This window comes from Haliotis cracherodii, unplaced genomic scaffold (assembly GCF_022045235.1).
Source record: "Haliotis cracherodii isolate W230 unplaced genomic scaffold, xgHalCrac1.p SCAF_22, whole genome shotgun sequence".
Classification (NCBI taxonomy): Eukaryota; Metazoa; Mollusca; class Gastropoda; order Lepetellida; family Haliotidae; genus Haliotis; species Haliotis cracherodii.
The window spans coordinates 5,009,777-5,061,574 of NW_027266278.1; the positions used below are offsets into that span (position 1 = coordinate 5,009,777).

The 51,798-nt window shown below is 42.0% G+C and overlaps 3 protein-coding genes across 3 annotated transcripts; 2 read left to right on the plus strand and 1 right to left on the minus strand.

Annotated features, from left to right (window-relative positions):
* The first annotated feature begins 3,860 nt into the window (after positions 1–3,860).
* Positions 3,861–13,473, plus strand: LOC139471357 (uncharacterized). Its single transcript, XM_071253677.1, has 4 exons — positions 3,861–4,206; positions 6,168–6,290; positions 6,855–6,896; positions 9,816–13,473. The coding sequence occupies exons 1-4, from the start codon at positions 3,861–3,863 to the stop codon at positions 13,073–13,075; spliced, it is 3,771 nt and encodes a 1,256-aa protein (XP_071109778.1). The 3' UTR covers positions 13,076–13,473.
* A 4,611-nt stretch (positions 13,474–18,084) lies between these two features.
* Positions 18,085–25,687, plus strand: LOC139471283 (signal recognition particle receptor subunit beta-like). Its single transcript, XM_071253583.1, has 7 exons — positions 18,085–18,201; positions 18,835–18,929; positions 19,374–19,451; positions 19,941–20,020; positions 21,905–21,964; positions 23,456–23,587; positions 25,421–25,687. Exons 1-7 carry the CDS (start codon positions 18,087–18,089, stop codon positions 25,632–25,634), a joined length of 774 nt encoding a protein of 257 aa, XP_071109684.1. The 5' UTR covers positions 18,085–18,086; the 3' UTR covers positions 25,635–25,687.
* Positions 25,688–30,353: 4,666 nt separating this feature from the next.
* LOC139471232 (uncharacterized) lies at positions 30,354–43,799 on the minus strand. Its single transcript, XM_071253521.1, has 4 exons — positions 43,711–43,799; positions 43,285–43,425; positions 36,622–36,666; positions 30,354–35,668 (listed from the first exon to the last, which is right to left on the minus strand). Exons 2-4 carry the CDS (start codon positions 43,415–43,417, stop codon positions 31,917–31,919), a joined length of 3,930 nt encoding a protein of 1,309 aa, XP_071109622.1. The 5' UTR covers positions 43,418–43,425; positions 43,711–43,799; the 3' UTR covers positions 30,354–31,916.
* Between the last annotated feature and the right edge of the window lie 7,999 nt (positions 43,800–51,798).

The following is a 51,798-nucleotide window of genomic DNA, read 5'->3' on the forward strand; positions in this document are numbered from 1 at the left end:
CATGATGTCAGTCACTGGATTGTCAGAAAGAAATGCGAACATTAGTAACTTGTAGTGTAACCACAGAGTTCTAGGTAATTTTGTCATTAAACAATATATCACGTGACTAATCACGGGTCCGGGTAGTCCTGTGGGTACCCGGGTCCTGCTCAGTACCTACCCGACACGGGTACCCAAGTTACCCGTCCCAGCCCTAACACACAGTCACACATACATGTACATTCATGTACCATGTACTTATCATATAATAGGTGAGTAATATGTAACAGTATTTGTTATATAAAGAGGGTTGTTATTAGTATATATTTAGGGGGTATACATTTTTATTTACTGACCAATAACACGTTCCTGTGCAATTATGTCATATTTGACGCATAAATATTGTGACCATAAAAAATCGTATTCCGCGGCACTTTTCAAGGGAGAGAACTCCAACCAATTTCCTGGTTTTTTCCCGTTGTCCTGTCAGTTCGTGGTCAGACGTGGGTTTACTCTGTCACAGGAAACTGGCATACGTCGCTATTTGAAAGGTAGGAACTATATATTTCCCCGGGTACGATTTATAACTTCTTTAACCAAAAACGCTTTAAAGTTCTACACAATCTTTACAAGTGTATAAATTTACTTCCGTGTTGCCGACATCGATTGCGTGTTGTCGGTGTTGTCAGGAGGGCCTCTCGTTGAGGCGGGAGCAGGTCAAATCAAAGGGTAAAGTCAAAACGACCGTGTAAAATGGAAATAACGGCAAAAAAGTCAAAATGTCCACAGAAATAGAAAGACTGCAAACTCAATTATTGTGTCATAATAAAAACAGTGAAAGTTTTCTCATTTGGATCAATGTTTATTCATGTTTGTACAACAGATTGGTACACTGGTCAATACGATGTTTGTTTGTTTGTTTGTTGTTTAACGCCGCACTCAGCAATATTCCAGCTATATGACAGCAGTCAGTCAATAATCGAGTCTGGACCAGACAATCCAGTGATTGACAACATGAACATCTGTTATTTGGTAGAATGTTACGCAAATATATCTCTGTAAATTGAGCATCGATCCACACAGTTGGGATTGATGACATGCATCAACCAAATCAGCGAGCCTGACCACCCCATCCCGTTAGTCGCCTTTTACGACAAGCATAGTCACCTTTTAGGCAAGTATGTGTTGCTGAAGACCTATTCTACCCCGTAATCTTCACGGGTCACTAGTCTATGCAAAGTAATTTAAAACTGATGAGATTTGTTAAGACAACAAGGGAACTCTGCTGGAAGAGATGACATTTTAATAACAGCCTGTAACATGTGCACTGTCTTGTCTGGGCCCCATCATGGCTCTCGGTGAGGCAGGGTCATGTCTGGCCCCATCATGGCTCTCGGTAAGGCAGGGTCATGTCTGGACCCCATCATGGCTCTCGGTGACGCAGGGTCATGTCTGGCCCCATCATGGCTCTCGGTAAGGCAGGGTCATGTCTGGCCCCATCATGGCTCTAGGTGAGGCAGGGTCATGTCTGGCCCCATCATGGCTCTAGGTGAGGCAGGTCTTGTCTGGACACAATCACAGCTCTCGGTGAGGCAGGGTCATGTCTGGCCCCATCATGGCTCTCGGTAAGGCAGGGTCATGTCTGGACCCATCATGGCTCTAGGTGAGGCAGGGTCATGTCTGGCCCCATCATGGCTCTCGGTGAGGCAGGGTCATGCATGGACACAATCACAGCTCTCGGTGAGGCAGGGTCATGTCTGGACCCCATCATGGCTCTCGGTAAGGCAGGGTCATGTCTGGCCCCATCATGGCTCTCGGTGAGGCAGGTCTTGTCTGGACCCTATCATGGCTCTCGGTGAGGCAGGTCTTGTCTGGACCCCAACACAGCTCAAGGTGAGGCAGGTCTTGTCTGGACCCCATCATGGCTTTCGGTGAGGCAGGGTCATGTCTGGACCCTATCACGGCTCTCGGTGAGGCAGGTCTTGTCTGGACCCAATCACAGCTCTCGGTGAGGCAGGCCTTGTCTGGACCCCATCACAGCTCTCGGTGAGGCAGGTCTTGTCTGGACCCCATCATGGCTCTCAGTGAGGCAGGTCATGTCTGGACCCCATCATGGCTCTCAGTAAGGCAGGGTCATGTCTGGACCCCATCATGGCTCTCGGTGAGGCAGGGTCATGTCTGGACCCCATCATGGCTCTCGGTGAGGTAGGGTCATGTCTGGCCCCATCATGGCTCTCGGTGAGGCAGGGTCATGTCTGGCCCCATCATGGCTCTCGGTGAGGCAGGGTCATGTCTGGCCCCATCATGGCTCTCGGTGAGGCAGGTATTGTCTGGACCCAATCACAGCTCTCGGTGAGGCAGGGTCATGTCTGGACCACATCATGGCTCTCGGTGAGGCAGGGTCATGTCTGGACCCCATCATGGCTCTCGGTGAGGTAGGGTCATGTCTGGACCCAATCATGGCTCTCGGTGAGGCAGGTCTTGTCTGGACCGCATCACCGCTCAAGGTGAGGCAGGTCTTGTCTGTACCCCATCATGGCTCTCGGTGAGGCAGGTCTTGTCTGGACCCTATCACGGCTCTCGGTGAGGCAGGTCTTGTCTGGACCCAATCACAGCTCTCGGTGAGGCAGGCCTTGTCTGGACCCCATCACAGCTCTCGGTGAGGCAGGTCTTGTCTGGACCCATCATGGCTCTCGGTGAGGCAGGTCTTGTCTGGACCCCATCATGGCTCTCGGTGAGGCAGGTCTTGTCTTGACCCAATTACAGCTCTCGCTGAGGCAGGGTCTTGTCTGGACATAATCACAGCTCTCGGTGAGGCAGGGTCTTGTCTGGACACAATCATGGCTCTCGGTGAGGCAGGGTCTTGTTTGGATATAATCACAGCTCTCGGTGAGGCAGGGTCTTGTCTGGACACAATCATGGCTCTCGGTGAGGCAGGGTCTTGTCTGGACACAATCCATGTGTGTGCATGGGTGGAGCTCTGTGTGTGTAAGTGTTTGTGAGGGTGTGTGTGTGAGTGTTTGTGTATGTATGTGTATGTATGTAAGTGTATGTGTATCATGTGTATATGTGATATATCATACTATCTTAAAGGTGGGGTGTTTGTGGATGGGTGTATGGTCGGGTGGCCTCTCTGCTTTAAGATATATTATACCATCTTAAAGGTGGGGTGTGTGTGTGTGGGTGTATGGTCGGGTGGCCTCTCACTGCTTTAAGATATATTATACCATCTTAAAGGTGGTGTGTTGGGGTGTGTGGGGGGGTTTATGGTCGGGTGGCCTCTCACTGCTTTAAGATATATTATACCATCTTAAAGGTGTGGGGTGTGTGTGTTGGGGTGTATGGTCGGGTGGCCTCTCACTGCTTTAAGATATATTATACCATCTTAAAGGTGGGGTGTGTGTGTTGGGGTGTATGGTCGGGTGGCCTCTCACTGCTTTAAGATATATTATACCATCTTAAAGGTGGGGTGTGTGTGTGTGGGTGTATGGTTGGGTGGCCTCTCGCTGCTTTAAGATATGTTATACCATCTTAAAGGTGGGGTGTGTGTGTGGGGGTGTATGGTCGGGTGGCCTCTCACTGCTTTAAGATATATTATACCATCTTAAAGGTGGGGTGTGTGTGTCGGGGTGTATGGTCGGGTGGCCTCTCACTGCTTTAAGAAATATTATACCATCTTAAAGGTGGAGCCAAACATTCTTTCACAAATTATTTTTCCCACAAGAATCTGGATTCATTTAACTTTTAATACTATTCCAGAAATATTAAGGTGGGAACACCAAGATGGACTTCACCCAACCATTACGGGACTCACTCGTGCTGATAGACAACGAACAAACACAAACTGATACGTAGACGACATGGAGGACAGTCGTTGTGACATGCCCAAAAATGTTCGTGACAGAAATCACCCACAGGTTTCACATAACATGGATCTGGGAGTGCAACTGCAGGATGAACTGATGCCACAATTACTGACCAAAAAGGTCTGTGACGGAAATTACCCAGAATTCATATCCGAGGATTCAAATGACATACAGATATCTCTGCAGCAGAATAAAGAACCGATGGGGCTTCACGCTGTCAAGCGAGCAATGGTTCGCCAGTCGGTCGCGCCTGGCTTCAACACCGGGTGTTCAGACAGCAATGGATCCCGAGTCTCCGTCAATGCCAATCTGAGTCCACACGCGGACATGGATGTGTCGGTCAACACGTTTATGTCGCTGGGTAAGTGGTTGTACATGTATATAACAAATCCAGGACTGTCTCTTGTTCATAAGTAAATCTTCTGCAAATATGCTGTTTCATTCAAAATAAAGAACTAAAATGATACAGTCAAGAATTTAAACAAATAATAGTTTGTAAAAAATAATTAGTTGGTGAAAGCTCGCATTCTTGAATCTACCGCTCTAGTTCTTTGCAAGTGACCCGAAACAAATAAATAATCTCAGAGTGTCTTTTGATATCAAATATATCAACATGATCTCATCTAAGCCATATCTCCTGTGGGAGCCAGTTTTGGATGATAAATTGTTTTTAACAAAAATCCAAACTATTCCTGAGGCCTTTCCTAGTCCATTTATCGTTGGTTGGTTTGTTGTTTAATGCCGCACTCAGCAATATTCCAGCTATATGACAGCGGTCTGTAAATAATCGAGTCTGGACCAGACAATCCAGTGATTGATATCATGAACATCGATCCACGCAATTGGGATTAATGACATGTATCACACAAGTCAGCGAGCCTGACCACCCGATCCCGTTAGTCGCCTTTTACGACAAGCATAGTCGCCTTTAACGGCAAGCTTGGGTTGCTGAAGACCTATTCTACCCCGGAATCTTCACGGGTCAGTCCATTTATGGATGTGAGAAGACATGAGAGAAATGTGGAGGAAGCTCTGGTAAAACTGATCATGTCTGGCCAAATCCAGTTCCATGGTCTGCTGGCTATGAAAACCGTTCTATTCACCCTTAACAACTGTGGTACAGTGTTACTTTGTAATTGTTTAGGGAGACCGCCTCCATGGTCTAGTGGTAGAGCGTCCGCCTGGAGAGCGGAAGGTCCGGGGTTCGATCCCCGGCCGCGTCATACCAAAAGACGTTATAAGATGGTACTTGTTGTTACCCTGTCTGGCGCTCGGCATTAAGGGGCTAAAACAAGGACTGGTCGGCTCGGAGTCAGTACGAGCATATATAAGTATATATATAAGTGCAATAATCTTGGATGCGTCGTTAAACCCAATTCACCTCACCTTGTTTGCTTAGGAGATAAACGTCTGAGGTTTCAATTGTTAAACTTAGCTCAGTAAAATTACAGATAACCTAGCTCTAGTTTGAATACACAGTATGTTTATCTCCATACTATCATGACTTAAAAAATGCGAACTCTTTGGTGTTAGCAAATATACTGAGTGAAGTGGCAGGGGTTGAGTCCAGTATTTTGAGTGGGTTGTCGGAATCACAGACAAAATATGGCGTTGTATATGTTCATGCTTTGTTTGTTTGGTTGGTTTGTTGTTTAACGCCGCACTCAGCGATATTCCAGCCATATGACGGCAGTCTGTAAATAATCGAGTCTGGACCAGACAATCCAGTGATTGACGTCATGGGCATCATGCAGTTTGTTTACACCATAATACTTCACACAAACTTATTTTAGGCACTGAAAGCATGTAGTATGACAACCTCGTAAGTTAACATGAAGTGGGCACCCCTAAAGAAAACTAAGCAAGCTTTGCAAAGGTTTCGTTCTACGCTTCATTTTACTATTATGGCATCAGAGAGCTTATTGTGAATCAAATAATAAGTAAAAGTACATTCTCTTTGTAGATTTATATCATGTTTTTTGCATGAAATATTGTAGTTTGAATATTGTAGTAACCCAACTTTGCATTTTGTAGCCTATAATTGTACATACAATTGTTGAAATATGCCTACCGACAATTACTGTAAAAAAAAATATTGTCCTAAAAATATTAGCTTCTGTGGTGATACAGTCGACAAATTGGCTGTTTCAATAAGAGGGGGTTTATTGTGATTTGATACCTCTGAATGACCAACGAAATCGAATTTTTTCCAAATTCATGGTAGAATTGTTGTTAAATGCTGCACTATATTAATGACGGCAGTCTGTAAACAATCATGTTACTGAGTCTGATCCCCCGCCTGACGGGGTTGTTTCCTTGTAGATGGTACACACACAGTGAATAACATACGAGGGTGTGAAGACGTCATATTGATTAACAGTATCAAGGCGAAGGAGGTTGCCATCAGGAGCAAGACATCAGTCATCAACACTATCGAACATCAAGGTAAAGCACTCGTTGTCCTTATCGAATTCATCCACAATTTTAAAGCTTCTTTTGGTTGTCTTATATATTATGCACCGACTTTGTACATTCTAAAAAATGTGGTTTCATACATGCTGCAATGTTGAAGCTATTTTCATGATTTACACGAGCAAGCGAGTGAGTGTGTGAGTGAGTGAGTGAGTGAGTTTGGTGGCAGGGTTGGGTGGGGGCAACCTCGCTTCATATATTATTCCACCAAAATAACCAGGTGGACGCCAAATTTGGTTCATAAAATGTTCCACCAAAATAACCATGTGGACACAAAATTTGGTTCATATAATGTTCCACCAAAATAACCACGTGGACACAAAATTTGATTCATAAAATGTTCAACCAAATAACGTGTTGGAGTAGAGCAGGTAATTACAAGTCATATCATGGCTACACATTAAACTAAATTTGTTTTCTTTAAACGTTTACAAAGGGAACAAGTTACCGCATCATCGATTTCCATAACAAGAAACGAAGTGTGGTCTTGCAAACGGGGCGAGTTTTTTGTTTAAGGAACATCTGCTTTTTCCACAGGAACTGCCCAGTCCAGCGCATCTCGATTTGAAAACCTTGTCAGTAAGTATATCCCTGGGCGACATTATTGAAAGGGTTAATGGATGGACCATCACTTGGCAAAAGTATCTTTATGCCGTTATAGTCTGCTGTTTTATCCAGTGTTACATATGCTATGGTGGGATTACAGTGTAGAATGGGATCCTTGCAATTTATGTTATCGTACGAGGTGACTGAATCGATTGGGTTGCATTGTGCTTGTGTGGTCAGAGGTCACGTTCTAAAAAGTCATCTTAGCGCTAAGATCCTCGTAAGTATTTGCTAAAGTATGGGAGTTATGATGATTGTAGCGCTAAGACCGCAGTGTGCTTGTGTGGTCTAAGGTCCCGTTCTAAAAAGTCATCTTAGCGCTACGATCCTCGTAAGTCTTTGCTAAAGTATGGGAGTTATGATGATTGTAGCGCTAAGACCGCATTGTGCTTGTGTGGTCAGTGGTCCCGTTCTAAAAAGTCATCTTAGTGCTACGATCCTCGTAAGTCTTTGCTAAAGTATGGGAGTTATGATGATTGTAGCACTAAGACCGAAGTGTGCTTGTGTGGTCAGTGGTCCCGTTCTAAAAAGCCATCTTAGCGCTACGATCCTCGTAAGTCTTTGCTAAAGTATGGGAGTTATGATGATTGTAGCGCTAAGACCGCATTGTGCTTGTGTGGTCAGTGGTCCCGTTCTAAAAAAACATCTTAGCGCTACGATCGTCGTAAGTCTTTGCTAAAGTATGGGAGTTATGATGATTGTAGCGCTAAGACCGCATTGTGCTTGTGTGGTCAGGGGTCCCGTTCTAAAAAGCCATCTTAGCGCTACGATCCTCGTAAGTCTTTGTTAAAGTATGGGAGTTATGATTGTAGCGCTAAGACCGCATTGTGCTTGTGTGGTCATTGGTCCCGTTGTAAAAAGCCATCTTAGCGCTACGATCCTCGTAAGTCTTTGCTGAAGTATGGGAGTTATGATGATTGTAGCGCTAAGACCGCATTGTGCTTGTGTAGTCAGTGGTCCCGTTCTAAAAAGCCATCTTAGCGCTACGATCCTCGTAAGTCTTTGTTAAAGTATGGGAGTTATGATTGTAGCGCTAAGACCGCATTGTGCTTGTGTGGTCATTGGTCCCGTTGTAAAAAGCCATCTTAGCGCTACGATCCTCGTAAGTCTTTGCTGAAGTATGGGAGTTATGATGATTGTAGCGCTAAGACCGCATTGTGCTTGTGTAGTCAGTGGTCCCGTTCTAAAAAAACATCTTAGCGCTACGATCGTCGTAAGTCTTTGCTAAAGTATGGGAGTTATGATGATTGTAGCGCTAAGACCGCATTGTGCTTGTGTGGTCAGTGGTCCCGTTCTAAAAAGCCATCTTAGCGCTACGATCCTCGTAAGTCTTTGCTAAAGTATGGGAGTTACAATCGCCTCAGTGCTAACATTGCTTTGTGGAATGGGTCCCTGACTCGGTTACATGGTTGACTGTGTGTCATTGTAGCCGACAGAGTGTGTCCTACTCATAATGCCGGTCACTGGTTGTTTCTATCGGGCCGCTGTCATAAAGCCGGAATAGCGCAGAGTTAAATAATCAACATGAAACAGATTTCGACCACTGTACATATACCAGAAATGAAAGCCATAAGAGACTGACCCTTTAATGGAGGAAAATAATTTTCCTGAGGTTATCTGCGTAAAATATGCATCAGAAATGCAGAAATACGCAGTCAAATAATATCCAAGCGTTTCAAATACGCAAAGGACATTACAGATACGTTACAAAAATAAAATTTGTGCCTATCATCAAAATATTGTGAAGTAACCCTGCGTATTCGATGCGCAAATCAGCAACTTATTTTGAAATTATAAAAGGGCATTCCGTCAACCTTGCCAAACTCCACGAGAACAGTTACATCATGATCATTTGCCATCACACTTTCTTGTGGAAGTATCATGGTATTTTTGAGTCCTATAAAGCTCTTGAACCCACACAACACCAGTTTGCAGGGACTAGATGAATAGTGTTTTTAAATATTTAACTTAAATACCCACATGTGTAAAAACTAGTGGGTAACAGAAATTTGAATACCCAAATAGAATTACTGATACCCAGTGATTTTAAAATGCATGGGTAAAATACCCACAACACCAAAAGCTTATCTGGAGCTCTGGGTTTTACAAAAACAGTATCGGTTCACCGCATGTCCTGAAGAAAAAGAAAAAGAATCAAACCATTTCTGCTGAACTATACCAACATTGGTGAAAACCCTGGTGGCGGGGGGAGTTAAATGGTTGAATGATCAAAGTAGTCATGGGTACCAACTGAAAACTGACGATAATAGAAACTAATAGAAAATAATTTTACAGCATTGTGGTTATTGAGTTGGTGAGTTGTGTTTAACTCCACTTTGAACAGTATATGTCAGCTTGATGTGAGAGCGACTATGTTTGTCGTAAGAGGCGACTAACAGGATCGGGTGGTCAGGCTCGCTGACTTGGTTGATGCATGTCATCGATCCCAATTGCACAGATCAATGCTCATGATGTCAGTCACTGGATTGTCTGGTCCAAACTCGATGATTTACAGACCGCTGTCATATAGCTGAAATATTGCTGAGTGCATCGTTAACAAGAAACAAACAAAGAAAAACACTGATGTGAGAGCAAGGCTGAAATTATGCAGGTCTAAAATGTTTTCCACTTTTTAAAACCCATGAGCACAGGTGTGGTCCAGACAAACCAACTAACAGTGCAAATTTTATCTTTAAAACCTGAGGACAGATATTTCTTTTACTTCATTTTAGGAACTGGTTGTCTTTTTATAAATTTTCCCTAATCCTATTTTGACCCGATTCTGATAATGTTCTTTAACAAGGAGATTATTTTCATGAGATACATTGTTTTGCGATGATGTCGATTGTTTGAGTGGCTTTTATGAACAAGATTTGATTTACTGAATTTTAGGTTCAACCTGGGAACTTATTGATGAGGCTGAAGCAAAACCATACGTTTCAACCCGTACTGCCCGAACTGCGTTCCGTCTACTCCATCAATACGGTTCAATATTCATCAAGGGGAAGTCAGGCTCGGGTAAAACCAGACTGGCCTTGCGTCTGCTGTCGCACATTTCAAAGAAAACAGGCCGAAAACCAGTCAATATTTCCCAATGGCAGCAGTGGGACTTCATACCAAAGACGTATAACAAAACAAAGTTTGTGGTGTTGATTGACGACATATATGGTTCAAACAACTTGAATGGTGATCGCATCCAAGAATGTGAAAGATATTTTGATATTATGTGGCCTCAGGTTGAGTCGGGCGATATCTTCTGTATCCTCACATCCAGATCCGAGATCGCCATCTTATGTAAATACAGGATGAAGAAATATGACATTGTCAAGAAGGCTCTGTGTGTTGACATGGATGGGAACAAGTACCCCTTAACCAGCAATGAAAAAAGCAACATGCTGCTAAAAATATGTGATCTCCACATCAGCGAAGCTGATTTTGTTCGGGTACCTGAGATGGAGATCTCACTTGGATTTGTTCAGTGTTGTGTGTTTTTTGCAAGCAGTAAGGAAGCTCAGACAAAAGGGATTACATTTTTCCTTCAACCGAACGAATTTATACTTAGTGAGGTGCACAAACTTCAGGTGAATGACGGTATTGGTTACCTGGTCTTATTGATAGTACTCATGTGTAAGGGAGAGTTGGATGTAAGCCATATCCATCCCATTAAATGCAAGATTAGGACGCTCATTGCGAATTTGAAGGAGTGTTGTCATATGACAGCTGAAGTGACTCTTTCCTATTTACGGGACAAGGCAGACTCACTGTGTGACACGTACCTCAGACGCACTGCACTTGGGTACGCGTTCCAGCATCAGTTCATACACGACGCTGTCTTCATCAGCTTTGCCAAGAGGTATCCAGACTTGTGTATTGACGTATGTTCTCCGGACATGTTGATTCAGTTGGTTCGGACTAAGGCTGATGGCGATACTGGGAATACTCTGTGTCTACCAGAACACTGTTTCCCAGCACTGGCTGGTCGGATCACCAAGCTGTTGGGATCTGGTGATGGACATGTTCTCAACCATCCCGCATTCCACCACGAGGACTTTGTGCAGCTTCTTTTAGGAACATGGACAGATGAGGAGCTCAGGAAACTGTTACTCCACGATTTCAAACCAGCAACTGTTTCGGTTCCTCATCCTACGTTGCTAGGTAACAGAATTCATATGTTTACATACAATAAACTGTCAACTGCTTTCATACTGAATAAGCATAAACATGTCATGAAACTGTTGCTGTCAAGAATGGGAGAGGGGTTTAACTTCACGTCCACTGATTTGGCCTGTGCTGTTAATGTTCAGGATGACGATATCATCAGTGAGTTGCGTCAGATAGGGGTGTCTCCGGATGTGGATTGTTTCAGGACACTGTGTCATTCAAAATGTGATAAAAACACAATGTGTGATATTTACCAGCACCTGGAGAGCCAGATCGAAAGTGTGATTGATCTCGAGGACTTGTTCAGTCTTGCTGTCATGAACGGAAATACCCACCTGGTACAGTTGCTGGTGGCAAAGCTGAAACAAAATGGACAACATGCAGAAATGTTCCAGAACCAGTTGGTGATTTTACTGGAGGAACTTGGTCGAACAACTCTGAACGGAAGACATTCAATGAATGAGGGTAATGGTGAAAGGTTCTACTTTGATATCATTGTTGCCTTGTTTGCAGCAGGGTGTGATATTGACATTAATTACCTTGTGTGGCTGTCAGCTAGTCATCCAGATGCAACAGCTCTGAGATATTTTCTCCAGAAACCGAATGTCTACCCATTGAAGAGGTTCAGAGCTCCCGACCTTCTATACAGATATTCCACATCTGTGCAACAAGCAGCCGCATTCGGTGGTACAGAATGCATGCATGAACTGATTGAATATTCCATACAGAAAGGGGTATCAATGTATGAAGTCTTGAACGGATCGGTAACCGAGGATGACAGTCCACTTGAATTAGCATTGGCGTATGGTAACTATGACTGCATGACATACCTTATCACACGAGGAGCTGAAACAAGTAGACAGAATTCATTTGGAGAAACGCTACTCCATGTAGCTGCTAGGAATATGAATTTGGATGGCATCAACATCCTCTTGAACCACGGACCATCTGTAATTGATACAGACCTCAATGGATCTACACCATTTGCATATTTATACCCTGATGGCCAGTGTTCAAAGGACGATAGGTCAGCTGTTGGAACCGTCAGAGCTCTTGTGGAAGCGGGAAGTGACGTCAATGAGTCTGACATTGAAGGAAACACGTGTGTCCTTAAAGCAGCAAGGATTGGTGACATCCAGACTGTCAGATACCTGTGTGATAAAGGTGCTGACCTGAATCGGAAATACAAAGATGGGAAAACGGTGCTGCTTCACGTAACAGAAAACTGTGATTTAGACACAACAAGATACCTCATCAGGAAAGGCGCTGAAGTAGATGCAGTGGACGACTGTGGCAGGAATGTGATGCATTATGCTGCATGGTCGCGGAGGGACACAGTAGAGAAGATGCAGTACTTCAGCGCTTCTCACAACATGACCGCTAACGGGACGGACAGGTATGGTAGAACGGCCCTGTTCTATGCTGTAGAGGGTGATGAGGAAGCTGTTGAGTGGCTTGCGGAGGCAGGTCTGGATGTACATGCTACAGACATAGAAGAGGCAACATTACTCCATGCAGCTTGTCGGCAAACGAGGAGAGCCATCAACGAATCTATTGTGATGTTCCTACTGGAGAAAGGGGTTGATCCGCATCTGAAGGACAAAGACGGAAGCTCCCCATTACACTATATTGCAAGTCAGAGACATTGTGAGAAGGTTGCGCAGCGTCTTCTGGAAGCAGGGGTAGATCACAGTGCAGCAGACGGTGATGGAAGGACACCATCACATTGTGCAGCTAGGACAAGGGACGCTGGCCTGACGTTACAGTTGCTGTTAGAGAAAGGGGCAGATCCACGTGTACAGGATGGAGATGGCTGTTCTCCACTTCACCTTGCGGTGTTGTGGCAGGTTGAAGAGAACGTGAAGTTACTTCTGGACGGTGGAGCCGATCCATGTGCTTCTGACTGTGATGGGCGTACAGCATTACATTATGCGGTACAGTCTCGCCATGAGGGTATTGTCAAGTTACTTGTAGACAAGGGCAACTCATGAAGTGTGGGAACGAACACTTTTCTAAGGAACAGACCCAGTGAGAGAGGGTGGGGAAGGTAATGGAGAGTGGGTGTGGTAGTGAGTTGGGGGTGGGCACTGCTGATGGAACTGAAGTTTTGTTTCACCAACACCCTGGACATATTTGCCACAATAGTTTTTGTTTCGGTAGTGCGGTCCTCACCCTCATCCCACACAGCACATAATGTCTCTCCTTAAAAAGTGTTATTTGATTGGATGGCCTCTTTGAAAGAGTTGAAGGTGTTCTTGAAATGAAAGGGGGTTCCTTGTCAGTACCGTCGTGTTATTTTCAGGTGTGCGTATATACTAGTATATATTCCGTGTCTACTGACATCCTGGTTCTTTCGTTATCCAGGATTTGGGAGTAGTGGAACTTTAGGGACTAGGGGCTATGGGGGTAGGGGTGTGACTGTGATAATCTCCACCCTCATTTCATTTGACATGTTTTATGCCCCCCCCCCCCCCCCTCTCTCTCTCTCCCTCCCTCCCCATACATATTTCTATCCCTCTCTCCTCCCTCTCTCTCTATATATATGTGTGTGTGTGTGTGTGTGTGTGTGTGTGTGTGTGTGTGTGTGTGTGTGTGTGTGGAACTAACGTAAACAAGACGTCAACAGTTTGCGTACGGACTTGACTCCTACGATAAAGAGGTAACTCTTGCATGACAATAGTTCCGTCAAAGTATTATGTTCACTGCAGTGAAATATCAAGTGTTGTGTTCATTGCAATGAAAATATCACTTTTCTCAACTTTTCTAAACTCAGTCTTTCAGACTGAAGTATATAATAAGATGAAATTTGACCTTGATCACACCGGTTTTCACACTTCTTGCGAAATATGAAACGTTGTTAGACCTTGCTTCAATAAATCACCACACTGCAGAAAACTAAAGAAAATAAAAAGCTAAACAAGAAATTGTGTATGTTGAAACTTTGAATGAAAAAACTGAGAAATTCGCACGAACAAGTAAATATTAATTGGTCAAGGCAAAACGTTGATGTTGTTGACCTGGGCCTCGTTCCACAAAGCGATCGTAGCACTAAGACGATCGTAACTCTCATAGTTTAACGTAGACTTACAACTGTCGTAGCTCTACGATCGCCTTGTAGAATGGGGCCCTGTAGAAAGTGACTGACGATGTACGCGCGTTGCCATGTTGAACAAGATCCCTGGGTCCTGTTTTCGGATGAGTGAGTGTTTTACGCCGCTTTTGGCAATATTCCAGCAATATCACGGCGGGGGACACCAGAAATGGGCTTCACACATTGTACCCATGTCGGGAATCGAACCCGGGTCTTCGGCGTGACGAGCGAACACTTTAACCTCTAGGTCATCCAACCGCCCAGATTTTGGAAGAAAGACACAACTGGATACTATACCCCGTTCATGTAACGTTGTAGCATTTGGGGATACAGAAAATCATAAACACGTCGACATGCAGATGAAAGTTATATATCAAACAGCATATACACCAATTTACATAGAATTATTTGCGTAACATTCTACCAAATAACAGATGCTCATATTGTCAATCACTGGATTGTCTGTTCCAGCCTCGATTACTTACAGACAGCCGTCATATAGCTGGAATATTGCTGCTAGGCGTTAAAAACAAACACTTCATATATTAAGTTTGGTGGTTCTAACAAACAAACAAACCAAATAATCCTGTAGACGATACCACTTGAAACGGGCCAGCCAATTTGGTCAAAACGGACCACTGATAGTCAAAATGGACCAGTCAAATATCAGACTAAAAATGTAAAGTAAGTGAGTGAGTGTGGTTCTGCGACGCTCTTAGCAGTATTCCCGCAATATCACGGCGGGGGACACCAGAAATGGGCTTCACACAATGTACCCACGTGGGGAATCGAACCTGTGTCATCAGTGTGACGAGCGAAAGCTGTAACCACTAGGATACTCGACCGCCCCGAAAATAGAGGTTATTTGGCTATTCCTGTCAAATAACATGTTCATCTCATGGAATGACCTAGAGAAAACATAGAGGCTATTCCTGCCAAATAACATGCTCATCTCATGGAATGATCTGACACACGTGATGATTTCAAGAGTGACGCAGCCAAGAGTGAAAATGTCAACTGTTTCACTCACGAGATGCGATAAATATAATTGTTCTATTAGTTGCCGTATTCGACGTAATATGCGCCCAGGGGGCTCTCAAAATTAGAAATAGAATATTATTTTGGTGGAAAAAACAGCCTGAACTGTTTATATACGACAGATATATTTTTCCAGAATTAATTGCCCATAATTAAGGGTGCACAAACACACGGCGTATTATACACGAATAAATAAGTCATGTGTATACATTGATTAATCGGAAGGGGTGCTAATTGGGATTGTTCACTTGCCAATATATTAGCAAATATCGCCGTGGGCGCTTATTAGAGCGGGGCGCTTATAACGTCAAATACGGTATGTGTTTTCTTACTGATCTTCACGATCATAGTCTGAAAACCCATATGTCACTGAAACATTCTAGGAGTTGGTGAGTAAAAAGGAAAACGTACAACCTTATCCATAACAACTTTTGGTTTGTTACATGTAGCAACGCTTCGATGTAGATTCTTACACCGTTTCGAAGCTGGAGTGACTACAACCAAGTGATGAGAGGTATATTTGCATGAGATGCTGTGATAAGCCGTAAATATATGACAAATAACACAGATAATTCAGTCAGATACGTAAGTACCTATACAGTAAAGATAAGGATTAAGCGTTGTGGCAAGCTGATTAGGTGCAAATTATAAATTAAGGTCCTTTGATTAGATCCTCAAAGACAGACGAGATGTAACACCCTCGATCTCTGTCGATCAAAGATGTGTGACGGCGGAATTCTATGGCCTCAGAGTTTCCTGGTGTTTGGTAGAGAGGATTTGGGCTTTGTCAAACTGAATATAATGGTTTGGGATCTGTGGCTGGTGGTCTGAGAGGGCTGATATGACGTCTACTTTGGCTGTTGTTCAGCTAGTTTTCTTTGTCATTGAAGCAGACTGAAAGTAGTTCCGGCATAAATAATTATTTCACACGAATGAGAGATCTTTTTTTCCAGTCAAATACAGTATTTCATCACTAAACACGTAATAAGTGAGTGTGTGAGTTATTACTTAACGTCACATCGGCAGTATTTCAGCCATATCGAGAACTGACACATAATACACAGATTTAATGAAATAAATACCTGTCAGCGAGGGACAGTAAAAATAACTAGAGTATCACAGTTTCGATTTTAAAACTAGTTGAGAACATTTAAAAGAATATATTTTCAATCAACAATACAATATAAAAATGGGCTATAGATCACCAGCAACCAAAGTAAGGCCACCTTACTAGGGACTGAAGGGACTTACAATACTTCTGCTACCTGCACGGCTCCCCAGCAGGTTCTACACCACCCCTTCAGCTGCTGGTGATGGTACGCAATTAAGGCAACAGTTAAAATAAACAAATATACTACGTTTAAAACTGAGGTAAGAATAAATGTACTTTGAATGATGAGGTCTTACATATTCTCTCAGGGAGATTATAATTTTACACATAAGGAAATGATTTAACAAAGTATGTATGAGAAGGAAACAAAGTAGAACTATGTTAGTCGGGTAAGGCTTGGTGATTACTTGATTACGAGTCTGAATAATTTTTTCCAATGAAAACATCTCCGTGACACAAGGGCGGATCCGGCATTTTTAAAAGGGAGGGGTCCAAAATATAAAAATCCTCTCTCAGTTAATTTTACTGATTACAATTATTAACATACAACTACAGTTGGTTTTCAAAAGGTCCGTGTGTGTCATTAATTGAGACAAGACGGTGATCGTAGACAATGGGCCAATGACGTTAACAATATAAACATAAACACATCATGTCGAAACTGAATAATGTTAATATGAATATTCATAATTACACACAAAACTCCTTAGTTTAAATAAATGTAATCAGTTGTTTATCTCGGCTCGCTGTGAATTCATTCTTATGATACATGTTTATTGTCACGGGGTGATTTCCATTTTGAAACGCAGACGTTCGCCCAGAAATAGGTTCGCACTGAACTAAATTCCACTACTATACAGAGCTCCAGATAAGCTGCGTATCTGCGTGAAATACGCATCAGAAATACGCGGCAAAATAAAATCCAAGCGTATCAAATACGCAACGAACATTACAGATACGCTACAAAAATAAAACTTGTGTGTATCATCAAAATATTGTGAAGTAACGCTGCGTACTCGATACGTAAATCAGCAACTTATTTTGAAATTATAAACGGGCATTCCGTCAACCTTGCCAAACTCCACGATAACAGTTACATCATGATCATTTGCCATCACACTTTTTGTGGAAGTATCATGGTATTTTTGAGTCCTATAAAGCTCTTGAACCCACACGACGCCAGTTTGCAGAGACTAGAGGAATAGTGTTTTTAAATATTGAAGTTAAATACCAACATGTGTAAAAACTAGTGGGTAACAGTAATTTGAATACCCAGATAGAATTACTGATACCCAATGATTTTAAAATGCACGAGTAAAATACCAACAACACCAAAAGCTTATCTGGAGCTCTGGACTATACCATATAATAGTGAAACTTTTAATGAATATAAAACGAGTATAAAATATTTTTTTGTTTTTAATCGTATATTTCACAGATTCGTTTTGACAGGACACGAGAATCAGTTTGACCAGACAAACGAGCCGTTTTGACCAAATTATTTAGTCCTTTTTATCCCACTGATATAATCTAATTCCATTCCAGACTATAATAGTGTCATGAATGATGTCACATTTTATTACCCTAATTTCTGATCTTAGCTAACACTAGTTAGCCGTTGGGTAAGTAACAGTTTTAGAACAGTCAAGTCTGCCGGAGGCGAGTTTGTTGAGTTGTGACTTGGTTGAAAAGGAACGGCCCGGTCAGACTGATCCGGCTTATTAACAGAGCGGAAGTAGTGTTAGGAGTCAGTTGACACATCATGGCGAACGACAGCATGAACGAGTTTGTCTCCTATGTGAAAAATGGTGTTCAAGCCGGAGATCCAACAGTCATCGGTATTTTAGTCGCCGTCGTTGTAGGATTGTTAACTCTTGGTATGTTCTTTCTTTCTTATTTTGTCGTGACTGTTACCTACGCTAAAACACAGGGCCATATGGATTACCATATGGCAATATTTTGGTGTCGGATGATTTATTCAATATGTTTTCCGATAAGTTCGACCTGTTTTCATCAGTCATGTTGGACACATTTTCTTCTGTTTGTTCGGCATTTCTAATGCTTTGAAAATTATATACAACAGCATTAGAAATTACGACGTATTTCGTTAACTGTGTTTGAAATGAAAGGGGTCCTTGTCAGTACCGTCGTGTGTGTGAGTATTTGCCATTTCACATCATGGTAGTCTCGTTATCCAGGATTAGGGACTAGTGGGTATAGGGGTAGGGGTGTGACTGTGATGATCTCCACCCTCATTTTATTTGACATGTTAATATGCCCCCCCCCCCCCCCCCTCTCTCTCTCCCTCCCTCGCCCATACATCTCTCTCTCTCTCTCTCTCTCTCTCTCTCTCTCTCTCTCTCTCTCTCTCTCTCTCTCTCCTGAAGCCATCCACCTATCACTAGAATGACGAGTCACCTTCTATATGTGGAAATTGCATGGAACTACATGTTTTTTATCATGTATATTTCACATTGTTGCAGTGATGGTTGTTTCACCTTGTTTTTCAGTAATATTTGCCTTCCTTAGTGGGGAACAAAACAAAAGACGAGGCGTCCTGCTCCTTGGTATTTGTGATGCTGGCAAGACCCTGCTTTTCTCAAGGGTAAGATGACAACAATCGTGACAATGACCATGGTGTGGAGCTCCAGATAAACTGTTGATTTGCATAAGATATGCAAAATAAATCACTGAATTGTCTGGCCCAGGCTCGATTATTTGTCTGCCATCTTATAGCTGGAATATTGCTGAGTGCAGCATAAAACGATTTGGTTGGTTGGTTTGTTGTTTAACGCCGCTCTCAGCAATATTCTTACGACTAGCATAGTCGCCTTTTACGGCAAGCAGGGGTTGCTGAAGACCTATTCTAGCCTGGATCTTCACGGACAAACCAAACAAAATACATTCCCAGTGCTTGTATGTTTCACTTAAGTAGTAAACGTTTAAGACCTGCATCACTTTAGCATCTTTTGGCTTTCATGTCTCTCTGTACTAAACGGATCAGATTCTATATATATGAATATAACCCATGTTATTTTCACTTTCCCAGCTTGTGTACAAGGCATACAAGGAGACCTATACATCCACCAAGTCAAACTCGGGGAGCTACACGGTGGCAGACACAAATGTAAGTGCACAGTCTGCAAGTAAATATTTTCTGAGCCAGGTAAAAACTGATTTAATATTTTCAGTGATCTGCACAAAACATAAACATAAGCTATGTATGTTATTGTTTTATTAAGCCAATTTTACAAGGAAGAGAATTTATGAATGTGAAGACCGCCTCCGTGGTCTAGTGGTAGAGCGTTCGCCTGGAGAGCGGAAGGTCTGGGGTTCGATCCCCAGCCGCGTCATACCAAAAGACGTTAAAAGATGCATTTAGGGGCTAAAACAAGGACTGGTTGGCTCAGAGTCAGTATACTGTATCTGAGTGAGACATCTTTGCCTGTGTGACAAATACAGCCGTAGAAACTAACATTTTTAGTCCACTAGTCCTGTAATGACAACACATAACAAAATGGCAATTTTTTACTGGTCTTTGTGACACATTAGCAAGGACTTTAGGACCAGTGCCAGTTTCTATCGCTGAATATTGTTACAAAAACTTTGTTTTTAGAAAAGTCTGCGAGTCATCGACCTGCCTGGCCATGAGAGATTAAGGTTCCAGACAATGGAAGAACACAAGGGGCTTGCGAGGTATCTCTACATTTGATAGTTTCTATAGGTCAGAGCTCCAGATAAGCTTTTGGTGTTGTGGGTATTTTACCCATGCATTTTAAAATCATTGGGTATCAGTAATTCTATCTGGGTATTCAAATTTCTGTTACCCACTAGTTTTTACACATGTGGGTATTTAAGTTAAATATTTAAAAACACTATTCCTCTAGTCATAGCAAACTGGCGTCATGTGGGTTCGAGAGCTTTATAGGACTCAAAAATACCACGATACTTCCACACGAAATTGTGATGGCAAATGATCATGATGTGACTGTCATCGTGGAGTTTGGCAAGGTTGACGGAATGCCAGTTTATAATTTCAAAATAAGTTGCTGATTTGCTAATCGAATACACAGGGTTACTTCACAATATTTTGATGATACGCACAAGTTTCATTTTTGTAGCGTAACTGTAATGTTCGTTGCGTATTTGATATGCTTGGATTATATTTTACTGTGTATTTCTGCATTTCTGATGCGTATTTCACGCAGATACGCAGCTTATCTGGAGCTCTGATGGGTTATTCTTCATATGCTTAGACAATAAGATGACACGAGGCAAAGTGTTTGTTTGATGGAAGGGATAACAATCTATTAATTAATATATAATGGCCATAATCTGATAATATCTGAAAAAAATAAGAAATCTGATTATGTTTTTGTTTTCTTTCTGTCGATATGCAGTGTACAGAATTTTTTCTAATGTCAAGATTGATAAGTTTCACCTTACGCTACACGGTGCTATAGGTTTAGCATCAGGTAAGAAAAAATAACATTGCATGTAATCAGAAATGCGCATTTTGTTTGAAACAGCAATCAATGATTGATTATTGATCTTGTGATGAATAAGTGTATAGAACTCCTGACATATTAGCATTCGGCCTCTTGTTAGTGTGCATCGTTCAATATATTATAGTGCAGAGGGGTAGCCTAGTGGTTAAAGTGTTCACTCATCATGCGGAAGGTGGAGGTTCAAGTCTCCACCTGGGTACAAGGTGTGAAGCCCATTTATTACTTTTAATTGCGAAAGCGGCGTTAAACCACACTCACTCACTCACTCACTCATGTAAATACATGTACATCAATAGATGGCAGTCTGTGCCAAACACCTTCAGTAGATTTATTCTGTTGTCATGATTGTATGGGCACGCCAGAAACCTATGATTGTGGGTTCGAATCCCGGTTCGCCCCGATTATGTTTCTAGGTTTGTCAGCACCATACCCCTGCTTGTGGGTTTCACCGAAGTGGTATACGTCTGAGAGCTTTCCTACCACATTAAGCTGACACGCCGTGATCAAACTGGAATACTGTTAAAAGCGGCGTTAAACCAAACTCACTCACTCACCCATAATTGTATGGAATTTTAATGTCTGAGCTTACTGGACCAAACATAATTTTCATGCTAGTTGCTATAGGCACAGACCGCGTTCAAAAAGCAAAACTGTTAAATGATATTTAACAATACATCAGAATAGAACAATAAACCAGGACATGTTGCATCAGTCACATGGGTCTGCTAAATCTGTACATTCATAATTCATCAGGACAGACCCATGAAGATCCAGGTTAGGATACGTCTTCAGCAACCCACGCTTGCTGTAAAAGGCGACTGTGCTTGCTGTAAGAGTCAACTAACGGGATCGGGTGGTCAGGCTCGCTGACTTGGTTGATGCATGTCATCATATCCCAATTGCGTGGATCGATGCTCATGATGTCAATCACTGGATTGTCTGGTCCAGACTCGATTATTTACAGACTTACGTCAATACTACCAAAATATTGCTGAGTGCGGCATTAAATAACAAACAAACATTCATATGAGTACATTGTACATCACAATAAATGTCTGTTTTACTTTTCCAGGGCCATCATTTTCGTCATCGACAGCTTGAATTTTCAGAAGGAGATTAAGGAGGTGGCTGAGTATGTGATTATTCGTTTTTTGAGCTGCATTTTATTTAAGCTGGTTCCTAGGCTGACATTTAGTCCCAGAAATATGTTATCTTATTTAAAATATATCATAATTTTATATCAACGAAATAAAGAATAAAATCCAAATGAAGTCCAGAACAATGCTTGATTTCAGAGCTGAGGCAATCTAGACTTGCCAAATGATGCTAGACTTGAGTAGGATTCATTTTTTAATTTATTCTCTAGGGCTATGTGCTTTGTACTGATCTGTCCTCTCTGATATTCACACCCCATGGAGATTCCCGGTTAAAATACGCCCATGTACGAAATTATTTGAAATACTATCATTAAAATCTAGAAAATCTATCTTAAGAACTTCCACCCCCACTAGTTATTTGTTTTTCCCTACCTACTTAACATTTTAAGGAAATCCTAAAAGATATTTCAAATTGTATTTTTAGATAGTTTTTTTTACCTACCTACCTGAATGTTTTAGCTGATTAGGTGATTAAAATGAAGAAGTATCTACAATGGTGGATGCAGCATTTTTAAAAGGGAGGTCCAAAATATCAAAATCCTCTCTCAGTCCAATTTATTGCCTACAACATACTATATTTGACTTCTTTGATAGGCATTTGGCAGTTGGAACACTAAGTAAGGATAAGAATTTATGGATGAACAACTTCTTTATTACAATTAGGACCGACGTTTCGGTGTAGGTTCTAACACCGTTATCAAGCAAGTCACTTGTCACGGTCACGCAAGTCACTTGTCACGGTCAAGCAAGTCACGGTGTTGGAACCTACACCGAAACGTGACTTGCTTGATAACGGTGTTAGAACCTACACCGAAACGTGACTTGCTTGATAACGGTGTTAGAACCTACATCGAAACGTGACTTGCTTGATAACGGTGTTAGAACCTACACTGAAACGTGACTTGCTTGATAACGGTGTTAGAACCTACACCGAAACGTGACTTGCTTGATAACGGTGTTAGAACCTACACCGAAACGTGACTTGCTTGATAACGGTGTTAGAACCTACACCGAAACGTCTTGCTTGATAACGGTGTTAGAACCTACACCGAAACGTGACTTGCTTGATAACGGTGTTAGAACCTACACCGAAACGTGACTTGCTTGATAACGGTGTTAGAACCTACACCGAAACGTGACTTGCTTGATAACGGTGTTAGAACCTACACTGAAACGTGACTTGCTTGATAACGGTGTTAGAACCTACACCGAAACGTTGCTCTTATTGTGTAATGAAGAAGTTCTTCATCCATAAATTCATATCCTTACATGCTACATTTGGTCTTTCAAAGGGGTTGGGTGGGGGTCCAGATTCCCCCCCCCCCCCCCCCAGGACCCCCCGCCCCGACACCCCACACACACGACACACACCCCCTACCCCCCACACCCCACCCCATCTGGATCCGCCTGTGTGTCTACTAGTAGTTGTGTTGCTTTCCTCATGTTTATTGTTACTTTGTTGACAGGTTGCTCTACACTGCACTCAGCGACAGCACCATCTCCAGTCTGGCACCACCCATTCTCATAGTGTGTAACAAACAGGATATGACCCTAGCCAAGGGGCCAAAGGTCATCCAGGGTCAACTTGAAAAAGAGATGTAAGTTAAAGTTAATTCTTATTTCTCAGGCAAAGTAGAATGGAGGCCTTTTGGGAAGTCGGGCTGCGTTTTGTGATCACAAATTAACAAGGGCTCAATGAATGCACGTAATCTCCAAGGTAAGTTTTGTTTCCAAAGTTTTTATCTACACCTGCTCAAAGGATGATATTCGGCCCCAAGTCTGCAGCAAATATCAGTAAAAAATTCCCAAATTGGAATTAGAATTTTCCAAATTCATAATAATGTGTTATGGCTTTGTGGAGGTACATCACTGAAGTGGGCCAATGAAGTGGAAGAGGCATTAATGCTCAGTTTTACAGTATCGCACTGAATGCAATGGTAAAATGCCTCTAAATTGAGGAAACTTTTTTTAAAAAATCATCAAGCCTCAGAGTTTTTCCACTTTTATCATTTTGTGGTGATATATTTCATATCAAGAGACACTCAGGTGAGATTCTCTATATGTCAACATTCTTAATTTGCCGGTGTTTATACAGAAGTGATCAGTGTGTGATATTACGAAGCCACACTGCCCGGCACCTTCCTTACACTGTTATACTATGTCACACGAAATCTGACACGTAAAACTGCGTGCGTGCATACATGCGCCAGTCAGCGAGTGTGCATTCGGATATGTAGGGTATGGCCTGGTGATTTGTTTAAGAGTTTTGTTAACTTAATCAATTCAGGTTTAATTTCAGGGGTCCCATTCAGCTGGAGGTTCACATTTGATTTTGAAGATGAACATTAAGGGTGCACGGCTAGGGTGTTACCAGTATATTGAGGTTCACTCTTTCATTACAATGACATATTTTAATGCTTGGTTTATCAGGTGATTTCAAAACACTATTTTCTTCATGTTTAATGTTATACACTTGGCAAATACACATAGAGCGTGCATCTGGGCATATTTATTGAATGAGTATTCAGTATTTTGTAAAAATATATTTTTCGGGTATTATGCGCATTCAGGCATCAAAGAATGGGTGACAACAAACTTGGTTCAGTACAAATTTTAAATTTGAGATAAAGCATCACTAGATATGTTGATTTACAGTTTCAATTGTAATTCTTGTTCTGCAAGGCATTGTTTTGCAAGCAGTGATTAAGGTTACCATGTGTATTTACTCGTAAACTAAGACGGAAACAACAATCAGCTGTGCACACGCCTTCTCCCACTCCTCCGGTGAATCGGTTTAACATTATCCAATAATATAACTTCAAGAATTTTGATCCAATGATCAGAATATTTGTATCTGAAACAATAATTTTATTCTATCATGCTTTGCGTTGGGGAAAAAACATCTCAACTCATTATGGCATGTGTAATGCTCCAAAAAAGTGAGCAATATAACCTATGATTGTGGGTTCGAATCCCGGTTCGCCCCAAATATGTTTCTAGGTTTGTCAGCACCATACCCGTGCTCGTGGGTTTCACCGTAGTGGTAAACGTCTGAGACCTGCATCACTTATGGCTTTCCTCCCACATTAAGCTGACACGCCATGATATAACTGGAATACTGTTGAAAGCCCTTTTAAACCCAACTCACTCACTCGAAGACCTGTATCACTTTTATGTTCGCCTCCCACATGATACACTGTGTTGTAACTGAACACATGCTGACCAAGGGTAGATCCATCATTTTTAAAAGAGGTTCAAAAAATCAAAATCCTCTCTCGGATAATTTTACTGCCAACAACATACTACAATTGGTTTTCAAAAAGGGGATCGGGACCCCCTGGACCTCCCTCTGGATCCGCCTATGCTGAAATACTTTTCAAAGTGGTCTTAAACCCAATTCACTCACTCACTCACTCACTCATTATTTCCAGGAATACTCTGAGAGTGACCAGATCCGCTGCTCTTCAAGGCACAGACAACACATCCAATAACAACACATATCTAGGCAAAAGAAACAAGGACTTTGAGTTTTCAGATGTTAAGCCTTTCAAGATCACATTCGCAGAATGCAGTTGCAAGGGCAAGGGAGATAACTCTAAAGCTGATCTGTCCGAGGTGGAATCATGGCTGTGCAAGGTCGCCTAAACCAGTGTGTGTCATTTTTGTAGCAAAGTGTATAAAATTTCATCACAACATTATCACTCTTCAGATTTATATTGAAGTATTCATTGCTGAGTACTTACACAAAATTTCGCAACTGTTTTCATGGAATATAAAAATGTTCTCTTCTGATAAGCTAAATAAAATCTTTGATTTAAGGCAACAATTGAAGCCTAGGTGGTGAATATTTGCCATGGGCTAGTGACTCTGTTAAGGATACCACACGTGTAACTAGACATTCGTTACAAATAATGTCCGACACAGCGAATTAACAAAATTCTTCGTAAACAGATTTAAAATACAGCCTGAAAGTTAAAATGAATCAATAAATAAATAAAAATAAATACAACACAAAAATTCTGCACAAGTATTTCATGCAGTTCATTCGTAATACATGAACATCTTTTACTTCGTGCTGTATTTGAACTACCGTATTCGACGTAATAAGCGCCCAGGGCGCTCTCAAAATTAGAAATAGGGGGCTCTTATTAGAATATTATTTTGGTGAAAAAAAACAGAGTTAAAAGATAAATTTCGTGGTTTATGCTGACAGCCTGATATGTTTATATACGACAGATATATTTTTCCAGAATGTATTTGCCCATAATTAAGGGTGCATATAACACATGAGTGCGTATTGTACGCGAATAAATAAGTCTTGTGTACATTGATCAATCGGAAGGGGTGCTAATTGGGTTTGTTCACTAGCCAATATATTAGCAAATATCGCCATGGGCGCTTATTAGAGCGGGGCGCTTATTACGTCGAATACGGTAGCCTGTATATTGATACTGCACATGCATTTTGTGTGATTTGATTGTTGTAGCAAAGGATCCGTGAAGATCCGGGGTAGAATACGTCTTCAGCAACCCATGCTTGCCGTAAAAGGTGACTATGCTTGTCGTAAGAGGTGACTAACAGGATCGGGTGGTCAGGCTCACAGACTTGGTTGATGCATATCATAGTATCCCAATTGCGTGGATCGATGCTCATGACTAATTGCTGGATTGTCCGGTCCAGATTCGATTATTTATAGACCACCATCATATAGCTGAAATTTTGCTGAGTGTGGCGTTAAACATCAAACAAACAAACAAACAACATTCGTAATGCATGTACTGAGAATTAATGCATGAGCTTAAATGTGCATTGCAGAAAGTAGGTCAGTAAACTGTCATTTCATTGAGGTAATCTAGATTTATGACAAAGCTGTATTTTACCATCACCTACCAGCCAGCATTCAACATCTTAGTTTTCATTAAAAAAAAGTGATGGTCATTTTTGATATTTGAAAAGAAGAAACTTTGACGTCATTTAATAATTGGGGGATGGGGAGGGGCAATTTTCTGAGAGACAGATTGTTTGTTTTCAGCTGCTTCCAGAGCTCCAGATAACTTTTTGAGCAATTGAGTTTTTACTCTTGGGTTACTATTCAAATTGGGTAACCAATATTTTTTCACTCATCTATTCATCTCTATTGGGTTTTCCCCAAAATTAGTGAACATTTTAAGATTAAAAAAATGAAATAATGTTTTAGACGTCTATAACTGTTCTAAATAGGCTTGACTGGGAAAGTAAATTAGCTCGTAATTGTGTTTCGTAAATCAGCTCCTTTGTACGCATGCTGAAAAAGCTTCATTGGGTATTTATGCGTGCTGTTTTTATATATTTGAGTATTTCATTTAATGCATGCGTTTCTGTACGCAAGTGTATTGAAAGTTATTGTGCTGCTTATCTGTAGCTCTGCACTACTTAAAAATACGGATTTTGTTCTTTGAGAGGGGACAAACAATTATATTCTTCTTTAACAACACATTTTTTATCAGGGCATCAATCATGTCCAGCAATATTTTAATATTCTTTTTTCTTTTGAACAAGAGGCTATTTTTTGTTATGTTTAATTGATAAACATTTTAGAATGAAGAGAAGATATTTATTTGTTTTCTTTGGCTTTTGTTTTTTGCATATGTATTGTTTACAAAGAGAATTTTCTGGTGAGTCAGTTAAGGTCAGTTCTGTCGAGGTGTTGAAAAGTGGAGAATCTAATGTGAGGTACCAGTGTAGATGAGGACATCTTTGTTGACTTCAGCGAGAGAATGGTGAATGTTTTGGAATAAAAGGAATTTAACATTGTATCTTTTCAGTTTTTTCTTTCTCAGTCATCACTGACATCGCTGCAGCCATTTGCTGTGCTGTCTGTCCAATGTGACTACACTCTGTGGTGATATGGGGGCACTGATGGTCCAGTCGTCTAAGGCGCCGCGATTCACTGTGCAGAGTTGCATCCCTAGGGCAGGCCAGAAACCTATGATTGTGGGTTCGAATCCCGGTTCTCCTTGATTATGTTTCTAGGTTTGTCAGCACCATACCCGTGCTCGTGCTCGTGGGTTTCACTGAAGTGGTAAACGTCTTAGACCTGCATCACTTAGGGCTGTCCTCCCACATTAAGCTGACACGCTGTGATATAACTGAAATAATGTTAAAAGCCGCGTTAAACCAAACTCACTCACTCTGTGGTGAGATCTGGGAGGGAAGCGCACTGGTAGATCCAGGTTCGGGTGCAGGAGTTGGCACCTCACGTTTTCCATACACTTCACATGATTACTGCCCCCTCGGCCACGTCTCCTTGGGACTTGATCATTATTTATTATTCCTATTTCAAAATCCTGGATCTGCCACTCAAAGGTCCCTAGTATCCTAAGCTTTTAGAGTGAGTGAGTGAGTTGGGTTTAACATCGCTTTTAACAGTATTCCAGATATATTACGGCGTGTCAGCTTAATGTGGAAAGACAGCCCTAAGTGATGCAGGTCTCAGACGTTTACCACTTCGGTGAAACCCACGAGCACGGGCATGGTGCTGACAAACCTAGAAACAAAATCGGGGCGAACCGGGATTCGAACCCACAATCATAGGTTTCTGGCGTGTCCAAGGGACGCAACTATGCACAGCGAATCGCGGCGCCTTAGACGACTGGGCCACTCATGCCCCCCTAAGCTTTTAGAAAGATGTGAGTGAAAAGGCCGTGTGACTTGGATGATTTCAATCGTTCTCCGATTGCCTTGATTTTCTTTCCAGGTTTGTCAGCACCATACCCATGCTCATGGGTTTCACCAAGGTGGTGAACGTTTTCTTCCCACATTAAGCTGACATTCCCTGATCTTCTGTATATATTGAAATAAAAGCGAGAGTGAATAAAATGGCAAAAATGCGAGGGGTCTTTGCTCGCGTTTATTAAACTTCGCATTTATGTCTAACAAATGACTTGACAAGACGGCCTCACTGCACACTTTGGATAACTGAAATACCAACTATCTATTCCACATCACAGTTTATTGAGCAGCACTTGTAACAAGTATATAAAATATACTAGAAATTACATCATTGACACCCGCGAGTTATTTATTACGCACACGTGTCAAACTTGGCATCAGTGAGTACTCCACCATGACAGACTCCGCCCACGCAACAGTGTTTTTGTGCTTGGCGACTGCATCAAAGGCTGACACGACCCAGGGCTCATGAATTGGCTTATCACACTTATATTATCCTCCGCCTTTGTCTTGTTGTTTTAGTTTGTTGACAACTTCTCGCATACAAAATAAACATAAAAAATCGACAGAGTAATCACTAAACTCCAAACAGGACACACCAACCTAAATAACCACCTATTATTATTTTTTAAAAACACACTACAGGTAACTGCCCACACTGCAAACAACTAGAAACCCCAGAACACGCACTCATCCACTGCTCTCTACCTAACACATCGAACCGCATTACAAACCACCCTCAATCTAAACAAGCCTCTCACTCTAGAAGCAATACTAAACCCACAAAATAAACTAGAAAACTTCAAGACCTCAGGCGTATTCTTAATCAAAACGGAACTAATAAAACGCATCTAAAAACACAATAATCTACCAAATCAAAATCACATAAACAAACAAACATCCACCATACCCAGCCCCCTTAGTTCTCCTCCCCAACCCCATCGGCATCTATTCCAAATCTCAAATTCTATATACGCAACCCCTAAAGCCCCCTCTTAGGTTGCACAGACCACTTTCGCCCCTTTCGGAAACACATTAAATGGCCTGGCCGGGCCCGTGTGCGAAATACGCATCAGTCGGAAAGCGCACGTTAAATCTCCAAAGTAAGTAAGTAAGTAAGTAAGTAAGTTGTTGTCTTCCTTAAAGTTTGTTGACAACTTCTCGCATACAATATGAACATAAACTATGTGTTGTTTTTAGGAAAACACTATTTGTGACCAACCATGAGATTAGGGACCTTATGGGTCAAAAATCATATTTTGACTTTAAAAAATACAATTCGCAAGCTTCAATTCATATTTATTACAGAGGTACTTGACATCAAACATTTGGACTCATTTTCCGACTAATGACTGTTTGAGTTAGAATTGCAGTTTTTAGACATGTCTGATTGACGGAGGGTAGACATGTATGATGAAAGCTTTTGAAAATTGTATTACGTTACGAATTAACGAGAGAGAAGTAAGATATTTTTGTACAGACCGCAGACATGATGATCTTCACTGAAGTAAGTTGACATCAAACGTCTATGGCGTCATAGTACAATTGTATCCCAGCACCTATAAGCGCCCCCCCCCAAAAAAAAAAAAAAAAAAATAAAATAAAATAAAAATAAAAATAAAAATAAAAATTATAAAAAATACATACACACGATGTCAATCAGTCGATTATCTGCTGCAGACTTGATTATTCATTATTCACACACTGCCGTCATATAGCTGAAATATTTGCTGAGTGCGGCGTTTAAACAACAAACGAACATGCCGCCCTAATATGGCTGGAATACTGAGTGCGGCCTTAAACAAAGAATAATGACTGGCCATATGGTTTTAGGTGGACAATTCTGCATAGACCAGTTGTACCATAGACCAGTTACATCCTATAGACTTCCAACATATACTTATATTTGTTCAGATTAACCAGGCGTTACAACAACAACAACAACAATAATAATAATAATAGACCATTTATATTGCGCATAAGGGCTATTATTACCCGGGTCCCCGGACCAGTGTGCACTCATGAACCCCGGGTTTGATTCCCGACATGGGTACAATCTGGTGTCCCCTGCCGTGATATTGCCGAAATATTGCTAAAAGCGGCGTAAAACCATTCTCAATCACTGTTAGGCACTAGAAGGTTAACCACATTGTCATCTCATCCTACCGGGTACCCATATACTGCTTGGTGAACAAAGGCACATGTAATGTGCTGCATGTGCTTCAGGACTGAAGCCTAGAAACTCTCAGGAGCCAAGCTGCCCATACACGGTCACCAATCCAAGGATTCTCGTGGACATATGTTGTTCGACTTCACTTGACCTGTGACCTGTGCGCTGTGCACAGGACCACGTGCCACCACGTAACAATACAATACCACTATATGTGTTATATATGTCATATCCTAATACAGAGCTTGGTGGGGATTCCCAGAACAGGCTCTGGGTGTTGCATGCTTGTCGAGCTGACTTTTGAAGTTTGGATGGTTCCACTGACACTTTGTGTCATGATACCCGGACGGTTTGACACAATTGCATTGAATACAAAACTAAAACACCACTCTATTTAAGAAAAAAAGAACTTTTAAGAAATGCTAGTTTTGAACAAAAAATTCTTTCCCAGTTTGCCTGCTGAGGGTGCTTGAAAATCTTGGAATCGACCCTTGAAGATCCGGGTTAGAATAAGTCTTCTGCAACCTTTGCTTGAGAGGCGACGAATCAGGTGGTCAGGCTCGCGGACTTGGTTGAAGCATGTCATCGTACCCCAATTGTCCAACCGCCGTCACATAGCTAGAATATTGCAGAGTGGGACGTTAAATAACAAAGAGTTTGGAATCCTAAATAAATCAAGATGCATAGAATGTGATACTGATCCCCTGTTACAGCCTCTTTTCGCAGTCAAGGCCGCATACGTTCTTGCCAGTTGTATAGACAGATGAAAAAATAATGAAATCAAAGAAAATAGTTGAATTGTCATTGCAAATTTGTGGATGGATTCAGATTTTCAATAGGATTTGTATTTTACAAATGTTCCATTAATCAAAGGCACCTTGACTTATAATATACCCAAGCATAGATACACATACATGTCACAAGAATTGGTTTGTAGGGAGTTTGACCAGCCATTTGATAATATATGAGGAACCTAAGACTTTACAAAAGTGATAATTCGTTCCAGAAGAGCCTGGGAAAAGTCTGTTTTGATGCAGTTCCTGGCCTTACAACAAACACTGGAGACCTGATACTCGGGCATAATCCTTTGGAGTCAGACCATCACTGTCTGGTACAGATGGATCAGCGCCTTTCTCAAGGAGTATCTTAATGCTCAGTTCACAATATCTTTGTTTGGCAGCACTGTGTAACGGGCTACGGCCATATTTATCTCTTGCACAAGGATCAGCCCCTTCTTCCAAGAGAACCATCACCTTTTCTTCACCACATTGTTCCATTACTGCATAATGTAAGGCACAACGCCTTTCTTCATCTACTGCAGCTACATCAGCTCCACTGTGTAAGAGGAACCTCACATTGTCTTTACAGCCTCTTCTAGCCGCATAGTGCAAAGGGGTGCAGCCTTCCCTGTCAGTTGCATTCAAGTCGGCACCTTTCTCTAAAAGTCGTGTGAAAGTCGTCTCCGACCTTACATGTCTTGCTGCAAGGTGCAGTGGGGTGCAGTCATCGCTGTTGTGAACACAAGGATCCGCACCTCTGTCAAGGAGTAGCTTAACGTTGTTCTCCCCACCAAAGGCTACCACTGCGTTGTGTAATGGGGTACTACCGTGTTTATCTTGCACACCTGGGTCGACATCTCTCTGCAGGAGTATCTCCACATTCTTTCCTCCACCCCGGACTCTTGCTGCATAATGTAATGGAGTACGCCCATCTTCATCTTTCATGCTTGGGTCGGCACCATTCTCGAGAAGCATCTTCACGAGTTCTTTGCGCTCACATTCTTTCGCTGCATAGTGTAACGGAGTGCGCTTATACGTATCCTTTGCACACACATCTGCACCATTTTGTATGAGGAAATCAACGAGCGAAGTATCTCGAACGTTAGTCGATTGTATTGAAAGATGTAAAGGGGTTGCCCCCTCTTTGTCAGCATGGTTTAGATCAAGACCCATGTCAACATACCATTCAACTATCTCCTCATCACCAGACTCTGCTGCATAGAACAAAGCTGTTCTACCGAGGCTGTCTACAGCAGATACAGGAACCCGATGGACGTCTTTAAAATACGTGATTTTTTCCACAGTTTGAATAAGTGATCCTGTGGCATAATGGATGACATTCCTGCCCCAGTCATCAACTGCATGTACATCGGCTTCCCTTTGTACAAGATACTGCAGCATTTCCATATCGCACTCATCTATTGCATAATGTAAGACTGATTTTCCTTCCATGTCCTTCTGGTTCAGATCCACGCCTCTTTCACACAAGTATCCAATGGTTTCAATGTCTCCACGCATAGCAGCCTTTTGAAGACATGACCTTCCGAGTGTGTCCAATTCATTAATTTCACTTCCCGCTTCAACCAGTAACTTAACTATGTCAACATATGTGTTCCGTTCACCAATGAGAGAAGGAATCTCCATCGTAGAAGTGTACAATGAAGCAAAGGCAGTGTAACCATTGTTATCCTTCTGAGAGACGGGTATTCCCAGTTTCAAAAGATACTTGATGCCTTCAGGATGCTTCCAAGCGACAACTGCGTGCAGCAGCGTCTTCCCAGCACTATCTGTTCTCCTGTCATCAATTCCTGCCTCTATGACAAGTTTCATGATGTCAAACCTCTCATACCAAACTATTAAACCAAGGACACTGTCTTCATCAAAATACGAATCAGTTAGCGCTGTTTCATTCAGGAACTCGGACGGGGTAATACCTCTGCTTTTGAAGTAGTTAACTAGTTCTTGTACACAGTCTGCTCCACCATATGATGCAGCTTGTTGCAGAGGTGTAGTCGCCTTCCAGATGTCTTTGTCCCCAGATATAGAGTACCTTTTCAACGGATCAACATTTGGTTTTGGAAGGAAATATCTGAGCAGGGTAGCATCTTCATGGGCAGCTGACAACCATACTAGAAAGCTGATGTCATTGTGACACCCTGTTGTATGCAAGACACGGGTGATATCCCAATATCGTGATAAGTCACTGTCAAGCTGCCATCCCTTATTTCGGTGTATGAAACGGGACATGTTCTTTCCTAGTTTATCCAATATCATTTCTAGATACATCCTGAACAGGCTTAAGTCTTCACCACTTCCATTCAGCTTGGACACCATAAGTTTAACTAAAGTGTTATTTCCACGCATTATGGCAAGGCCAAATAAGCCACCAACATCGTTGATGGTTTCAACATTATGTTCAACACATTTAAAGATTGTATGTGTTAAGTTGTCTTCTATGGATTGTGAATGACACAGGGACCTGAGGCAATTGTCATCTGGAACTGCTCCCAGCTCAAGTAAAGTCTTGACGCAACTGTTATCATCCATGTAGATAGCACATGCCAGAAGGTTTGATGCATGTTTTGAAGAACTGTTTACTCTTGAAAGGGCATACTTCAATACATATTCAAGCTTTCTCAGAAGGACTGCTGCCAACACTGTGTTATAGGTAAATAGATGCACATTTTCTTCTTCTTTCAGTGGATGTGGAACAAAGACGGATGTTGGTGCATGTTCTTGCAGTAACAGTGTCCTCATCGTTTCTTCAGGCCATGACTGTACTAGCTGCTGTACAAATTCCTCATCTTGTAGTGATGGGTGACTCAATATACAAGAATCAGGACAATCTTTTATCATAAGCAGGTCTGTAATGTGATCAGCAAGCACATCAAAGTGTTCCTTTGGTAGACTAACATGTAGAGTATCTTCGTCTGAAGAAGATGAATTCTCTTCTGATTGTGTTCGAACTAGCTCCACTAACATGTGTGCTGGACATGCATCGATGCAGATGTCTAGGTACTTCCTAGAAATACTGATAAAGACAGAGTCAAAGACAGATTGATGTTGAAAGCCATATCCACTCCCGTTGTGGGTTAGATAAACGCCACACAAAGACTTAGCTTTTTCATGAAAGTCATACAGGGTAAGATCTCGTGGTACATTGAGACAACATTCTCTCAGAGAATTGATGAGAGGTTTTAGATAATCATCCTTTGCATGTGCTTGTGTGTCTTCCAAGTACCCTGTGCTCATCAAGACCGTTAATAGAACCAGGTAACCTGTACCATCACATTCCTGCATTCTGTCTATCTCCTCAATAATAAACTCATGAGGATTGTGAAAAAAGTCGACCCCTTTTTGTCTTGCTGATTTGCTGTTGGCATAGAAATTACAACACTGGGGAAATCCGAGGGAAGCATCCGTCTTGACTATTTCACTTAGTTTGTAGTCTCCAACATTTAGCTTGCATATTCGTATAAGCATTTTCTTTTTCTCATTTGTGGTAAGGGAATACCTGCGGTCTTCTAGATTGATAAACCTTGCGTTCTTCATGAGATCATACTCCGCCAATCTTCTCTTGCACAACGCAGCTATCTCTGATCTTGAAGTCATGACAAACAGAATATGTCTAGATTTAGCTTGAGGCCACATCATATTAAAATATCGCTCACAATTCTCTAGTTGTTTAGGGTCTTTGTTGCTTGCGCCGTATATGTCGTCAATCAACATGACAAGTTTACGGTTACTGGTGTTTTGGTTTTTTAATCCTTCTTCCTTCTTTGGGGTTTTCTTTGGGATACAATCCCATTGCTGCCATGCTGATAAGACCACTGGTACCCTATCATATGCCTTTGCAATATGCGAAAGTATCCGTAGTCCTAATGTTGTTTTACCAGAGCCAGACTTTCCTTCTATGAAAATTAAGCCACTCTGCTTTAGCAGGTGGTTGGAAGATCGCTCAGCGCGTGTGGAAACATGCGGTTTAGACTCTAGGAGCTTGATGCGTTTCCGAGTTGAAACTGAAATGTTGAAAGAGCATAGTTGAAAAAGAAATATGATAAATTATCGTTATTTGTCATAAAGTCTGATAGGTCAGTCTCCATCTTCTAAAGAGTTAAGACCCTGGCTGGAACGGTCCTGGTCACGTTGCAATTGACGTGACTCGCACTATGAGTAACGTGACCAAAAGTCCACTGGTAGGCACACGAGGGAAAAATTGTCACCCAAAAACATTTCGTAAGAAAAACGTCATAGTGCATATACAGTCGTAACGTGTGCTGTTAGCGGAGACGCGTGGTTTTGCCAGATGTCTCACTATGGTCGTGTTGGTTCACGAACCACTACCTCCGCTACAGAGTCCATATAAAGTTGATTTGCACTTATTCACCTGGACCCGTTCCTCGGAGCTATCTTTGCACTAAGACGATAGTACGTCACATACTTTAACACTGACTTACGACAGTCGCAGCGCTAAGACGATTATACCTCATATACTTTAACACTGACTTACGACAGTCGTAGCGATAAGACAATCGTACCTTATATACTTTAACACTGACTCACGACAGTCGCATCACTAAGATGGTCGTACCTCATATACTTTAACACTGACTTACGACAGTCGCAGCGCTAAGACGATTATATCTCATATACTTTAACACTGACTTACGATCGTTTCGTGGAACGGGCCCCTGGAAAATATTTAAGCATATTTAATATATATCTGACTATATATTTCCTCATAAAATAACAATAGCGCAAGGGTGGCCCAGTTTTCTAAGGGGCCTAAATTCGCCGTGCAGAGTTGCGTCCCCTGGGCACTCCAGACACCTATGGTCGTGGATTCGATTAAGCACTAAGATCTGCATTTTTTAAGGCTTACCTCCCACATCTAAGCTACACGCCGTAATATAGCTGGAATACTAATTCAAAGAGGCGTTAGACCAAACTCACTCACTCACTCTATACTTACGGACGATGTTTTCAAATTGAGATGGGCTGTCCTGTTTGCCACGACCTGCACACAAATAAACACAGTGTCAAACTTGGGTGACTGGCCATTTTAAGTCAAGATGTATCATATTATATTCCAAACCATATTTGAAATTTCCGTAAAACATAAAAAGAACCACTCTATGTCGGATCGGCATAATTATCCTCTGACTTTTCTAACTGGGTTGTGTTGCGTTGCTAATCATAATTGGTGGTCTAGTGGTAAAGCGTCCGCCCGGAGAGCGGAAGGTCCGAGGTTCGAACCCCGGCCGAGTCATACCAAAAGACGTTAAAAGGTGGTACTTGTTGTTATCTTGTCTGGCGCTAGGGGCTAAAACAAGGACTGGTCGGCTCGGAGTCAGGATACTGTGTCTGAGTGGGGTATCCATGTTAAACTGCAGCATGGTATCTCAGTGTGCTAAAACAAGGACTGGTCAGCTCGGAGTCAGTATACTGTGTCTGAGGGGGGTATTCATGTTAAACTGCGGCCTGGTATCTCAGTGAGCTGGCACTATAAATCGGCATCAGTACAAGCAGCCACACACACACGCGCATGCACGTCGCTATATAAGTGCAATAATCTTGGACCCGACGTTAAACCCCATTTCACCTCACATAATTGACAATGATAACAGAAATACACTCGTCCTTTTGTTGTCACATATTAACTCGCTTGCACTGATTATAAGGCTTATAACCGGAAACGAGTTTGTAAGTACTGCAGCCTGACAATCTACGTTTCAAATTCAATTGGCATATTCATATTCCGTGAACTGAAATACGAGGAAGGAGCTCGTTTCCGTAGGACTGGGTCAATCTGAATAATGTCGCGCCACGCATCGATCACTTGACTTTTGAGTTAGTGAATCTGTATCTCCTGAACAAGACGGAACTGAGTCATTCAACATAAAAAGAGTGAGTGAGTGAGTGGGGTTTAACGCCGCTTTTAACAGTATTCCAGTTACATCGCGGCGTGTCAGCTAACGTGGGAGGGACGCCCGAAGTGATGCAGGTCTCAGACGTTTACCACTTCGGTGAAACCCACGAGCACGGGTATGGTGCTGACAAACCTAGAAACATATAGCAATAGAAGAACGCTAGTTTAAATGAAATATTATGTTTATGAATACGGTCCATACGTTTTATTTGATCGATGATAAATTTGACAATGAAATCTTTGAAAAGGCAGCTTGTTGGGTGTTTCACTTCGACGACGCTATCTGTACGATACCGATACCGTGTACAATAAATCCGAGAAGGTGTACAATAACCCGATATAGTATACAACAGCTCGTACAATAGCCCGATACCGTGTACAATAGCCCGATACCATGTACAATAGCTCCGATACCGCATACAATAGCCCGATACCGCGTACAATAGCCCGATACTGTGTACAACAGCCCGATACCGTGTAGAATAGCTCCGATATCGTGTACAATAGGCCGATACCGTGTACAATAGCCCGATACCGTGTACAATAGCCCGATACAGTGTACAATAGCCCGATACCGTGTACAATAGGCCGATGCCGTGTACAATAGCTCCGATATCGTGTGCAATAGGCCGATACCCTTTATAACAGCACGATATCCTTTACAATAGGTCGATACCGTGTACAATAGCTCCAATATCGTGTACAATAGCCCGATATTCTTTACAATAGCCTGATGCCGTGTACAATAGCTCCGATATCGTGTACAATATCCCGATACCCTTTTCAATAGCCCGATGCCGTGTACAACAGCCCGATACCGTGTACAACAGCCCGATGCTGTGTACAATAGCCTGATACCGTGTACAATAGCCTTATACCGTGTACAATAGCCCGATACCCTTTATAATAGCCTGGTGCTGTGTACAATAGGCCGATACCGTGTACAAAAGCTCCGATACCGTGTACAATAGCCAGATACCGTGTACAATAGCCCCGATACCGTGTACAATAGGCCGACACCGTGTACAGTAGCCCGACACCGTGTACAATAGCCCAACACCGTGTACAATAGCTCCGATACCGCGTACAATAGCCCCGATACCGTGTACAGTAGGCCGATACTGTGTACAATAGCCCCGATATCGTGAACAATAGCCCGATACCGTGTACAACAGCCCCACACCGTGTACAATAGCCCGATGTCGTCTACAATAGCCCCGATATCGTGTACAATAGCCCCCTATAACGTGTACAATAGCCCGACACCGTGTACAATAGACCAATGCTGTGTACAGTAGCCCGTTACCGTGTACAACAGCCCGACACCGTGTACAATAGCCCGATGCCGTCTACAATAGCCCCGATATCGTGTACAATAGCCCCCTATAACGTGTACAATAGCCCGACACCGTGTACAATAGCCCCGATATCGTGTACAATAGCCCCCCATAACGTGTACAATAGCCCGGCACCGTGTACAATAGCCCGATACCGTGTACAATAGCCCGACACCGTGTACAATAGCCCCGATATCGTGTACAATAGGACCCTATAACGTGTACAATAGCCCGACACCGTGTACAATAGCCCGATACCGTGTACAATAGCCCGATACCATGTACAATAGCTCCGATACCGCATACAATAGCCCGATACCGCGTACAATAGCCCGATACTGTGTACAACAGCCCGATACCGTGTAGAATAGCTCCGATATCGTGTACAATAGGCCGATACCGTGTACAATAGCCCGATACCGTGTACAATAGCCCGATACAGTGTACAATAGCCCGATACCGTGTACAATAGGCCGATGCCGTGTACAATAGCTCCGATATCGTGTGCAATAGGCCGATACCCTTTATAACAGCACGATATCCTTTACAATAGGTCGATACCGTGTACAATAGCTCCAATATCGTGTACAATAGCCCGATATTCTTTACAATAGCCTGATGCCGTGTACAATAGCTCCGATATCGTGTACAATATCCCGATACCCTTTTCAATAGCCCGATGCCGTGTACAACAGCCCGATACCGTGTACAACAGCCCGATGCTGTGTACAATAGCCTGATACCGTGTACAATAGCCTTATACCGTGTACAATAGCCCGATACCCTTTATAATAGCCTGGTGCTGTGTACAATAGGCCGATACCGTGTACAAAAGCTCCGATACCGTGTACAATAGCCAGATACCGTGTACAATAGCCCCGATACCGTGTACAATAGGCCGACACCGTGTACAGTAGCCCGACACCGTGTACAATAGCCCAACACCGTGTACAATAGCTCCGATACCGCGTACAATAGCCCCGATACCGTGTACAGTAGGCCGATACTGTGTACAATAGCCCCGATATCGTGAACAATAGCCCGATACCGTGTACAACAGCCCCACACCGTGTACAATAGCCCGATGTCGTCTACAATAGCCCCGATATCGTGTACAATAGCCCCCTATAACGTGTACAATAGCCCGACACCGTGTACAATAGACCAATGCTGTGTACAGTAGCCCGTTACCGTGTACAACAGCCCGACACCGTGTACAATAGCCCGATGCCGTCTACAATAGCCCCGATATCGTGTACAATAGCCCCCTATAACGTGTACAATAGCCCGACACCGTGTACAATAGCCCCGATATCGTGTACAATAGCCCCCCATAACGTGTACAATAGCCCGGCACCGTGTACAATAGCCCGATACCGTGTACAATAGCCCGACACCGTGTACAATAGCCCCGATATCGTGTACAATAGGACCCTATAACGTGTACAATAGCCCGACACCGTGTACAATAGCCCGATACCGTGTACAATAGCCCGACACCGTGTACAATAGCCCGATACCGTGTACAATAGTCCGATGACGTGTACAATAGCCCGATATCGTGTACGATATAGCCCGACACCGTGTACAATAGCCCGATACTGTGTACAATAGCCCGATACTGTGTACAATAGCCCGACACCGTGTACAATAGCCCGATACTGTGTACAATAGCCCGATACTGTGTACAATAGCCCGACACCGTGTACAATAGCCCCCTATAACGTGTACAATAGCCCGATACTGTGTACAATAGCCCGATGCCGTGTACAATAGCCCCCTATAACGTCTATAACGGGTATAAGGGGTGACAGGTTGTGTTGTGTCATTGCCTGTCTTATGTTCTTTGTCTTGCGCGGCCCCTTGTGTTGATTGGCTTGTTTTAAAATACTACAAACTACTTGCACGTCAGCCATTGCACTTCACAACAATCAGAGCACGTCAACGATCGCATCTCCGAGCATTTAGGACTAAACAACAAATCTAAAGGTTAGTATAATGTTTTAAGGATTGTATATATGTTATGTACTGAGTAGTAATGGTATTGGTGTAAATTGATTATTTTAGTGCATCATAATGTTTGCTAAAATGTATAATCGTGTAGTTTACATAAGTTTAATACCGTTCAGCATTATTTACATTACGCATATGCTTTAAAATGTTAGTTAAGGTGTATAAATGGTTCAATGAAAGAATGAATTAATGAACGAATGATATGACCTGGCATTTCATATACTTTATCGTCATGAAGTTCATTAGTAATTTATACAATACCACATTCAAATGTATTTGTATATATGTGCGCATTTAGAATATTCTGAATGTGGTTTGTTTATTTTATAGCAGCGCTATATTCCTCCAAAAGGAAGTGGAATAATCTACACCCCAGTGTCACCCACAGGGTACGAAACTCATTATTTTGTCATTATATTGCAATTGTGTTAGATACATAGTTTCTCTATCTTTAGCATTTAATTTGTTTAACGTTCATCGCAACGTGTGCGTTAGTATGAAGTATTTGCCTTGTGTTTGTCTTATCAAGGGGTCTTATCGAGGGTCTAAGGCGCCGCGATTCGCTGTGCAGAGTTGCGTCCCTTAGGCACGCCAGAAACCTATGATTGTGGGTTCGAATCCCGGTTCGCCCCGATTATGTTTCTAGGTTTGTCAGCACCATACCCGTGCTCGTGGGTTTCACCGAAGTGGTAAACGTCTAAGACCTGCTTTCTTCCCACATTAAGCTGACACGCCGTGATATGACTTGAATACTGTTAAAAGCGGCGTTAAACCAGACTCACTCACTCACTCACTCTTATCAAGGAGTTATCGTTCTTGCATGGTTGCCTCAATTAAATGTGTTAATGATAATGTTATTATTTCTGTATGGTATTATTTATTGCGTATGTTTTCTGAGGAACGATATTATAATTACTCCTATTGTAATAGAAATGGTTTGTGATATTAATTCGTTGTATTTATTTATATATGTGTACATGTTTATCCTGAACTAGTATGTATTCCCTATACATGTGTTTCAGGGTGTCTATCTGTCAATAGACAAAGAAAATAAAGTCTCACACCCGTAGCCTGTGCCTGGTCTTCCTGTATACCTGCACAATCCCGGCTACACTACCCCAGAGGGAATAAAACCAGTTTTGTCTTCACATGTGAACACATTCTCTACTGTGCTACCCGAGGTGAAATTAAACCCACCTATTCTACCCCGGATCTTCACGCGCCACGATAAAAGGTCCCCGGCACGCTCAATAGATATAGAGTCCTTTGCAATAATGTAACACAATATATCCTGTAAATAATTCAAAATATGCAATTTCTGGTAAATACTTCAAAATGTGTATGTAGTGCTTTTCTAATGATGTGATAATAGTATATCGTATGTCAAATGCTAACAGGGAAATATGGTCCACATTAGAGTTGAATAAATATATCCTGTAAATAATTCAAAATATGTGAATTCTGGTGAATACTTCAAAATGTGTTATTACTGGTATGACTTGCATTCGTCACTGTTTCCGCAAGAAGAAGATTCGGCTTGTCCCGGAATAACATGAGTTGGTCACGAATGGTATGATTTGATGATTAAAATTGCATGATAAACCTATCATTGAATTCTTCAAAATGTTGTTTTTTTCTGGGCTGTTCCACGTTAAGGAAAGGTAAACAGGTAACTATTGCTTGACTAACCAGTCTGGACTCCTGGTATAGTCTGTCTGACAACTGGGACATCTGACAATGGGGAGGCTTCTCTGTTACACGCTCTCTGCTCAAGCATATACCATATGCCGCAGCCCATATAAATATAGCGCACATGCACAGGGACCTGGCAAATGCAGCAGCCTATCTTATTGGGTATGGGTTTCTAAGTGGCTATCACATGCTAGGGCCTATGATGTAAGCCGGCCACAGACATGTCCCTAGAAACTGCTATATTAACCCTGAGCAGCTATCTGTCCAGATCCCTGGGCCCAGGTTTGTACCAGAGGGTATAGTCTGGAAGGTAATTTAAGGTACCGACGTTTACTACAATATCTGAAAAACAATCGGACCTACTCCAGTCAAAGTTGGCATGAGATTATTAAACAGTCATACATAACTGGATATTACATTAAAGGCAATCGGTGCATGAATAAAAAATCTGTCTATTTAGCTATCACTATATTTCATCAACAACCAGACCTGTTCGTCACGGGTGGAACGAGTCTTCATTGAAACAGCCATCTGCATAATGCTACCCCTGCGTCACAGGGCCATATGACACAGTGGCTCTGGGGTGGTGGTTGCACTAGAGCCTCCGTTCTAATTTTAGGATACAGCCCGAGTTCGCCTCATTTAGGAAATAAACACCACTTGCCTTTGTGTGTGAGCCTGTTGACGATAGTCGTTTCGCTTTCAACGATTACAGTCGTGGCCTGGATCTCATTTATAAGTGCTGGCTTTTGACAGTCGGAGATGTCATTGTTGACAACGGCATTTCCCTCCAACATGTTGTGATCTGTCAAATGAGGTGAATTGAAGTAAACGTGGACGAATTAGCCACAAAGGCCTTTAAAGACATCAATATTCATACAGGTATTATTGACAGGTTGACAGGTGTTATTACAGAGCCGACACTTTCTGTAACTAGTTGAACGCTTTCAATTTAATTAGAATGGTAGAGTAGATCAGATAAAAGACAGCAATCTCAAAATGCAATGTTGTTTATAGGAATAGGATCGATTAAATTTATCGGCATGTATGTTGATTGTAAATATGTAGCAAATATTGTTTCTGTACATACCAGCTGTCTGTGAGGCGTTCTATGTGTCTTCAAGGTGACCAGTGGTATGTTCCGATATGCCTCTCACTGCCAACTGTGACGGAGGGAACACGCACGTAACTCCGTGGCCACTCGTGTCATTACGGGACATGCCGAAAGGGTTAACGGAAAGGGGCGAGTGGTGACGGCGACTTCCATACAGTTCTGCTTACTGCCTAGACTGGAGGAGTCTCCACTTCATTAAATCAACATGTGAAATATATGTTGTGAACAGGTTCCACAATGAAGGATCACCCTCTTTAGTCCTTGGTCCCAGACAGAAAATTTGGCAAATTGGTACCACTAGAAGAGCAGATGCCACCTTTCCCCCTAATCCTGAGTATTCTTATGAACCCCTGGAGTGAATCATCTCTTGCAAAACAGAGACTTCTGATTGTATCCCTGTGTCATATCTTCCTCCAAACAGCATCCCGGGGGCACGGGTGGCCCAGTCAGAAGAAATTAGAAACTATTTTGGAGTGGAATATGGAGTGACATGGTCATTGAACAATGTTTAATGAGGGCGGGTAAAACTCACCGGGGGTGGGGGGGAGTGTGTGTGTGTGTGGGGGGGGGGGAGGGGTCAGAACTGCACAACGAAATGAAAATGGGACGGATGGAACAGGACGTGTGTCGCAAGCTCCGACGTTCATACAGTTTCGCCCTCACTCTATGAAGGTTCATACTCCAATGAACTCACACAAAGTGAAGGTCAATTCTTAACTAAAGCTTTATTATAGCTAAAATGGATAGAATAATCACTAAACCGCAGGCATGTTATCAGAAATGGGCGGGCCACAGTAACTTGATAATGCCCTCATATTGCTTGACGACGGGCCATTATCACTCCCGTTGTTAGGTGACGTCATAGGGTAGGGATAGCGACGTCACGTTTAATAGTGACATCACCTGGTTTGTTCTATGACGTTTCCATATTTGTAAAAGTGGGTAAGTGACATTCGTGTTGATTGCAGTAACCAATTACAGTTTCAAAACCGATATTGTTGTTTCTTTTTATTTCATAACAAATTCCATCCATTTTAGCTATAATAACGATTACGCTATTTTCCAGGGCATTTTCATTTGCAGAAGCCCTCGGTATTTTCAACTGCCCTCCTTCGTCGGGCAGTTAATGGGCTTCTGCAAATAATAATGCCCTGAAAAATAAGGTTACCCTTATATTAGCTTTTTTCCGATGTAAAATTTAACTCACTCACTCACTCACTCACTCGTAACTGTGGGTTGGGTCATGTATGAGGACATAATTCTCAATTATTTGATTTTTCACTTGTCAATGGTCTAAAGGAGACATTTCATTGCTATCATTCAAAGGGGCGATAATTTCATCAAAACAAGCGTTCAAGCTCCTCACAGCGATAGTACGTTCCCGGAGCTCTCTATACTATCGCTGCCACCAGTCAAAACTCCCCACTGTGAATAGGTGGCCACAACCATGCTTGGAGTTGAACTCGCAACCGAATGACCGTTATGTTTACAAAACAAGTGACGACTGTCGTGACGCCGAATACACTTATCTCTGCTAAATTACTTTCTTCGTTTGTCAATTAGAATTTCTGTTTCATTAAAACTATCGTGTTATTGATATAGTAAGAATGTAAGGGAGAAGTTGGTTTATTTTCCGTTAGTCTGCAATCTCGAACCAATCTGATTATCAAAACAACAAAGTAAATTCATCTGGAAAACATGGTCAGTCGTAAACATTTTCAAATTGAAATATGATGGCATTCCCAAAGACATAAACAAAAGTATAAACGTTACTACATATGAGGTTGGAGGGCAAATTTCAAGATTCTTGAAATGGCCGCGCCCACACTGGTGGCAGCGATGTTAACGAGAGTGTAACGAAGGTGTCACGCGCTGGGAAGGAGCTTGACAAGAGTTAATGCAAGGGATGTAACTCCCATTTACTATTTGCATTTAATAGTAATGCACATGGTTCAGCTGTTTGTTGTTTACCTGACTTACATGTCAAAGCCAACATGTCAAGTAAGCCCAAAACAACAAAACAGATGTCTCTAAAAGACATGTTTCAAGGACAATCACGGTAAGAATGTTATCTTTATAGTTTTAGTCATCATTATCATTTGTTTCAATTTAACCACAAATTATAAAGTGATAAATTCATTGATTTGAATCGATTATTTATTTAATCTTTTTGCTTGGTTTCAAAGGTTGATTCTTTTCTTTTCAGCAATCCTGTGGGACCTTCATCCTTCTCTACTACCCAAACTACGTGCAACACCAAGTCAGATAGCGGCATTAGTGAAGAAACTGGCTTCTCATCCTGTTCCTCAAGATCGGAAAGTGACATGAAACAATCATCTGCCAAATTGTCAACATTTGTTACTGACATTATGCCTTCAACTAGCAGCAAGGATATGCGTTTTGGGATGCACTACCTGAAATCTGCCAGTACTGAAATGAAAGATCATGCTGATTTTGCTATGGACGTCAAAGCAGGATCTGTTTCCGATAGTGAAAAAATTGACATTTCAGTATTCCTCACAGGGATCAGAAAAGTACCCATCTACAACTCGAAGATGTTATCAGAAATCATGGAAGACAGACCTTGGTAAAAAATACAGTAGAAAAGTAGATGCAGCTTTTTGTACAATATGTTTGTGTTTCAGCTCTTACCAAGATTCTCCGTTTGTGAATTGTGGGTTTGCTTATTGGAAAAAAAGCTGGCACAAAACTTGGCAAGCATGCATAATCAGAAGCTCATAAGATGGCTGCTGAAAAAGCTCTCAACTTTATTTACACAAGTAAACATCAAGGTACCGATATAGGCCAAAGACTCGATCAAGAACATACTGCAAGCTTGATAGGAACAGAGAAAGGAGTTCTTTCTGTTGACTGTAACATGTTCAGTATGTTTGTGTTTGACGTATCATTGGCCGGGGGCACGGGTGGCCCAGTCGTCTAAGGCGTCGCTATTCGCTGTGCAGAGTTGCGTCCATTGGGCACGCCAGGACCTATGACTGTGGGTTCGAATCCCGGTTCGCCCCGATTATGTTGGAGCACCTTTAGAATACAGTACCACAACTTCTCATGAGGACGATCTCTGCCGTAGGTCACATGTCTCAAGACAAGCAACCAGTTTTAGTGAGAATCCGTCGGACGCGAACCCTCGACCTTCGGATTGTTAGCCTGACAGCTAACCGACTGAGCTTCGTCCACACTGTTAAACTTAGTGCAAATTTACCTAGTCATGCCTATGACGTTACGGAACTGAACGAAAAGGGTCGAGTAGGTGACGGACACTTATGAAGGTTACGGGTAGGCATGGTGTCTCGTGACATTAGTCTACGGACACTTACGAATGATCCATTTGGCACACTCGTCCCATTCCGTAATCTACAAGATACCGGGTGGTGAGGAATGAGCCGATATGCCGCGAACTGAAAACGTCTCAAGGCGTCAGACGTCAGACGTCGAACTCGCGAGTGCGCGTGAATGATATGGTATTTAATAATTCGTCGGATAATTTTTGTGACAGAAAAGTGTCGTAGGGAACACTGTAAGGAGGATGTGGATAATAGTAAGGAACGATGGGGGAATAAGCATGACTAGTGACGACACAACGGTGAGTTCGCTTTTGAATCAGTACTGAAAAAAATGTAGCCGGTGAAAGTGGCTTGTGTGAATGTTCCAGGACAGTTTCCAGTAGCCAAAATATTCGACACAAAACCATTTCATCCTTTTTACTCGACGTTTTTGTGGGAAGAATATTAGGAGCCTCTATATAATCTATAATAGCCACTAAACGAGTACCTAACCCTAATGGTCGTAAAGGGGTGATTGATCGTAAAGGGGATCCAAGGGTTAAGGATAGACTTAGGGTAATCTAATAGCCACTAAACGGGTTCCTAACCTTAATGATCGTAAAGGGGATCCAAGGGCTAAGGATAGAGTTCGGGGTAACCTACCCTAACACTGGCGACATTTGGATGTGTTCAGCACCAATTAAATATCCCTAATAAACTACATTCTTGTGCATAATAATGAAAATTAATGCACCGAAAAAATAATATATGTATATTAGTTCCCATTTATAACCCTTTTAGCCACTTGAATTTCGAGAAAAACGAAATAAAAAATAGATAAAAAATAAAAGTGCTTTCGTAAACTAGCGTTTGCTATAAAATGCGCCGCCGCAGGCTATATTCAGTAAACAAATATTCAAAACTCTCCACAGCGCTTGGCGTATTCAATGACATTTCGTGTAGAGATGATAGATCACTGGGAGGAGCTTATGCACACTCGATGACCCCTGACGTCACAGGGCATTGTTTCGCCGGTGTGACTGGCAACAAAATACTACAAATTACGTCATAGGGTATGATCACATGTTTGAAAAGTTTGTGTGTATTCTAAAGGTAGGGCTTTCCTCCCACATTAAGCTGACACGCCGCGATATAACTGGAATACTGTTAAAAGCGGCGTTAAACCAAACTCACTCACTATCATTGGCCGTTTCTAGTTTTCAGTTTTAACTTACTTCTTTAGCCGTTTTGGCTTTGACATTCATGTCAGTTAAGTGTTTTGGCGGTTTCGACCTGTACCCCCAACGTATGATATATGTATTAATATTATTATCATTATTATTAATGAGGCTTTCAATGTGTGTTATATCAATGTGATGGAATGGAAAGTGTACATGTGTTGGCGTGTAAGCGATCCTGGTGTTAACACCAACCACATTGTGCGAGGAGACTGCGGGCGATATCTGTTATGTATCTTTGCATACAAAAGCTGTATTAGCTACTGCCTGAAGTTTGTTTCCAGGTCTGAATTATCCAAAAACGTGTTATAACATGCTGTTAAGGCATCTAAAGACAAACACAATTGGATTTCGAAATGCTAATATATCCTGTTTAGGTTTGGCTTCGGATATAAGTTTTTGTTGTTTGTTTTATTGTTGTTTAACGCCGCACTCAGCAATATTCCAGCTATATGACGGAGGTCTGTAAATAATCGAATCTGGACCAGACAATCCAGTGATTTATATCATGAGCAATTGGGATGCGATTACATGCATCAACCAAGTCAGCGAGCCTGACCACCCGATCCCGTTAGTAGCCTCTTACGACAAGCATAGTCGCCTTTTATGACAAGCATTGGTTGCTTAAGACCTATTCTACCCCGGATCTTCACGGGTCTCGGATATATGTGGAAACAGCAGTATATTCCCCATTCAACATCATTTTGTATCAGAATTCATGTCACGCCTAATGTATATCTTTGAACTGGATTGGCATATCATCCTTCAAAAAGGTATCAAAACATGATCATACTCAATGTTTAAAGTTCATTTTGGAACAGAGCTGTACCTGAATTTCATATCTGTCGAGAAATTTAAAATGGCCATGTACAATTTCACATCAATTGCACATTGAAACTACAAGATATGTTAATATACCACAAAGTGATCAATTATGTATATGATATTATGGATATATTGAGGATAATAAATAATAATAGGCCACTATATTGCTCATCTTTCCATACCACACAGGGGCATGCTCAAAGTGAGTGAGTGAGTATGGTTTTACGCAGCTTTCAGCAATATTCCAGTAATATCACGGCTAAAGTTGCTGATAGTGAGTGAGTATGGTTTTACGCCGCTTTTAGCAATATTCCAGCAATATTACGGCGGGGACACCAGAAATGGGCTTCACACATTGTACCCATGTCGGGAATCGAACCCGTGTCTTCGGCGTGACGAGCGAACGCTTTCACCACTAGGCTACCCGACCGCCCCTGGGCATGCTCAAAGCCTGCTACTACCCCGATCAAGGGATCAGAGTGCACTCAATCACTTACTCACAGTCTGCTCTGCATATAAACAGTTACGTACAACGTATATACAAGAGACTTATAACCTTCACTCATAAGAATAAATACTATCTTTTAATGGCCAACAGAAGCGGTATTTGTAGTCAAAATCTATTTTAACTGATGGTGAAAAGAAAGTATGCACTTGGAAACTGGACTTGACCAACAAATTACAAACTTTATAAAAACCTGGCTGAAAACAGTAAATATTGTTCATAACATACCTATTGATGTACACTTACTGTTACACGGCAATGCACATCATGTTGTTACAGAAAATGAAGCTATCTTTAAGGCAGTACAACATTATATATGTACAACTAAAAGATTTGTGTAAAGAACTGTTCATTCAACAATGTCTCTCTCTCTCTCTCTCTCTTTCTCTCTCTCTGTCTCTCTCTCTCTCCCTCTCTCTCTCTCTCTCTCTCTCTCATCTATAGTGTTTTATGTTTTATGCATATATATTGAATTTGAAATTGTGAATATTTTGTAAATACCAGGGAGAGGGCATTCTAAATTGGAAGAACTTGTCCCCCAATCCCGTTCACTCCTTGTGAATAAATATGTTTGAATCAAAAATCAACAGTCGCCGAAACACTGCGAACATAAGGTCAAAAACATTTATACCCGGTTGTTCCAAACATACAGCATCAAACATAGGTGTATACTTTCTTTTGCCCGTCAGTGTATGTACCTTTGTCGTGCTATGCTCCAACGCAAATAAACTGTAAGCGTTTTAAGTCATAAATCCCCTCTTTTGTCAACTCCACTTTGAAAATACTTCGTATGTATTCTGCACGTCATGCAATCAAATCTGAAAATGGGACGTTGGCCTACATTTACCTGACTCGAGATACGTGCGGTTATTAGAGCGTGTTTGAATTAAACAGGTTCCATCTGTATATTTTGCAGCATTATTTCCACTGAGGCATATACATTTTGAAAGCCGGTGTCTAACTGTCTGTAAAGCCTTTATTTCCAAAAGATTTGGAATAATGATGTGGCGCTTAAATCTGTTAGATATCCCAGTATATAGCCCCGTAAAAGCTGCGACTATACGTCAATGTCGATCTCCACATATGCTGCAAGTACTCATACATCAAGGTGTGTCTTCACAGGTGATGCAAGTATTCATACGTCAAGGTGTTTCTTCACAGGTGATGCAAGTATTCATACGTCAAGGTGTTTCTTCACAGGTGATTCAAGTACTCATACGTCAAGGCGTTTCTTCACAGATTAGACAAGTATTCATACGTCAAGGTCTTTCATCACAGTTGATGCAAGTATTCATACGTCAAGGTGTTTCTTCACAGGTGATTCAAGTATTCTTACGTCAAGGTATTTCTTCACAGGTGATGCAAGTATTCATATGTCAAGGTATTTCTTCACAGGTGATGCAAGTATTCATACGTCAGGGTGTTTCTTCACAGGTGATGCAAGTATTCATATGTCAAGGTATTTCTTCAGAGGGGATGCAAGTATTCACACGTCAAGGAGTTTCTTGTAACACGACGTTTCATGACTCTTTGACGTCCTTTTGATATTCGCTTTCTTTACTCTTTTCACAGAACATGAGCCTGGGCAGTTACCATCGTTTTCTTTCACTTCCATGCCATCTTCCCGAGGCAAGGGAGTTTACTGACAATACAAGTCCAGTTTCCACCCTTGCCGAACTAGGCTGGAATTTCGTGGCTCCATCGTAGCGCCACCAGAGACTATTAGGAGTTATGTCCCTTCTATGTCCCTCCTACTGACCAATCAGATTCCATCTCTCATATCACTTGCATTTGCTTCAAACAAAATGGCGGCGCCTAGTCAAGACAATCAGATCGATAATCAAGATTTATGTTGTATGTGCATCAGATCATTTCAGCACCTTGATAAAGAACATGAAAATATTTGCAAAACATCTGACGACGCCCAGTTGACGGTACACGTGCTTTGCAAACCGAAATCTTCACGTTGAAATTAATGTTGTTTACGAACCAGGTGGACCTGTGACGATCCGGGGTAGAATAGGTCTTCAGCAACCCATGCTTGTCATCAGAGGGGACTAACGGGAACCGGTGGTCAGGTTCGCTGACTTGGTTGATGCACGTCATCGTATTCCAAATGCGTAGATTGATGCTCATGATCACTGGATTGTCCGGTCCCGACTCGATTATTTACAGAACGTCGTCAAAGAGCGTAAATATTGCTGAGTGCGGCGTT

What these genes read in the sequence shown, in the direction of transcription:
- LOC139471357 (XM_071253677.1), top strand. Translation starts at nt 3,861, where the DNA reads ATGCCCAAAAATGTTCGTGACAGAAATCACCCACAGGTTTCACATAAC. An exon ending in CAACACGTTTATGTCGCTGG is followed by an intron (nt 4,207 to 6,167) that starts GTAAGTGGTTGT and finishes GTTTCCTTGTAG; the next exon opens with ATGGTACACACACAGTGAAT. An exon ending in CAACACTATCGAACATCAAG is followed by an intron (nt 6,291 to 6,854) that starts GTAAAGCACTCG and finishes CTTTTTCCACAG; the next exon opens with GAACTGCCCAGTCCAGCGCA.
- LOC139471283 (XM_071253583.1), top strand. Translation starts at nt 18,087, where the DNA reads ATGGCGAACGACAGCATGAACGAGTTTGTCTCCTATGTGAAAAATGGT. An exon ending in GAACACAAGGGGCTTGCGAG is followed by an intron (nt 20,021 to 21,904) that starts GTATCTCTACAT and finishes TTACTTTTCCAG; the next exon opens with GGCCATCATTTTCGTCATCG. An exon ending in GGTCAACTTGAAAAAGAGAT is followed by an intron (nt 23,588 to 25,420) that starts GTAAGTTAAAGT and finishes CATTATTTCCAG; the next exon opens with GAATACTCTGAGAGTGACCA.
- LOC139471232 (XM_071253521.1), bottom strand. Translation starts at nt 43,417, where the DNA reads ATGTTGGAGGGAAATGCCGTTGTCAACAATGACATCTCCGACTGTCAA. An exon ending in CAACAGGCTCACACACAAAG is followed by an intron (nt 36,667 to 43,284) that starts GCAAGTGGTGTT and finishes ATTTGTGTGCAG; the next exon opens with GTCGTGGCAAACAGGACAGC. An exon ending in TCAATTTGAAAACATCGTCC is followed by an intron (nt 35,669 to 36,621) that starts GTAAGTATAGAG and finishes TCAACATTTCAG; the next exon opens with TTTCAACTCGGAAACGCATC.